The 62,066-nt window shown below is 32.6% G+C and overlaps 5 protein-coding genes across 7 annotated transcripts; 3 read left to right on the plus strand and 2 right to left on the minus strand.

Annotated features, from left to right (window-relative positions):
- The first annotated feature begins 17,281 nt into the window (after positions 1-17,281).
- LOC130827541 (alcohol-forming fatty acyl-CoA reductase-like) lies at positions 17,282-31,050 on the plus strand. Of its 2 annotated transcripts, none has more exons than XM_057693279.1 (10): positions 17,282-17,454; positions 17,950-18,053; positions 21,077-21,279; positions 22,309-22,409; positions 22,915-23,107; positions 28,010-28,171; positions 28,270-28,351; positions 29,240-29,509; positions 30,461-30,588; positions 30,716-31,050. In XM_057693279.1, exons 1-10 carry the CDS (start codon positions 17,382-17,384, stop codon positions 30,867-30,869), a joined length of 1,470 nt encoding a protein of 489 aa, XP_057549262.1. In that variant the 5' UTR covers positions 17,282-17,381; the 3' UTR covers positions 30,870-31,050. The 2 variants fall into 2 exon arrangements, with proteins under 2 accessions (XP_057549262.1, XP_057549263.1); XM_057693280.1 differs by having other exon boundaries at positions 17,297-17,454; positions 17,959-18,053.
- A 3,736-nt stretch (positions 31,051-34,786) lies between these two features.
- Positions 34,787-40,402, plus strand: LOC130827218 (uncharacterized). 2 transcript variants are annotated; one of them, XM_057692876.1, is made up of 7 exons: positions 34,787-34,977; positions 37,034-37,117; positions 37,882-38,031; positions 38,216-38,289; positions 38,573-38,691; positions 39,439-39,522; positions 39,967-40,402. In XM_057692876.1, the coding sequence occupies exons 2-7, from the start codon at positions 37,111-37,113 to the stop codon at positions 40,076-40,078; spliced, it is 546 nt and encodes a 181-aa protein (XP_057548859.1). In that variant the 5' UTR covers positions 34,787-34,977; positions 37,034-37,110; the 3' UTR covers positions 40,079-40,402. The 2 variants fall into 2 exon arrangements, with proteins under 2 accessions (XP_057548859.1, XP_057548858.1); XM_057692875.1 differs by having other exon boundaries at positions 34,788-34,977; positions 37,050-37,117.
- Positions 40,403-40,788: 386 nt separating this feature from the next.
- LOC130826637 (uncharacterized) lies at positions 40,789-41,520 on the minus strand. The gene has a single exon (XM_057692208.1). It carries the CDS (start codon positions 41,518-41,520, stop codon positions 40,789-40,791), a length of 732 nt encoding a protein of 243 aa, XP_057548191.1.
- Positions 41,521-47,247: 5,727 nt separating this feature from the next.
- Positions 47,248-50,471, plus strand: LOC130827173 (60S acidic ribosomal protein P2A-like). Its single transcript, XM_057692822.1, has 4 exons — positions 47,248-47,384; positions 47,470-47,558; positions 49,889-50,115; positions 50,207-50,471. The coding sequence occupies exons 2-4, from the start codon at positions 47,471-47,473 to the stop codon at positions 50,231-50,233; spliced, it is 342 nt and encodes a 113-aa protein (XP_057548805.1). The 5' UTR covers positions 47,248-47,384; position 47,470; the 3' UTR covers positions 50,234-50,471.
- A 956-nt stretch (positions 50,472-51,427) lies between these two features.
- On the minus strand, positions 51,428-55,455 carry LOC130827172 (SKP1-interacting partner 15-like). The gene is made up of 2 exons (XM_057692821.1): positions 54,206-55,455; positions 51,428-51,876 (listed from the first exon to the last, which is right to left on the minus strand). The coding sequence occupies exon 1, from the start codon at positions 55,355-55,357 to the stop codon at positions 54,215-54,217; it is 1,143 nt and encodes a 380-aa protein (XP_057548804.1). The 5' UTR covers positions 55,358-55,455; the 3' UTR covers positions 51,428-51,876; positions 54,206-54,214.
- Between the last annotated feature and the right edge of the window lie 6,611 nt (positions 55,456-62,066).

A 62,066-nucleotide genomic window follows, 5' to 3' on the forward strand; every position in this document is an offset into this window, starting at 1 on the left:
TTGATGACCGTTGAGAATTATGTATCCCAATAGGGGTCGTTGGTTCCTCTTCTTGTTCTTCTTCTTCATCAATTTGTATTTTTCTTTCCACTTCTTCTGCATAATTGTGTAATTCTTGGTCGTACCCTTCTGAATAATTTGGTTCATAATTATAATTACTAATCGAAGATGTTGTTGATAACGACGAAATTGAAGTGGCCTTTCTTTTGGAGTTAGAACCTCCCAATGATTTTGCCACTTTAGTAACTTTTTAGAGAGTTTTTTCAAAAAAGAAGACATGATAATATTGAAATAATAATAGAATTAAAAAATAAATAATTAATTAATTAATAGACTAATTATGTAATTAACTAAATTAAGAAATAATTAAAATACTAATTATGTAATTTAAGAGAATAATTGCGTAATTAAGTAATTAAGTAGAGAGCGTAAGTAGAGAGAGTAGGAGAAGAGATGAGTTGTGAATGAAAATGATTGAAAGTGATGGGTATTTATAGAAAAAATTGCAACGGTTAGAAACAGCTATATTTCCGGTTCCGGTTCCATGGAACCGCTGGGCCGGTTAACCCGGACCGGTTCCGGTTCCGGTTCCATGGAACCGTTGGACCGGTTCACCCGGACCGGTTCCGGTTCCATGGAACCGTTGGACCGGTTCCGGTTCCAACCCGCGGTTCTTATGTAACATCTCGGAATAACTCGGATCTTTTGAAAAGAGAAGACGACCTTTTTAAAGAAAGGTAAATGTAGTCCGAGTCAAACCAGGATGTTAGAAGGCAGTTATAAAAATGGATTTTTGAAAACAAGGAAAGGTTGCGGATCGAGTTCTATTAGTGTTATTATAAACTACTAGATAAAAGAAATTCTTAGCAGCGGATAAGAACGTAAAATTAAATCTACTTATTACAACTTGAGAACGAAATCGCCTCATAAAACCAAATATTCTTTAAAATTTATTAGAAGTTCTTATCAAGACTTCTGTATTCTAACGATTTATTTCTCCAAGGGACAATCCTCACTCCCCAGACCTGCAACTTAACTTACTGCTAGTCATTGCCCAGATAGGAAACAACATCATCGCAGGGTCGTTAAGACCAAAAGTACACGTCAGCAAAAACATCTCTTATAACATTAACATTATAGCATAAAGCACAATGGCAACTTACCATACGTCGGCTACAGTTCAATATTTACTTTTTAATAAATTTCAAATGATTCATTAGTCAGTCAGCCATACTGCTGTACTTTTCCTGGCCATACTGCCGGACCAAACCCCAAACTTCAAGAGTGAGACAATACATTAGGGAAAGCTAACCCCTAAGCAAGTCTCTACCATAGACACTCGCCTTACTTCGGTGCCTATGGTTAAGTATGCATACCCCCGCGGTGGCTCATAATGCCCCCATATACCGCGAGTAATTCATTTCCACCAATTGACGTCATACTACGTCCACTTTTAAGGTTAGTGAGGTCATACTACCTCTGCTTATCAAAACAATGTATCAAAATTATTTATTCGGAAAGATAACATTATTCGTACTATATATCCATACTTTACTTTTGTATACCATTATTATATGATACATCGAACTAAATGCGAACTTCGCTGCGTGTACATACCTTAAGCAAGATAACTAACTCTCAAGCGTCCTATTCAATTCCCGGTCACGAATCGACTTCCTACAAGGTTCAATCGTATTCGGGAAATAAGCACACATACACACTTTCCTCAAATCAACCATAACACACACATACAATTACACCCACACCTAGAATACCGCACACATCATGAACATCCATCACATACTATAACATGGTAAATGCACAAAACAGGACAGCATACATAATCTGTCCAGAAACGCAATTTAAAACTGTCAAACTGAAAATCCGACTTCACTGTTGCGTCCGGAAGGCGTCAAAACCCCCGGTTATCAATTTTCATAATTTATAACATAGTATAAGTATTTTTAACCTAATTTCAAAGCCAAAAATGTTCCAAAAACACCTTTTTTCACCATTTTTCAAACCTACGGGATTTTGTCATTTCATTTTTTTTTATCACAAAAATATAAATTTCAATGCTTTATTTCCTATTAAATCTAAACGACAATATTTACATAATTTTCATGATCATCTATGAAATTAATTTTTATTCCTCAAAAACAATTCTTTTTACACAATGTACACACACACACATCACATATATATTTATATATATGTCTCTAGCAACATTATAAATTCCTCCTATTAATCAATAAAATAAATTTCTAACACCACATACATTTTTCTATGAGCATCCATTTTTTTTATATATATACTTTACAATCATCCATCAAACAAATCCTTCACACACATATAAACATATCTAAAACCCTAAAAAGAAACATTCTTCATCAATTTAGATAGAAAAATACATCCCAAAATCATACATGAAATTTTAAATTCATAAATTAAACATGAATTATAAGATAAAACATATAATAATCATAGAATTTTAAATTAAAACTTAAGATTCAACATAGATTAAGAATTACACTTACAATTGTAAAGGAAAACACCAAATGATGAAGTGTGATGGAGTTAAGAATGTGAATTAGGAGGAATTTTGAAAGGATATCAATATGAAAATAATTTAGGAATTAAGAAGGGTTAATTATATGGGATTGATGCCTTGATCCTTCATTACCCTAAGGGAGTTACAAGCTCCACCAAGAGTCCCTCCTTTTTTTTATTTTTTTTAATTTTTGAAAATAAAAGATGGGTTAAGGAAAAGTTTGGGCCCAAATAATTCTAATTGCCAAAAAGGATTTCAAATCTCATGACCAAGCCCAATAATAAATAAAATATATATATAGAAATAATATTATTAGTGAATTATTAAATATATCGGGAAGAAAATATCGGGAAAATATCGGGGTGTTACATCTTAGGTCCGGTTCATGCAGTTTTTTTCCGGCGGTTTCACGGTTCCTCGGTTCGGAATCTATCGCGAATGATTCCGGTTCCGGATCCGGTTTCAAGCGGTTCGGGACCGGGTAACCCGCCCCGTGGCCATCCCTATGTGAGACTAGTGAAAACCCTGAAAAAAAATAACTATATATATTGACTATTAAGCGGGTCATTAACGGGTACCCGGATGAATTTGAAATCGTCCCATGACCCGACCCGGAGTTTTCAATTTTTTATTTTTTGACCCGCCATTTATGAAGTGGGTCGACGGGTCGAATCGGACGGGTCAGGTACTTTTGAACACCCCTAGAAACGGGTGGGTATTGGATGTGCGTGGCAGGTGGATATGTGTAACACCCCTGAATTTCTGACCCCTTAAAGAAACCAAAACCGTAAAGGACGAGAGGAAATTCGGGTGTTACATAAAAGAAAAGGAAAATAATTTGGATAAACGTTAAATATTAACTTTAAAAAGGTGAGTGGAAATTTTGGCAACATCTGCCTTAAAACTGTGCGCCTTTGTAGAAAACAAAAGTTATTTAGAAGCTAACAAAGTAAAGGCACCAACGGCCTAACAAAACTATGTCACAGCGGAATGATTCGTCGCCGGCTTCTCAAATCCACATGCCAAGCTTGGATCGTGGTTCCAGTGTCGACGTTTGCGTCTTAAAAAGATTTAACTTCTTAAAACCATACAGAGTTATAAACTACGCAGCGGAAATACAAATATACGAGGGAGGACACAAGGCCTCATAACAAATCATATACAACCAAAGTTTACAAAAGATAACAGAAGCTACAAAATCGAAAGTTAGCGGTATGACACAGGTTATGCTTCGCCCTCATCACTCTCCCCAAATGCAATGCAATGTAAAAGAAGCTTCAGTACCTGCTACGCCTGTCTACAATCCTCCTGCTGCTCGACATTAGACCAAAGACCAATGTGTCATAGCAGGACAATCATAGAAATTCATCAACAATCAAACATAAACACAAACACGTACACGTCAGTAATTAGCATCAAATCTAATAAGGCCAACTACTAGATAGCATTATAGCATAAACAACATAACATCAGTGGAAAAAAACGTATTTGCTGCATATTATTTACTGCGGTTATTGTATATACGCAGCAATAAATAGGAAAAAGAATAAGAAAAAAAAACCAAACAATTGCTGCGGTTTAAGGACCTAACCGCAGCAAATAAACAGTTGCAAGCTCAATTACTGCGGTTATGCTTGGGACCGCAGCAAATAACACACCCAATTGCTGCAGTTCATCCCATTGACCGCATCAAATAGTATATATTAAAATATAATGGCGCCCAGCTTTAACGTTTATATTTTCATAAAACCCTTATAAGCTTTTGTTTCATTACTACAAACAAACACACGCACGACGAACACAGCAGTTTATCTTCTCCATACTCAAACTTCAAACTTCTATGTACTGTTCTTGTTAGTTCATCATCAAACTTCATCATCTGCTCTTCATCAAACTTCATCATCTTCTCCATTGAAAAAACGCTTCACAAAACGAACATGCATCTGTTTTCCTTCGTTCTCCTTATAATTCATTCCATTCCATACTTCTTCAAACTTCTCTTGTTCATTATCAAACTTCAAACATCGAATTTTCATGAAGTAGGAAAAACAACAAGAAAAAAAAAACATTAATTGCTGCGGTTCTATGCCTTGACCGCAGCAAATACTCAGTTGAACTTAAAAATGCTGCGGTTTGTGTTGTGCCCGCAGCAAATAGGCCTTGAATTTTAATAAATGCTGCGGTTGTGGTCTTTAACCGGAGCAATTAAGTTTACTAAAATGGCGCCCTTTATATTTTAACGTTTATATTTTCATGAGAAATAATACCCCTTCGTTTTCCTTATACTGCACGCACTAAACGAATACGCATATTGTTTTCCTTCGTTCTCCTTATAATTCGTTCCATTCCAAACTTCTTCAAACTTCTCTTGTTCATTATCAAACTTCAAACATCGAATTTTCATAAACTTCGATACAGTACAGCGGTTTTTTTCTTCTACTGTTCTTGTTCATCATCATTCTTCAAAACCGTTCTTGTAGTTCATTATCATATTAAACTTCAAACTTAGAATTTTCATAAACTTTGAACACATATACAGTATATCGGTTTTCTTTTATTGTTCTTCAAGGTATTATTTTTTCAAGCTTAATTTAAGTTCTTCAACCTTCATTATGTTTTAGGGATTTAGTTTTTTTAAACTAATTTTTTTTCATTGTATAGGTTATACACAACCCACCAAAACCCACGAAATTCAAGGTAACTTTTTCATTTTGATTTTGTAAGTTAGGTTTAAATTTGTCATACTTTGATGTGTATGTTGTTGTTGTTTTTAAGTTTTAAATTTATCATATATATCATGTTTTGTTATATTTTTAAGTAATTTCTTCATTTTATTTATCAATGTGTGTGGTTTTTATGTTTTAAATTTATTATAATTTATTTCTAGTTTGTAAATTAGGTTTAATTAGGGTTGTTTATGGTTAAATGAATGAGTTGTTGATATGAATGTTAATTAGTTGTCCAAGTTTTTGATTTTATTTTTATTGTTTTTATATGAATATTCATTATGGTTACTATAATAAACATCATTTGGACAGTTTAAAAAACATTGTGTTATTATTTGGGTTAATTAGTGTTAAATTAATGATTATTACTTAATTTTGTGGTTATTTAGAGTTCGTTAAGTATATATGTTTAAAAGTTGTGTATTGATTTTGTTTTGAATCAATTAATCACACTAATTAGGATGACAAACGATCGTTCTTGAATGTATGGAAGCATTGAATCGTCGGAATTTATTGATGGCGTATTAGAATTTTGTAGTATTGCGGTTGAACATCAAGTTAGGCCTGGGGGAGTTGGTTTTTATTGCCCATGTGTCAGTTGTGGCAATGTATCAAAGGTAGATAGTGTTGATATCCTTAGGGAGCACATACTTCGACGTGGGTTTAGGCCTCAATATCATGTTTGGGTTTGGCATGGTGAGGAGAGAGTTTACAAAGAGAAAAGTGTTGTTGAGGACGTCAATAATGTGGCCGATGTCAATGAGGATGTAGTAGATCATGTTGATGGGTATGAGACAGATGAAGAGAATGTCGATGAGGATGTGGATCGTGTTGATGAGATGATGGAGGGAGTCGAGGATGAGTTAGGAAAACGTCCTCGTGTTTTTGACTTGTTGACAGAGGCTTCTCAAAAGCCTTTGTACCCTGGATGTACAAAGTTCACCAAACTAACAGCAGTGTTGACAATTTTCAACATTAAGTCAAAGTTCAATTGGAGTGACACTAGTTTCACAATGTTATTAGAAGCGTTAGGTGAGATGCTTCCTGAGGAAAATGAACTTCCAAAGTCGACATATTATGCCAAAAAGCTCATGTGTCCTTTCGGGTTAGAGTACCAGAAGAATCATGCGTGTCCGAATGATTGTGTGTTGTATTGGAATGAAAACGAGAACTTAGAAGAGTGTCCTAGGTGTGGGTTATCGCGCTACAAGCGTAAAGGGGCTCGGGATGCTAAAGGGCCCCCGGCTAAGGTATTGTGGTATCTTCCAATAATACCTAGATTCAAGCGCTTGTTTTCTATAAAGAAAGATGCGTTAAATTTGAGGTGGCATGCAGATAGGGTGAAGAAAGGTCACTTGCTCACACATCCATCTGATTCTCCGGAGTGGAAGAGTATTGATAGGTTGCATAAGACTTTTGGGATGAGGTTCATAATTTAAGGCTCGGACTGTGTACGGATGGAATGAACCCATTCGGCAATCTTAGTTCTCAACATAGTACTTGGCCGGTACTTTTAGTGATCTATAATTTGCCACCTTGGTTGTGTATGAAGCGTAAGTACATAATGCTTTTGCTTCTTATCTCGGGTCCTAAACAACCTGGCAATGACATAGATGTGTATCTTGCACCTCTCGTTGAGGATTTGAAAAAGATGTGGGATGAAGGCGTTTCAGTGTTTGATGCATATGCTAATGAGGAGTTCACCTTGCGTGCAATGCTTTTATGCACCGTTAATGATTTTCCGGCATATGGCAACTTATCGGGGTATAAGAACAAAGGGAAGAAAGCATGCCCGATATGTATCGATGACATGGAATCCACGTGGATTCCTAAGTGCAAACACGTATTCATGCACCATCAAAAGTTCCTCCCACGAGACCACCAATATCGTAAGAAGAAGTTGTTCAACGGGGAGGTTGAGGACCGTATAGCTCGTCGACTGTTGACCAGTTATGAGGTTTATGAACAGGTTAAGGAAGTTGAGACTGTATTTGGTAAAACGGGGCAAGTGCAAGGGGGTGAAGACCGATTATGGAAAAAAGAATCAATCTTTTGGAAGCTTCCATATTGGAGAGATCTACAGGTTAGGTATTGTCTTGACGTTATGCATATAGAGAAAAATGTATGCGATGCCATACTCGGGACTCTCATGAACATTCCGGGTAAGACAAAAGATGTTAGGGCCGTGTGAGATTGGTTTGAATGTAAGGGTCTTCGTCCGAAGTTGTGGGCACATGTTAAGGTGAGTAAGAAAAGAAATAGAGCTGATGAAGTTGGTGGTAGTAAGAAGAAGATGAGTAATGACAAAGTTTATTTGCCTCCAGCTTGCTACACATTGTCCAAAGCAGAGAAGCGGACATTTTGTGAGTGTTTGTATGGCAGTAAGGTTCCGTCTGGGTACTCATCCAACATGAAGAGATTTGTGAGCCTAAATGGTGAGCTGAAGTTGGGAAGCATGAAATCTCACGATTGCCATGTAATGATGCAAGTGTTCTTACCAATTGCAATTCGTGGAATACTGCCAAAACATGTGAGATATGCTATTACCGAGCTATGTTCGTTCTTCAACACAATTTGTAGTAAAGTTCTTGATCTCTTTAGACTTGATGCACTTCAACTCGACGTGATTGTAACTTTATGCAAGTTTGAGATGTATTTTCCAGTTTTTTTAAGGTGGTGTTATCCTTTTGAAAGACACATGGGTGTTTTACAAAACAAGGTGAGGAATCCAGCACAACCCGAGGGGAGTATGATTCAAGGCACTGTGAGCGATGAGATTAGTAACTTTATAGCCGAGTATTTGGCCATGGCAAAGCCTATTGGACTTCCCACCTCTCAACATGAAGGAAGGCTTGAGAGAAAAAGAACAATTGGCTCCAAATCGGTCACATCTACTCGAGACAGCCTTATACAAGCACACTTGTATGTGTTGCATCATATTACTGAAGTCCATGCTTTTTTGAGTGAGCATTTAGATATATTGCGCGCAAAACATCCTTCTAAAGGGGATATGCGCGTAAAGTACTCAAACTTGGTTTTGATGCGAAACCGGGGCTGATTAAGGCCTTGGTTATTCAAGGATTAATGTTGTGCGTAAGATTTGATTAATGACACAGTCAAAAACTACAAATGATCATGAAAAGAACACGAAACAACCACAAACACTTAAACAAAATTCTGATCTAGCAAACTGTCGAGCAGCCCTCCTTCAGCTCAGCTTCTAGGAGTCCACGGGGAATGTTAGAATGGTTTTAGGACCTTGATAGCTAGATCCAAGTACCAAGATTCCATTTCCACTTTAGCCTAGGTCCTGGATGCATAGGTTTGGTCTCCACGTGTCGTGCAAGGTGGTCTGGTCACTAGTTTCCTGCTGTGTCAATTTCGCGCGTAAAGTAGGTCAAACATGGTTTGTTATGCACGAAACTTGGCACACAACACTATTTGGCATATATTATCGTGTTGAAATGGTTAGAATTGATAATAATAGTCATATGCTAGAAATTAGAAGTTAAGTTGCGATTTTAAGGGTTTTTAAGCGTTTTTGTCAATTTCGCGCGTAAAGTAGGTCAAACATGGTTTGTTATGCACGAAACTTGGCACACAACACTATTTGGCATTTATAATTGTGTTGAAATGGTTAGAATTGAAAATAATAGTCATATGCTAGAAATTAGAAGTTAAGTTGCGATTTTAAGGGTTTTTAAGCTTTTGTGTCAATTTCGCGCGTAAAGTAGGTCAAACATGGTTTGTTATGCAGGAAACTTGGCACACAACACTATTTGGCATATATTATTGTGTTGAAATGGTTAGAATTGAAAATAATAGTCATATGCTAGAAATTAGGTGTTAAGTTGCGATTTTAAGGGTTTTTTAGCGTTTTTGTCAATTTCGCGCGTAAAGTAGCTCAAACTTTGTTTGTTTTGCACGAAACTTGGCACGCAACACTGTTTGGTATATATTATTGTGTAGAAGTTGTTAGAATTGAAAATCATTGTCATATTCTAGAATTTACGTGTTAAGTTGCGATTTTATGCGTTTTTAACCGTTTTTGACACTAACATCTATTTTCTCTTAGTGCTTTCAACAACCTTCTTCTTCCGTTGACTGCGGCTACTACGCGCTGAAGTATATGGACGATATTATAAATTCCGTGAAGGACTTTGGAGTCGAAAATATAGATGCCGTAAGTATTTGTTACGTTCTTAATTAAATATATTATTGTTAAAATCTAATATGTTTATTTCTATATTAATCTTTTATTTTAATATTATATATAGGTTTTAAACGACATTCCGAGGGAAACACGCCCTTTGAGAAGTGAAGAGATGCGCGAATTAAAAGACAAGATTGCCGCGTATCTTGCTAATATTTGTCCTTGATAAATTGTAATTAGTATAGATTATTTTTTATACTTTAATGTATATATTATATATATATATAGGTACGTACATAATATTATATTATATATACGAGCGAGAGTTTATTATTACAAAGAGATAATGTTGATTATCTGTGATTATCATTGGATTAATCACTGTTATTACATTGTATTATTATTGCATTATTATAAGAATAAAACGGAAAAAGAAAAAAAAAAAGAGAGCTATTTGCTGCGGTTTTTGCCCTTGACCGCAGCAAATAACCCTCATTATTTGCTGCGGTTTTTGCCCATGACCGCAGCATTTAAAGTAGGACATTTGCTGCTATCACTATTGCTGGGGGCCAAAACCGCAGCAAATAATGGCAAAAAAACCGCAGCTAGGGGTGTCAAACAGGTCGGGTTGGGTCGTTTTCAGGTTCGGGTCATATATAAATGGGTCAACAGATCCTTGACCTGAACCTGACCCATTTAATTAAATGGGTCAAAAATTGAAATCCCGACCTAATCTGTTGCAGGTCGGGTCAACCTGCTAATGACCCATTTAACCTGCTTTTTTTTTCAGGTCATTGAACCCATATAATTCAGGTCATTTGACCCAAAAATTACAATATTACAAAATTACAATATTACAAAATTACAACATAAAAACTAATATATGGCTAACACTGTAAAACATTACAAGCTTCATCCATTAATGGAACACAGTAAACATACTTTCATCCATTAATGGAGTTGAAAATCGAACACAGTACAAGCTTGAATTGAAGATCAAGAAGATTGAACTGAAAAATCAGAAAAATCAGAAAAATCGAACACAATCCAAATCAGAAAAAAATCGATCAAAAAAAAAATCAGAAAAATGGGAAACAAAAAAATAAATCAATAATTCTTACCTTGGTGCCGCCACAGAGAAGAGGAAGGAGAAGGCGCACTCCGAAGTCGCACAGAGAAGCAGCAAGCAGGAGACTGGAGAGTGGAGAGGATTTGAGGAAGGCGCCGCAGTTTTTAGGTTTTAGATTTTTAGGGTTTTTGATATACCAGTAAATTATACATCAAAATCAAAATTGGGTCAGAAAACCAAAAAATGGAGTAAATAAAGAAAAATGGAGTAAAATCAAAATCAAAACAGAAAATATTACCAGTTTAGTAAAACAAAATCAAAATCAACACAGTATTAACACAGATTACACAAAGATTACAGTAAAATAAAAATCGATGAAGCAACAAGCCCAGAAAATGAAACAAAAAATATGAATCTTGCAAAACATCAAGAAAAATGGAGTAAACATAACACAAACAGAAAAATCGAAAAAATCGAAAAAATCGATAAAAATGAAACAGAAAAATGAAATAAAAAACAAGATGCAAATTACCAATTTAGTAAAAATGAAACTCCAACAAATTCGAAAAAATCGAACCCTAAATAACACAAACACGAACCAAATTATTATGAAGAATGAAAAAAACGAACACAATCCAAATCAGAAAAAATCGATCAAAAAAAAATAGAAAGATGGGAAAACAAAGAAATAATTCTTACCTTGGTGCCGTCACAGAGAAGAGGGAAGGAATAAGGCGCACTCCGAAGTTGCACAGAGAAGCAGGAGACTGGATAGTGGAGAGGAATTGAGGAAGAAGGCGCCGCAGTTTTTAGGGTTTTTGATGTACCAGAGTCTAGACGGGTCATATGACTTTGACTTATATACCAGTAATACCACAATGGCACAATACATTACTGGTCCCAATTGCAATTATCTTTATTCTTTATTTCTTTATGACTTTTTAAAAAATTTTCAATGGATTAACAAATGGGTTAAATATGGGTCGACCTGACCTGATTGACCCATTTAATAAATGGGTTAAACAGGTTTTTTTCGGGTTTAATTATTCAACCTGAACCTAACCCATTTAATAAACATATCAGGTCGGGTTGACCCATTTAATTAATTGGGTCATAAATCTAAACCCAAACCCACTAATTTCGGGTCGGTTTCAGATCAGGTTAGCAGGTTGGGTCAGCTTTTGCCAGCCCTAACCACAGCAAAAGAGGTTTTTTCCACTAGTGTACCCCTCCTTATTTGCTGCGGTTTTGCCTCTGACCGCAGCAAATAATGCTCTTATTTGCTGCCGTTTTTAACCGCAGCATTTAAAGTAGGACATTTGCTGCTATCACTATGGCTGGGGGCCAAAACCGCAGCAAAAAATGGCCAAAAAACCGCAACAAACGAGGTTTTTTCCACTAGTGTTAGATGATTTTGTAAAACGCAAGCACAGATAGTAACCGTTTATCGGCCACTTATACTTCTTAATTTCATTACGTGTTTTCCAACCCGAACCATGTGTTCTTGGGTAGAATGCAGGTCTTCACGCTCCTTTTTTCAAACATAAACTCTTGCAAAACACGTATAGTATCAACTCGACCAAGGCATTAACAGAATACCTAACACATGACCTTATAGAGCTTGTCTATCTTAAGGTAAGTGTGATCATAGTTTGTAATACCTAGGGTTGGCAAAAGCTGACCCGACCTACTAACCTGATCTGAAACCGACCCGAAATTAGCGGGTTTGGGTTTAGATTTTTGACCCAATTAATTAAATGGGTCAACCCGACCTGATCTGTTTATTAAATGGGTTAGGTTCAGGTTGAATATTTAAACCCGAAAAAAACCTGTTTAACCCATTTATTAAATGGGTCAATCAGGTCAGGTCAACCCATATTATATGATATTAACCCATTATACTATATGAGACATTATTGGACCACTTGGGAGTTGGGCCTGCGAAATGGGGATGGAATGATGGAAATCATAAACCCAAACACGGTAACTCAATGAAAAATTGAAAATCATAAACCCTAAAATTATTTCCTCTTCCCAGTCATTCCTCTTTCACTCTTCAGTCTTCTCTGCGCGGCGCCTTCCTCATTCCTCTTCAGTCTTCTCTGTGCGCCTTCCTCATTCCTTTTCGGTGCGCCTTCCTCATTCCTTTTCTCTGTGCGCCTTCCACTTCGTCTTCGAGTGCTTCGAGTCTTTGACCTTCAGCCAAGGTAAGAATTTTTTTGTTGTCCGATTTTTCTGAAATTTTTTGTTCGATTTTTTCTGATTTTAATGTTCATTGCTGTTACTGCGTTTTTGTCATTGTTCTTAATGCTTGATTTTTTCGATTTTGTTTGTGTTCCATTCTTTGTGATTATCTGATTATCTGATAATTTGATTATGTATATTGATTTTAATTCTGTACCTATCTTCAAAGATGTTGTTAAATCAATTGATGATGATTCTGAAATTGGGTTAAGTGATGATCCCATGAAGGTATCATTGCACAATGACTCTGATTTGAGTAAAAATGATGTCGAAATCTGATAGTTTTAGGTAATGGATATTTTTCACAATGATTTTTCAAATGGGTCAAATAGGTCAAATGACCTGAAATATATGGTTCAATGACCTGAAAAAAAAAAGCAGGTTAAAATGGGTCATTAGCAGGTTGACCCGACCTGCTACAGATCAGGTCGGGGTTTCAATTTTTGACCCATTTAATTAAATGGGTCAGGTTCAGGTCAAGGGTCTAATGACCCATTTATATATGACCCGAACCTGAAAACGACCCAACCCGACCTGTTTGACACCCCTAGACTAATACCCTTGAGGTAACTTAACTTAGGCACACTTCTCACTAGCATACACTATTCTATAAATAAGTAGATGTTTTATCAATGAGTAAATATTCTATCAAAGAGTAAATGTTCTATCAATGTGTAAGCTTTCTATCAAAGAACGAACCTTCTTTCATTAAATAACTTTCGATCAATGAATAAACTTTCTATCACTGAATAAATTTCTATCAGTGGATCTTTTTCTACTTCCTGGCATAGTGACACGGCCAAGGGCGTTATCGGCCATCCGGCGCCTATGGCAAAGTACGAGCTCATGCCCCCTCCAGCTGACCCTCTCAGGTCCTACCTTTGGGAAAAACTAACACACTGGGGTTCTAAACCAGTGAAGAGGCCACCATATTGGGGTTTGCAAGGCCCGCATGGTAACACCTCGGTCAAGGGGCGGTATCGGCCATCCGGCGCCCAGTGACCCAAGCATGCTCATACCCCCCTTACGGTGGTCCCGTCGAACCTCAGCTAGGGGACTAATAAATCAACCGGACATAATCCAGTTGAGTCACGCCAGCTAATCATAATCTAATACTTTATCAGATGGGAATAACTTCCACTTTCGACTAATAATGAGCGCCCTAGGATAGCAGCATGCCAAAACCCACTGAGCCACTCATCAAAATATGAAATTCACCTATAAAGAAGTCATTCTAACTCCAACTAAGGCATAATCCAATTCTAAAATAAATAAGGGGGGTGGTCCCCGCCTCCTACTAACACTCACATTCTCTAAAACTATTCTAAGCGTAAGGATTTCATAGTCGATAGCTTTTCGTATAAAGTGTATTCACTAGTACCTCATAGTTTACAAGGCATATTATCACAATAAACAATAAACATTGATCTCTTGAAGGAAAATTGTATATAAGGGTTAATTACTGCGTGTACGTACTTGAAAGGATCACTGCACGACCAAATGTTACAAAATTCATCCAACTAAGATTCTATTTTCCTCTTATGAACTGAAAACCTATACAAGTTAGGAATAAAACTAATAAATTCCCTTAACTACTTGGTCATATCAACTAAATACCAAAGTAACCACTATCACCTATTCAACATGAGTTTTTCGATTACTCTAGCACGTATACAACTCATTCAGTACAAGTCAAAATCATTAACTCAACACAACATAAGTCTTTTCACCAAAGTAAAAGCATATGTGAATCGTTCCTTTTTATCAACAAATTTTGAGTATATCGATTCGCGTTAACCATAAATAACTAATCACGACTAAGCCTTATAATTTTAATATAACACTTATACAACAATAAGGCAAATTTTAGAGTTATCGAATCGCGATATCATTTGTCACATTCTCCAAAGCTAGAAAGAATTATAATCAAAACACGACAAGTAACTTTAGCAACCATCGACGATAAGTTGACATCATGCTCTTGGCTTACTAACATTATGTATTATGACTTCAATAACAACCTAATAAGAGTACTTGTAATTCACAACAATCAAGTCACAACAATTAGCAACTACTACTCCCAAAACAACCAAACCATTTCTATAGTCAACTATAATCAAAATCATTACTAACTAAATATATCATAATCATAACTAACATGACTAAGCCTTAAAACAAATTATGAAATTATCCAATCAATCATCGCACCACCAACATATAACATAAGAGTACACACCATTAAAATTTCATCCCTAAATTAAACCCTAATCAATTCATTGTTCAAAGATAACATCTTTAATATTACCCACAATAAGATTAAATAAAAATTGATATGCAATCAACACACATTTCATAATCTTGATAAATTTTAATTAAAAACAAGAAGATGTGAAGGGGCAAGTAGTTGGTATGGTGGTGAGTGTGTGTGATGGTGGAGGCTGCACAATTGGCCGTCACAGCCGTTGCTGGTGGTTGTTTAAGGTGCAGCTTAGTTGCTGTTAGTGGGGGGAGAACGCAGCCACTGCTGCTACTATGAGGAGGCGAATGCAGCCAGTTGGTGGCTGCTGGCTGCTGGTAGGGAGGCGCTACAGTGGCTGCTGCTGAACCGTAAAGGAGAGGGATATGAGAGAGAAGAGAAGAGAGGGAAGTGAGGCGTGTGAATTGAGTGAGCGAGGTAGTAATACCCACGTAAAACCCTAACTCATCCTATTTATTTTATTTATACACTTATTTATTTGTTTACCTAGGTTCATCTTCTTGTGAGGCCCAACCAAGAAACTCACGTTCGTGTGCTCACACATTTTAATAAAATAATTATTTTGATTTGAACCTCTTTATTTAGAAATCGTAATTTTATTTTTAATATATATATATGTTAATATTTAAATTCGTATGTGAAAGGAATTTATTAAAACTACTTGAAAATTAATTTAACATAATTATAAAATCCCCAAAAGTTATTAAAATATTAATTAATGACGTCAGAAAATCTCAGGGTGTTACAGGGAGATAGTGAATTAATCATTTCTGAAGGTGATGAGAACATTGACCCATTGGATTAAAAAGTAAGTTTTATTGAGTTGCAATAAGGCTTGCTTTGGTATATTCACAGAATGCTAGCTCGCTTAGAAGATTAAGCATAAAATTAAAGTAGTAGAGATACCCATGCTGAAGTGGTGGTGCGAACTCACAAAGATGGATGGAATATAAAACCATAAGTTGAACGAGATGCCAAGAGTGGCCTCATTAGCGGCAAAGATGTGCATAAACAGATTGAGATGATTTGGGAATGTGAAGAGAAACACTATCAATGCACCATGAGGACAATAGAAAGCCTTATAGTGGAAGTTAAGAAAATTGAGGCAGACCTAAGAAAATGTAGGAGAAAATCAAATTAGACTTGTAGGAGCTGCAGCTTTTAGAGAACCTGACTAGCGATTAAAGTATTGAGAGACAGTTTATGTGTCTTAGACTTCTAGCGTTTTTCCTTTAGTTTTTTGCTCACATCTTGTTATTTTGTTGATTTTATATGTGATTTCATTTATTTGTTTATTTATGTTTTTCTACGTTTATGTATTTATTTACTTTATAATACCTCCCATAGTATTTGTACCATTTTGATCTTGCATAAGTACAAAGGAAATGATTTTTCAATAGTAAAACACTTTTGTTATTGTCCTTAATAATAACAAAAGTATAAGACTTAATGAGGTATAGAGTATGAATAAAGTAGGGCCGAAGAAGAAATTTCCATAAGTAACTTGATGACGTTATAATTATATAACAAGTATTGTGAAACGGATGAAAAAATGCAACAACTATTATGGAACAGTTGACGTGTATATGTGTGTGTGATTGTGTTGGTTTCGGCACATAGTTTTTCTATTGTGTATTTGTTACCACTCACCGTTTTCTTTACAAGACTCTCTTTATTTTGTGCTTTATTTAACCATATCTCAATTGCCATCTCTTTGGAGGAGATATGAGCATGGTTTATATGTCACTCTAACCATTCGATTCCAATGAAATTTATTGGATATGAAGGTATTCTATGATATGATATGAAGATCACGACAATGAGTCCTCACTTATAGAGTTATGCAAAAAAGACCCAACGTTCGCACATTTATTCGACTTGAAAAATGTATTTATAATTATGTCCTAAAAAAACAAAATTTAATTTTAAACCGACCTGAAACAACTAAGTCGAAATTAATCCAATGACCCAAACGACGAAATGAGCATCTCTACTCTCTTATAGGAGAGAAAACGAAAACACAAACAAAATCAAAATTGTCATAAGACAAAAAGGTTGTTCTCACTTTATGCATGTAATGTCTACAAAATTAGCCCACCAAAATGTCAATATATCCCCTGCAAATAATCCACCAGTAATATTACTTGCGTATACTCTACCATACTTTTATTATTTTATTTATTATTAATTTAATTATTGCTTATGTATGCTTCAGTAGTAATGTCTGATCACCAATCAATCGTAGTATATATACATATACTCAACATATTTACGTATAACAATTTGTTCGTGTAGATCTCTTTCTCTCTTCATCACAATTCTCCTTCTCTCTATCACAAATTCTCTCTCTATTTAATTTTATTAATTTTGGTAAAACTGAAATGTCTAGTGTTTTAAATTTCTTGGAAAATAAATCCATTTTAATTACTGGTGGAGCTGGATTTTTAGCAAAAAGTAATATCATCTTAACATTAATATTTTCTTTTTAATTACTTAATTTCTCCTATTTTTATTTTTACCATGTTCACTCTTTTTAAATTTAATTGTCTCTTATTATTTACATTAGCACCTATTTAGTTGTTGTTATTAATAGTAGGAATTATAATGAAAAATAAGTTATTTTTTTTTTAGGAAATTAAGTCTCTAGTTAAGTTTAATTAATAAACATGCTGGTTTAACTTTACTATCATCTTATTTTGTTCATAGTACTCATTGTAATATATTACCATTTAGAGATCAGGTACATGATATTATGTCGTCATAAAAAATTGTGAAAATTATAATTTTTTAATGATTAAAATTTTATCGCAATTGATATTATATATTTTGTGAAAATTTAGAGTTTAAATTATTTCTATTATGTAACATTTAGTAGATTGTTATGGTATTACGATTTACGATATTTAGGAACTTTAATGGGTATATTTTTTATTTTTATTTTTTGTTTAGTATTTGCAGAGAAAGTGCTAAGGACTCAACCAAATGTTAAAAAGCTCTATCTTTTAATTAGGGCAGCAGATAATAAATCAGCTTTACTAAGATTGCAGAATGAGGTATATATGTTTTTCATCATTGCTTAATTGGTTTTTACCTATTCTAATAATTTTTACTGATTAAAATTAGTTTTTACCGATTGTAATTGATATTTACTGATTGATAATGATTTTTACTTATTGAAATTAATTTTTATTGATTGTAAGTCATTTTAGTTATTAATTATAACTGAGTTTTACAGATTTAAACTGATTATAGATTAATTTTACCGATTAAAATTAATTTTTACCAATTAAACCTAATTTTTACTAATTAGTTTTTTTTAAGGTAAATTTAACCTGACATTAGTTTCTCTATGGCAATTAAATTGTTAATTAGTCATAACAAAGATAGCTTTGGTTTCCAAATGTTAGTTACATTTTCCTTTTTGCATATTTTTTAAATATAATTCTAGAGAATAAAAAAATAATTATTAAAATTTCATACATGGAGATGAATCCAATAAAATTATATATGAATAAATATTATTTTCTTTATATGCATGAAAACTCATGTTTGAAATTTTCTCCATGTATGAAATATTTCAATTATAACTAACAATGTAAAACAAATAAACCAAAAGTAATTAATTATGTACGTCAAACTTTTTTAATTTTACTTAAATAAAAGTCATTTAATAATAGCATTGCATCAATCAATTTTACTTGGCATGTGTTTCTAACAATATGGCATATTGTTTTATTGTTATAGATAATTTATTCTTCTTTTCCAAATTAAAATCTATAATTACTCTATCAAATGACATAATCTCATCTATATATAATTATATATATACCCCTCTAAAACACACTTTATTCCTTTTTTAGTTTGTGAGTAAATCTCTTAGGTAGCAAATTTAGTAAGACCGAGCAATACAATGTTTATTGTTTTGTTCTAGTCTTTGTTTAAAGTTGATATATGGTTTCTTAGTACCAATAGGATTATATTATGGATCTAGAATAAATATTACTTCCTTTGTTTCATGCAAATGTCTTATTTATTTTTTACACGTTTGTTAATGCACAAATTAATAATTAATAGCGATAATGATGTATAATTAAAAATTATAAAAATTAGATATTAATAAACCCTATGTTGAGACGAATCAAACAAGATTTCATTTAACTATGTTTTAACGTACGAATTAAGAATAATATACAAATTAAGACTAATTGATAAATAGTAACAAATGAGACATATAAAAAGAAACGAAAAAAAATACATTGTTTAATTCAAGCAGTTCAAATTAGGTATTTGTTCACCATATGACACAATTACACAAAAAGTTCCAGTTAGGATCTTAGAGGGTAGTGAAAATTGTTTCTATTTTTGGTACATTTTCTAATAAGCAACGGAAAAAAAACAGAAATTAAACTTTCCTCTTATATTTTGCATGTTATATCTACTAACTTTTCATTTATAGCGTAGTAATTGCATAAATAGTTTTTTTCTTCAAAATAAGTTTAGTTTGTAGTTTGTCATAAATTGCATAGGTACATCTTTATATAGGAGTAACTTTTTGGTCAATAATTAAGTAGGGGGTTGTTGGCTTCAATAACTACCTACTCTAACATTCTACTTGGAGTATTATTTTCCAATGTACCTTCCATCTTTTAAATTTACTATTAAAAATGATATTTTTTCTATATTCTAGAAAGATAAAACTAAAGGATCCGCCTCGCTACTGAAAAAATAATATATTAGTGTAAATTCCAAATTTGTTTTTATGTTAAAGTAATACTTACTCCGTTCGTTCTCTAATATTCTTTCTATTTGGAATACTTACGAGAAATTTAATTAATGTTTTTGATACATATTTAGAAGATAAAATATATTCATGTGAGATCCTGTTAGATTCGTCATACTATGTACTTTTTTATTATGTATTTTTTATAATGTGTATTGAAATTTAAAATTTACATTGAAAACTGTGTAAAAGTAAATAAAAAGAAGAATAATAAGAAAAATTTAAGTTATTTCTAATTTACTTTTTAAAATTAATTTACATTCTCTTTACCGAATGCACAAATGACGTTTGTTAGCATTTTCCAAGTAATTATTAGACAACTTAAAGGTGTCATAATTGTCTGTCTTAATTGTTTATTTCTGTTTTTTTTTTTTTTTAGGGATAATTGTCTATTACTTAAACTTCAAAAATAATTTTTCATTGATTTTTTTCTCTTAATATTTAGAAAAAAAATGAATATCAAATTATAAATTTAGTTATTACAATACATCAAAAAAATGGCAAAAAAAATTAATTATGCAAATGAATAAGTATAATAGTATATTATTTGGTGCTATTAAGGCAAATTAAAGTACCAAGAGAAGGTGGTAAATATGATCCTTCTTATAGATGATTTATGTTTTTGTTATTGATGTTAAGGAATGTTTGAAAATATGTCATTTATTTTATCTTCTATTTGCATATACCTATCTACCTAATTCACAATCTAAACTAAGAATTTGTCTTTTCTAGCTTTGGGATGAATTCAAAAAATTTTCAAAACTAGATATATAATCATATGATCAACTTGAAATAAAGAACATGTATGTTCAAATATTCATGGGTTGCGGTTCATCTAATAGTTTTCTACTTAATTTCACACTTGTGATAAAAGTCCGATTCTGCATTAACATATATATATATATATATATATATATATAAGGCTGGCTAAATAGCAAGAGCTACATAAGCGAAGGTTCAGGACCCTATCTTTTTAGTGTCCAAATTTTTAATATATATACTTTATAATTATATGTTAAAACATACTATTTTTATTTGAAAGAACGATGCGTGTAAGTCATATTGTATGATATATGTCAATAATATTCATAGATAATAGTTATTTATTATCTTATAATTAAGTGTTTTTCGATTATTATTTTGGGTTTAATGGTTACTCGGTATTGTTTGGTATTTTTGTTTCAAAGAAAATCATTGAATTTAGGTATAAAAAATTGTTAATTTGTTGTTTTTAATTGGTTAATTTACATAATTTAATTATGACTTAAGTATTATTTATTGATTTGGTGTAATTAGGTAATTGGAAAAGCCTTGTTCAAGGTTCTAAAGCAAAAGATGGGTTCAAACTTTAATTCCTTCATATCAGAAAAGATTAGTGTGGTGGCAGGTGACATTACTTGTGAAGATTTAGGAATTAAAGAATGTAATATTAAGGAACAATTATGGAGGGAAATTGATGTTATTGTCAACTTAGCTGCAACTACCAACTTTGATGAGAGGTACCCTTTTTGTAATGTACTACTTGCATTTCTTCTATCATTATAATTATTATCATACTTTATAACATACAATATAATTTATTTTTCTTATTGACTTTAGTCTTTGATTTTCAAATAATTATCATTTTGTTGTTTTTAATTTGCCTCATTTCTTTTAGATTGTCCATTTATTTTATCTTATTTTCTTATATGGAATTCAGTTTGCCTCATATATATTTTAATATTAGGGAAATTTCACATAATAATCCTAAATTATCGGCTTTTTAACGTGGTAGACAAATAATTTGTTTTAATCTATGTGGTGATCTTAAGCTTTCAACTTTTCTATATTGTAGTCAAATGGAAAGTGTTTTTGCTAACTTTACGCTATTTTCCCCAACATACTGACTTTTTTTTTCAAAAAAATAGACGTCACGATCATCCTAATTTGTCACATATTTCATAATCAAGTTGAAATGAGTACTTAATTTAACCAATAATTCAATATTCTGTCTACCATATAGAAAAGTTGAATGTTTAAGGTCACTATGAGGATTTATTGTCTGCCACGTGGAAAAACCCAAAACTCGGGATTACCACGTGGAATTTTCTTTATTATTATTCAGACAATTCAATCACTTTTTTTTTATCTAATACCAAAAAGTTAGTTTTTTTCCTTATAAAGAAAGCTTTATATTATCCTAACTTAATTAATCTCTGTTTAGCTTTATATTTTTTTCAATCAAACCACATATTTCTATTAATATATTTTCTGTTAAAACAAACATCCATTAAAAAATCAGAGGATTACTAAACTTTTGATCACTCGTAGGATAGTTTGGGCACTATATCCTTCTTGAAAATCAAAGTTACTAATGCAATTTCATGCTAGCAATTACATATACTTCCATACGATTAGTAGATAATCAAAAATTAAACATCAAGCAAGCAAAATTTTAATTATTTCTTCCTTTCAAAAAAAAGTTTAATTATTTCTTCACAATAAAAAGTTCTAAAATTTGGTAGTGTTCATCAAAAAAATTATCACAGGTACGATTTATCATTGTATCTCAATACGTTTGGAGCTAAGCATGTCCTGGATTTTGCTAAGAAATGCACCAATTTTCAGGTTTTAGTACAAGTATCAACAGGTTAGTACAAAATTCTACTTTATGTTTCTGTTTTTCTAACCTATGCACTTGATTTATATATTTTGATTATAATATAGCATATAGCTAAATTTGTTAAAATCAAATTAATATATTTTTTAAAAATTTATTACACTTATCAATTTTAAAGAATATTACAAATTATACTTTAACGAGTTTACCTATTTTGTAAAATGTAAACTAAACACCTATGCACATAACTCATATGGGTAAATTTGTTGAAATCAGATTGATATAATTCTTACAAATTATATTCCAAAACATTTATCTATTTTATAAACTAAATCTATGCACCTAGTGCATAGATTAGAAAACGTTATTTTTTTACCATCTGTGATTATTTTTACTTGCAATATTTCGTATAAAAAGTTCCCGAAATTAAGAAAGAAACATACATTTTATTAAGTTATGTTGCTTAAGCAAGTAATTTTTGTTAGGGTCATGCTACTTAATTATCTAATTAGCGAGAATTTTAATTATTTAACAGCTTATGTATCGGGTGAAAGGGGAGGACTAATACAAGAGAGTCCCTACTACAAGGGTGATACCCTTAACGGGAGACCTGGTCTTGACTTTGAATTTGAGAAAAAGCTTATTAAAGAAAAATTACAAGACCTTGAAGCTGAGGGTGCTAATGAAGAAGCTATCAAATATGTTATGAGGGACATGGGACTTGAGAGGTATGCAAAACAAACTCTTATTTTCTACGTATTATAGTAATCCTATTTTCTCAGCTGGTGTAGAGGTTTTCAAAACAGATTTAATGATCTAAAATTTACATGATCTTGTAATTGAAATCGATTAGACCCCACTTTAAAAATGATTTATAATTATGTGAAAAACAATATGGACACAAAATTCGTTTTCAAACCGACCCGAAACACCTAACCCATAATCAACCCGATGACCCAGATAGGCATCTTAAATTAAAATGTGAGATTTTTCTTTTCTTTTTGGTTTAAAATGTAGTGCTCCTGTCGTCCCAACATTAAAGTTTTACTCGTGTTTTGTTACTTTCTAAGAATTATATTTTTCGTTTGTTTGTGATACTATAATAATTGGTTTAGATTAGGAGACTGAAAAGTAAAAGTTAAATGTGTGGTTGAAATTGAGTTTTAATTTTTCAATTTTGATTGTAAAATGTATTAATTTTGACCTTAAAGGTATCAATTTTAAAAATTGATATCTTTAAGGTCAAAACTAATAAATGTCCAGAAAATTGAAATGTTGTTATACGCGCGTGAAATGGGCCCGGCCCACACGTCGTCTTAACTTGCGACGATCTCGTCCAAGTTTTTGCGAATAGAAAATATAGCTAAAATTATGGGTTAGAGGGAGTATTATTAATATGATCGTAGAATGATTGCATATGACAATCAATCTATGACACTAATGACTAATGACTGAATCTAAACAGCTTAAGTATCCTATTTCTGACAAAGACTAAATGTTTTTTTTTTAAGTAATGATTTTAATCGATAAGTTTTTTTGAGTAAAATAGTGTTATTTCAGAGAAATAGAGAAAGTATTAAAATTTATAAGATTTTTCGAGTAAAAAGTCAAAATAATTAATAAATTAATTATGATCTTTAATAGCAAACTTCTTTTATCCAATTTGAACATGAAATTTTAAAGAAATACTTTTTTTTCTTTTATTTAACAAATTTCAATTAAATTGAATTAAATTTAAGCATTTGGTTAAATTAAATTTAAATTTTTGGTTAAATTAATTTATTTACATAAATAAGCTAATACCACCTAGTGGCCGTCCAATAAATGGATTCACATGGAGCTTGGCGAATCTAACTAAATAGTGATGGAGACTACCGGAGAGTGTCTACTACAAACAGCTGATTATGTCTGATTTAAGGATTCGAATCATTATAAACAATGACATCACTCCATCTCACTCAAACAAATACGACAAATTACAAGTGTAACATGACAATAGTGGGAATATTTTACAGATAAGTGAGAGAAATACATGAATAAAAAAAATAAGTCATTAATTTTTTTCAGAGATGTTTGAAAGATTATTTATAACTGAGTTGGCAAAAAAAAATATAGAGTAAGTTTCTAGGTAGATATTAAGAATATTGTAAGTAGACAATTAGAATATTATAAGTAGGGGTGAAAGTTTGATTTTTGGTTTGGATTCGATACAAATCTAAATCAAACCGAATAAAATTCGATTTTAATATTTTCATTCCAAAAGCAAAATATAATATTTATAATCCAAATTGAACCGAACCAAATTTTAAAATACCAATTCAAATTGAACTGAATAGAGCAAATTGCACCGATTTGTATATTTTGCACCGAAAATCAATTTTGCATGTATCATTTCAAACTTATTCTTTCTAAAGCTACTAAATAGATATTAGTAATTTTAGGGTTTTAAATTTGAACAAGTAAAAAACTTTTAACATAAATCTAAAAATAAGGGCAAAAATTCAAACAAATCAAATGGAAGATATAACATGCCTTTAACATTTCGATTTTTTCGGTTTTGTTGGACCCTAGACCGAGTCCAAAGTCCGAACCGAACATTATAATTAAAATTCAGTCAGAACCAAACCAAATTTAAAATATAGACAAACCAAATTACTTATTCGATTTGGTTTGGTTCGGTGTTCGATTTTTCACCAAATTATTTACACCCCTAATTGTAAGTACTTAAGTACTTATGCGGTGGGTATTAAGTATATTGTAAGTAGGTGTTAAAGATATTGTAAGTAGGCATTAAGAATATGATAAGTAGGCTGAGTTTCTCGATAGACATTAAGAATATTGTACGTAGGCATTTTAAGTACTTTTTTAGTGGGTATTAAGTATATTATAAGTAGGCATTAAGGATAATATAATAAGGCATTAAAGATACAGTAAGTGGACATTAAGGTTTAATGTGATGGCTTTTCTCTCAGGAGACCGACTGAAAGTAAGTTACATGTGGGTAAGATAAGAAAAACAAATTTTTAAATGAGATTGTCTCGGTCTCAATTTATGACGGGCCTTCATACATGGATGAGACTGACTTATACAGGTTTAATAATTCAATAAATACAAATTATTAATATAAGAGCTCCTTATTTTAAAATTATTTCATCGGTCTTTCACTAGAATGGCTCATTAGAAAAAGTATAAGTTATTACCAAAAATAAGAATGAGGTATCGACGAACACATAAAAAAATAGTTCTATTTTCTATTTAATATAAATAAATAAATTAAGTAACATTCGATTAGTTTACCATTAACGGTGATATTATATTATAAAAAGATAACATAAGTAAGAAAAGCCTTATAGAGATAGAAAAGGTAGCTACTAATCAAAGACTTGCTCTTTTGATTCCTTTGGTTTTGCAATAATTTGTTTGTTTTTTTTTAATTTTTTACTTTTTGATATAGAAGTGTAGATAAACAAAACAAACAAATAAATTGAAGAATATAAGTTAGTTGTAAAGCTAATAATTGATATAGTGGCGCACTTAATATTGGTACAAGGGGTTGCAATAATGCACCCCCAATCCAAAAAAATAAAATAAGAATAAAATAAAGAGTTTTCAATTAATATAGAATGAGTAGATAGAATAATAACAAATCAAATGAAAAATGTAGGTCAAGAACTAATATAGTAGAAACAACAATTGAATTTTTTATAATTCAATGGAAAAAAGAAAAGAAAATTTAAGTTTTTAATATGCGTTAAACTTTAAATACGGTGGAAATAAGCCCCTTATAATGAAGCGGGCAAGAAATAGGCTCTAATTAAATGAGCAATTAGTACCTTTTTGGATCAGAGTTGCAATTTCGTTTGTTGATGGTTAAGAATTCTCTACTGTCATCATCTGTTACAGTAGATCTTGTGAGAGACTGAGTTACCCTGAGACTACTCGTACAATAGTTGTCAAATCAATTCAATTTCAATTTTTACGACGATTATAATTGATTTCTTTAAGATTATAAAGAACTCGTTTAAAATTCTAACTTATAATTGATCATTGTACAAGTGTTGACTTATGATGTAGCACTATAAGCTTTAAATAGATCTCTTTGAGGTTTTCATCATTTTTAAACATGTTACTTATCAAGTTAAAATTGTCCGTTCTAATGTTACAATTGATCACTTTATATATAACTGATCAATTTAAGGTCTGAATTGCTCACTTTAGGGTAAAGAATTGATCACTTTTAAAAAGGTCATACTTGATCCATTTAAGATTATATACTTTATTTTGATATGATTACTATAATGTTAGAAGTAATCACTTTTACATCAAAATTGAAAATAGGTTCGCCCATATGTATTCGGTCTCACTACGAGACATTCTTTTCTAATAGATGTGATTTTTATAAAAGCTGACCAAGTTGGGCCAGATTGAATGAGCAGTGCCCGTATAAGCCCATTTTCAAATTGCAAAATCCAGCCCGGATTGTTTTCATTTGAGGACGGCCCCGACTCTTATTGAATTTTAGAAAAAGTTGAGCGAAAAAATAAAAAAAAATTAAGCAAATAAGCGAAATTCTAAACTTTTCCCAAAAGTAAGCGTCCAAACCCCAAAGTTGTGCTTTAGAGCTGTTCGCAGTTACTAACTACGAACAGCTATAAAAGACAAAAGAGCTGTTCGCAGTTAGTAACTGCGAACAGTTCAAAAAACACAAAATAGCTGTTCGCAGTTAGACTGCGAACAGCAAAAAGACAAAATAGCTGTTCGCAGTTACTAACTGCGAACAGAAAAAAATTTTTTTTTTTTTTTTTTCTGTTCGCAGTTAGTAACTGCGAACAGCTATTTTGTCTTTTTTTGACCTGTTCGCAGTTAGTAACTGCGAACAGCTCCAAAGCACAGCTTTGGGGTTTGGACACTTACTTTTGGGAAAAGTTTAGAATTTCGCTTATTTGCTTAATTTTTTTTATTTTTTCGCTCAACTTTTTCTAAAATTCACTCTTATTTACAATCCTGGTTATTTACAAAATCTTGGGTGAGAACCGAGATTTTATCCCATGTGACCAATTAGAAGTATATATTTTCTTTTTTATCAATTTTACGATATAATAGATCAATTCTAAAACTTAAGGCAAATTCCTGAACATAGAAGACCAATTTGAAGGATTTGGAACTCATGAAATTTGACATTTTCAAGATTTAAAAGACCAATTCGAGGATATAAAATTTAAGTCGTGGAATTGATTTTTTAGGTCTTGAAATTAGTATGTTAGAATTTTTTCAAAAAAATAACATTTTGTATCGGGTCTAGGCTAATTACAGCTTAGTCCGTCTCACAGGAGTTTCTGTTGACTTTACAATGATTTGATTTTGTAAAGTTTAAATTTTTTGATATAGAATTTTTGGAAAAAAAAAAGTCTATTTTGTATGAGACCGTCTTACGGTCAGACGACCTTGAAACATGAAACCCATAAGCTAAAAGTTTCTATTATTAGGCTATTTAGCCAAATATGAGGTACGTCTCACGGTGAGACCGTCTCATACAAGAATTTGTTGACCGTTTTATACAAAAATTTGTGAAAAAATAAAAAATAGAAGTAATAATTATGTTTATGTTTGTTTTAAAAATGATAAAACAGGGCAAAGCATTGGGGATGGCCAAATGTGTATGTATTTACAAAGGCATTAGGAGAGATGTTTCTAATGCATGAAAAAGGAGATATCCCTCTTGTCATACTTCGTCCTACAATTGTAACCAGCACTTTCAAAGAACCTTTCGCAGGTTGGGTTGAAGGTATTAGGTAATTCATTTCTACTGTGTCTTCATGCATATAAAAAAAAATATTTGATGTGGTAAGATACAATAATTAACGGCCCGTTTGGTTGTACGTATTTGTAGGACAATTGATAGTTTAGCTGTTGCATATGGCAAAGGGAGGTTGCCTTGCTTTGTTGGTGACCCTGATTCTGTTGTTGATGTGGTAAGTTACAATTATTAACGGCTTATTTGGTTGTTAATACTCAAAAAGAATAATGAGAATAATTTATGTAAATTTTCAAGAATTTCCATAATAAAGAATTTTTTTTTTTTAACAATTTCCATTAACACTTTATCAAGACTTGTACGAGAGCGTCTCATTATGAGACGAGCTCATATAATTAGCTAATTTTTTTAGTTGATCATTTTAAGATTGTAAGTGATCATTCTAAGATTATAAGTGATTATTTTAAGACTATTAAAATCATCACTTTAAAACTGTAAGTGATCATTTCAACGCTATAAGTGACCATTTTAAATAGTAAGTATACATTGGGTCAACCCAATAGAATTGATCTAACCATGAGACCGTCTTATTTGAGAATTTGTTTACCACTTAATACTACATTTTTAAATGGTAATGTGTTGAAATTTATTTAGTAAAGAAGATAAATTAATTGAAGGAGAACAAGCATAACAAATAAAATTGTCAAAAAATTTTCTATCACTGACTACCTAACAGGGCATATTTGAAACAATGGTGAAGTTAGAATTTTATAAACTAGGGGTTTAATAGTCGATGAACTAAGAAAACAATTTATACAATAGAAAAGTATATTAAATAAAAACAAGTTAAAATTTAAATGTTTTAAAATCAGAAAATTAATAATTAAATCAAAATTCTATAATCCATTTCTATAAAATATAAAAAATATTAAACTTATAATAAACATATACCAAGGATTAATTATTTGAAACAAAATTCTTTTTATTTGAAACACTTGGTCTTTTGTACTTTTTTAAAGTTTTACTGGACGTCATATATAAAGTGAATTGTGTTTAGCAAACGTAGTGTGTCTAAGAAAAACACGAAAATATAAAATAAGTGCAGATTCCAGGTGATATGGTATCGAATGCGATTCTAGTAGCAGCAATGATACATGCAAATGAAAAGGGAAATCCAAGGATATACCAAGTTGGATCATCTGTTAAAAACCCAACAACATTTTCAACGTTGCATGAAGTTGCATACCAGTATTTTCAACGCCATCCATGGATTAACAAGGAAGGAAAACCTATCCAAGTTGGTCATGTTAGGGTTCTTGGCTCTATGGATAGCTTCAAGAGATACCTTACTCTTCATTACCTCCTTCCCTTGAAGGTAACACATTTCACTCTTAAGACAACTGTTTGAGTATGTAACATATTCTGGGGCTTCAACCATCAGCTTAAACTTTTGGTTAAGTTGGTTGCTTGACGTGGTATCAAAAGCTAACGTGACGAGAGATTACGGGTTCGGATCTCATGAACCACCCCTCATTTAAAGTGGAATATTTAGCGCTAGGTATAAGGTTGGCATGTATTGCATCCACACTTTTAACCCTAATTAAGGGCTCTTGTGTGAGGGAGCGTGTTAGAGTATATAACATATTCTGGGGCCTCAACCATCAGTTTAAACTTTTGGTTTAGTTAGTTCCTTGTTGTGAACAGTCATTTAAGACTTGTGATTTTAGAGTTTTTAATATATCTACATGATATATTTTATATCGATAATAATTGAAAAATAAAAATAATATTATTAAAGTAAAAATGAATTTTTTTTTTCAATTAGTTTTTAAAATTTTAAACTACTAATAATTTAAAGTAAAGATGGAATTTGTTTTACATTTTTATAACATTCGTGTTTAAAAAGTGACGATATATAAAAATAATCTTGCATTCAAAATAAAATTTTGGTTCATGGGTACTTAATCAGAATGGGGTCGGATATTGTCTTAATCGGAATAAGTATCATTTTTTCTAGGTAAAAGGTTTGTGTTTGATTCTCTTCTATATCTTTCCTTCCCTTCCCTTCCCTCAACTTAACACGTAATAATCTTGGCCCATATATAAAATTAAATACATAAATTAAATATAAGTAAGAGATAAAATGAACACTAAATCATGTATTTTTATTGTGAGATAATTATAAACTTAGGAGTGTAATTTACTCAATTGTATGTTAATGACATGTTTTCATTATCCTAATTTCTTGTAACTTAAAAACTAATTACTTCTCTTCAAAAACAAGTTGTTAATTGCCCATTTTGGGTTTTTTTTAAACTCTTTATAGGCACTAGAATTAGCAAATATTGCATTTTGCCAATCTTTTAAAGGCACATTCATGGAACAAACAAGAAAAATCAACTTTGTGATGCGGTTGATAGACATTTACAGGCCATATTTATTCTTCAAGGGCATGTAAGTTATTATACTTAGATTAATTTTCATATTTTTTAATCCTATGCACATATATTAAATAAATCTGATAAAATTGAAACAATATAAATAACTATTATTTGTTTAATTATTGTATAAATTATTGTAGATACGATGACAGCAACACCGAGAAATTAAGAATTGCAGCAAGAAATAGAGGAGTAGAAACAGACATTTTCTACTTTGATCCAAAGGCTATTGATTGGGAAGATTACTTCATGAATATTCATCTTCCTGGTTTAGTCAAATATGTTTTCAAGTGACCATTAAAAAATAAATTTATTATTTATTAAAATGTTTAATTAAACAGAAATTTTTATTTATATTTGTTCAATACATGATTTGTAATATGTTATTTTGTAATGGTTTAGTCAAAAATGTTTAATATGTTATTTGTAATATGTTATTTTTATTTATATTTGTTCAATACATGGTTGTTATCAAGGTGTGATTGTTGAAGGAATTGTGCTCAAGATTTATTCTTTCCAATTGCTTTTCAAAAAAATTTAGACGAGACCATCACAAGTTAAGACGAATGTAGTCCGGCTCATTTTACGCGTATGTAATAACATTTTAATTTTCTGGGCATTTATCAATTTTGACCTTAAAGTTATCATTTTTTAAAATTGATACCTTTAAGGTCAAAATTGATACCTTTAAAAGATCAAAATTGAAAAATGTCAAGAAAATGAAAAAAATGCTCAAATTGTTACACGCGTGAATTGGACCGGCCCAAATTGACGGTCTCATTATGAGGTCGTCTCGTCAAAGACCAGCTATTTACTTTTTGCATAGTTTTCAAAATAATTTTCGAATTTTAATATCTCTAAATGTGCATCATAAAAAATTATAAAAAATATATAATAAGAAAAGTATACATTAAGATGAATGTAATAAGATCTCACATAAATATATTTTATTATAAATATATATGTCTCAAGATCTTAATTAAATTTATCTCTCCTTAAAGTGAAATATTTCAAATGAGAAGAACATTAAAGAAAAGAAATGAGTAATAATTAGGATTATAGGGGTATTAATTGTGGTATTTGGAGTAATTAATATTTACTTCCTCTAATTCTATTTAATGTTTTCACTTTTCATTTTAGGTAGTTTTATATAGGATAATGATATTTACGACCTTTAGAGTTGTACATAAAAATTAATAAATTCTTTTTATTATTAGAAATTTTAATTTTTTAAGAGAATCTAATCTATAAATTAAAAACCAATTAATGTTTTATTTTATTATTTTTACTTTCCAAGAAAGAATAATTGGTAAACTAATAGAGTATAATAAAATTTTTATGTTTTCAAAGCAAAAATAATATTAAATTACATAAATAAAATACAAGATTCTTTCTTATATATAGTACTTAGGACTAGGTTGTATATTCATTTTCTTTTTATATATTGTTCTTTATATCATATTTTTTTGATATACTTAGACTTAGTCACCCTAACTTTAATATTTTTAATAATGCTTATGGTCTTTACATAAACATTTTTATAATGTTTATGGTCTTACATGCTTCTTCTTATTAACTTTATTTTAAGAAAAAATTATTGAGAATAATCCTTATTTTTTACATTTTTCTGTGAATAACCCCTACTTTTGATTATTCATGAAAAATCCGAACTTTTCACCTTAGTTGCTCATAACACCCCCACCAAAATTGTGACCGGCTACAGTAGGTAGAAAAGTTGAGTTTAATGTCTTTACCAAAATAACCTTCTTCAACATTCAATTCCATGCTAATTTGAATTACATCCCAATTCATTTCACCCTCAAAACTAAGGTTCATCCTAAAACCCCCAATTTGCATCTTCCCAATTCACCCCCAAATTCAAAGAATGAAGGTTGAATCTGGTTGTTTTTGTTGTTGTTCTTCATAAAAATGGTAAGCTGTTATTCTCATGGAGGTTTCAATATTAGTATTTGCAAATTTCTGCTATTTTAAATGTGCGAAATTCTGTTTAATTTTCGAATGTAATCCCCAAATTTTTTGAATTTATGTTATTCTTCATCATAATTAGGAAATGGTGTTGTTCTGCCTTGTGTATGCTGCTATTCTTCATCATCATTTTCAAATTTGGGTTTATCATTTTTCGAATGAGAATTCATTTTTGCAAAAAAAAAGAGAAAAAAAACAAAGTAAAGGGATGAACTGAATTTTCTCTCTCCTAAATTTGGATTTAACAATGGAGAAATGGAGTAAGAAGGGGGAAGAAGATGGCAACAAAAAGAAGGAAGAGAACATGTTAGAAACGACTTTATCACCTGTTGTAGTCGGTCACATTTTCGAAGGGGTTGTTGTGAGCAAATAAGGTGAAAAGTTCGGATTATTCATGAATAATCAAAAGTATGGGTTATTCACATGAAAACGTAAAAAGTAGAGATTGTTCTCCACAATTTTTCCTTATTTTAACATTTTTTAAGCTTTTGGTTCCCATAATATTCATACTTTTAATGCTTATGATCTTTATTTTTTTTCTATTAACTTTATTGTTGAATAAAATAATATCTTCATTATTTAAAATATTCAACTTATTTTGATTCTCGTTAATATAAGTTATAAGAATATCATATATAGGTTATAAGAATATCATATGAGAATAGAGAGAGTAATATTTATTGTTAGAAAATAAAGTTTTATAATGGATAAGAGAGGAATAAAAACTCCAGCCCGATTAGAGGAATTATTCATATGTAGTATTCAATAAAGTAAGAGATTGAATTGTTTATCTCTTTTGTCGTAACATATTTTAGCAATTTAGCATACATAGACTGATTAGAGGAATTATGATTGAAGTTCCAATTGGTAATATGAGAAGAAATCGTCAAACCTGATAATACTTTAAAGTAGTATTTTCCTTCAGTTAAATTGTACATCGCTGATGGTATTTTATTTACTATTCATAAAAAAAAAGTTACATCTAACCACATTTATTTACCTATGTTTGATTAAATGTGAGCATAATATTTGATTTAGCCATGCTTACTAAAATGTGGGGAAATATCTTTACTTATAAGCGTGGAAAAAAGCAAGCTGTAGACAAAAAAGTGCTTAAAATTACACACGCCAATAAACGTGGGTATAAGTTTTATTAACCGCACTTATAAGCGTGGATAGTTGCTCAACTAAATATAATTATTCAAAAGGAAAAATTACCCTGAATAATACGACCTTTCACTGATTTCCCAACAATAATACGAACTTTCAATTAACCACGAATAATACGAAGTTTAACATGTTTTTTCCGCTGGTATAACTTTTTACCTGTAACCGGCTAAATTTGGATAAAATTAAAGAAGACAAATTGAAGAACACTTGCTGCTGGTATACACACTCCTTACTGCTTCTCTCTCATTCACGCTTCCAATTTGAAGAAGACTGTTGCTGCCTACTGGTTTACTCAAATTGAAGAAGATTATTCTTCTCATTCATGCTGCTGGCAATAGTCGGGCTACAAAAACACATATTATGGTTAGTTTATTCTTCTCAATTGCATTATTTATTCCTAAATTTTATTTTAATCCCAAAAATGGAGGATTGTAAAAACGTCTGTGTACTCGAAATAGTCTACATTTTTCTCCCACTTAAAAAATTTACAATCTTGTGCCTACATTTCAAATCAAATCATGAAACCCTATTTGATAAAAAAATTAAAAATTACCATAAAACAAAATAAAGCTATTCAAAAATATATACTTACCGGCTAAAATGCACATCCGTAAAACCTCTCACCAACCCTTGTTCCTTTTTTGACTAGTTGTAATTTAGCATGAACACCATGTTTACATAAAGGAAATCCTTTTGCAATTGATGTTCTAGTTTGAGATGACGAAGGAGAATACATGTTCAAGATCAAATTAGTTTACCTTTAAAAATGAAAATGAAAAAAAGAATGAGAAGAAGTTGGAAGAAGTAATTAAAATGGAAGAATAAAGTGAGAAAATGAGGTAAAACATTTGCAAAATAGAATGAAATAGAGGAAGGAGATGAAGTCTAATGTGCAACGGTCATAAATGACGTTTTCTACCGATTATAAACCAGTCAGATATACCAGCGGAAAAAACATGTTAAACTTCGTATTATTCGTGGTTAATTGAAAATTCATATTATTGTTGAAAAATTATTAAAAAGTCGTATTATTAGGGTAATTTTTCCTTATGCGAATCATTAGTTCTAACCGGTGCCCCTCAAAATTCCTCTCCATTCACGCATATAGCATTGAGCAAGCAAAGCAACTTCGTCTTCAGTACTTCACCTTCAAAAATCCTCTAGGGGTTTTCCTGCTTCAGCCACCGGCAATCACTGCAGGCTTCAGCCACCGACCCACCGGCCACCGGCAATCTGCCGCCTTCATGTATGTATTTTTTTTCTTTCCATAAAAGTTCTAAATTTGTGCAATTGCAATAGATTTGTTTGAATGTTAATTGTTAAACATTGTTTGTTGATTCATGATTGATGATTACACTACCCCAAACCATATTTGTTAATCAATTTAGGGTTTTTTGCTTAATTGGTGGTAAATTTATAAATTAAGGTTTTCATATTTAATTCTACAATTGATTTTGGTAATTTGTTTGAATTTTTTTGAAATAAGTGTTTAGATAATTGATTTAGAGTTTTTGTCAAGAATTTATTTTGCTGATTTAAGTAATTATTTTACGTTTGTAGCAAATTTTCTTTTCTACCTTTGAAAGCTTAACAGTGTAATTACGTTTGTTAGTCAAGTTGCACTACTCTATGCTATATTTTGAAGTATTGCCCATTTTGTGATTCATGATCGCTAGCAAGCAAGGAATTGGTTTAAACTTTTGTAAGCTTTTGTATAGTTTAAATTTTTGGTTCTACCACTGTACTTTATCATTTCTCAGACATATACACTGGTTTTTAGATAAGTACTCATAATTTTGGGGTTATTACTGATAAAATAATTCATAAAATTGCTGCAATTCTAGGAACATCTGTTGCAAATCAAGAAAAGAAGTAAACATATTTGCTGACAGTAGAACAGCCTATAGTTGGTGTTTCCATTAACTAAAGATCACACTGACATTACAATAAGGAATTACAAATCTTTTTTTTTTGGTTTCATATCACCTTGCTATATAGAAAGCAAGAATATTTTTGGGGTTTTACATTATGAAAATGTTACTTTGTAATTAATATTCATGAGGTAATGCTCAAATTTTAGATAGATAATCCTAGAGTGTTATTCAAATATTGGTGGTGTTGTTCATTGCTTTGGTTGATTTGTTTCATATACATAGCTTTTTTTTTTCTCAAGACCGGAGTTGATTGATAATCCTAGAGTGTTAATCAAAAATGGAAAAGTCGAACGCAAAATCCGAACAATTAATAATGTCGTACATACTCTTCTTACTCATGCTTCTCTTCCCCCTTCGTTTTGGCATCATGCTTTGCAAATGACCACATACCTTCTAAATATTCTTCCAAGTAATTTATTGAGTAAAAACTCTCCTCTTGAGGTTCTTTATAAAAAATATTCTTACAGGTTTTCGAGTGTTTATGTTATTCATTTATTCCATCTACGCCAATCAATAAGTTGCAACCACGGTCCACTCCTTGTGTTTTTTTTGGGTTTCCTACCAATCATCGTGGCTATAAATGTTATGATTTATCATCACATAAAATTATCAACCCGTCTTGTATGAGACCGTGTCACGGTGAACGACCTCAAAACAAGAAGTTCATAAGCTAAAAGTTTCTAATATTGGGTTATTTAACCCAAGTATGAGGCATGTTTCACTGTGAGACTGTCTCATACAAGAATTTGTGTAAATTATTGTTTGTTGTCATGTCATGTTTGATGAAACAGGGTTTCCATTTTCTATGTTACATCACACACAGTCTATGCAATCTCCACGATTGGCTTCCCATCATACTTGTACTTCACAAACACTACAACCCATACATGATCCCCCAAATGTGCTCCCATACATGTCCTCTTCTAATTTGGACTCGCACCATGACGTGTGACATCCAACTTCAACAACCTGGACCATCTCTTTTTCTAGGCCCACATCTTATCCGTCCTTCTCCATTATCTACTCCTCTTCTAGAACCCAAAATTGTGATCCGAAGTCAAAATGGAATTTTTAAACCCAATAAAAAATTTTCTGCTCATTCTGCAATGGCCATGGATGACAAATATCATGTTCTTATTAAAATAAGATGTGGGAGTTGGTAACCCGTCCTTGGGTTCGGTTACAGGTTCGATAGAACACCTCTATCAAACCATAGTGAATATTATGGGGTTATTGAGCAGTAATAAATTCCTCGGTTTGTTGGTGTTTTTCAGTTGCCCTTCATTTTGCTACTTTTATCACTAGAATTGCATCGCATATTTATATAATTTTGTATCGCTGATAAATGGTTTTCTGTCTTTTACTGAGTTGCGGTGCATTTCAGTTTCTGGTGGCCTCTCAAAAAACATTGTCTTAACCTCGGTTGACAGGAGCAGAAACAAAACATGGATGGTACGTAGAATTCAACTACCTTCTATTGAACGATTAATTTTCTTTCTTGACATGCCATAGGCATCGAGGAAACGTTTTTATGATTGGCTTTGCTCTACTATAATGAGAGGCCATTTGTTTTGTTTTATATTTTTAACATACCGAAGGTTAGCAGGTGAGAATTTAGACAGTTTCCTATCTTGGGTGTTAAAAAAATAGTTTGGTAAGCATTTTTTATATTATTAGCATTTGAAGGACTTGCATTCCCGCTGGTGATCAACCTAAATGTACCAGGGAAAGAACTACAGTACCTGGTAGGACTTCAAATGAACTTTGACTTTCGGAATTCCTATTGTGTTATTGCTACATTTTGCCTCTCTATGGGTGGAACTTGATTATGAATATGTAGATGGTATATAAGAGATGTGATTCTTCTGCCTTTGTTTAATAAATATAAAATTTTAAGAGTAGTGCAATCCTAAAGAAAGGCTAGGGTGAGCATAAATTAAAAATCACCACATTTCCAAAGGCTGAGAACATACCCTGATCGCTATTTTTTTCAATTTAGATGTTTGTCCCAGTTTGTAGATTTAGTGTTATTTTACGTTAAGATCAAAGATGGATGCAACTAACATACCACATTCTAATGATAATGAGTTGTGGAGAAACGCACTTAAACACATTTATCGCGAGCATGTAAAGAATATATTCTTTTCATTATCATTTTTTTGACGGGATTTCCAAAAAGGCTGTTGACTTCGGGGTATATTTTTTTGTCTATCTAGTCGATTCGCAGGAAGGTATGGAGGAAACTATTTTGGTTGGTGATGATTTAATGACGGGGCCTCCCTCACCTATCATCCCCCCAGAAATTGCTGCTCATGTGCTTGAAGGCGTCAACATGTGTGATGGTTTGCTGAGGAACCTATTTTTATGTAAGATTTCTTAATTCTTCCTGTTTGTGATTTCTAAGCCCTTCTATTGCCAACAAGCAATTTTGATATACTTGGACAACATAAAGATACATAGCTTTTTTTCCTGGATGATGAATGATGAATCTGTCCATCTTTTTATTGAGATGGGCATGTGTTTATGCTGTGGTTTGTTTTTGTGTTTTAGGTTTACAAATCAATGATATTGAGCCTTTCTGTCAAGATGAAATTGCTTTGTATCGACAGTGTGCAGAAAGAAGAGTAAGATTATTGGGATATTTATAAATAATCCCTTTTCCTTACTTTATCTTAAATAAATTTCTTGTTTGGTCTTTTGTAGTCAAAGATCAAAATATTATACTAGTAGATATTGTTAAAAGTAGTTCAATAAAAGTATCATGTTTCAAATTTGACTTTTATCGAATATCTTCAAATGGTAACTTAATATTTGGAAGGGACAATAATTTTCATGTAGGAGTGAGTTTCCGTGAACGTGTCTATTCTGGTACTCAATTCATTATTCACCCCATTTGCAAGTTTGTAGGATAAGGAAATCAGACAAAGGCTTCAAGATAGTGAACATAAATTAGGCTTATCGATGCCTATTGATCAAGCTAAGGAAAGAGCTGCTGAACTGGAATCAGAAGTCACAAAACTAGAAAGGTAATGAATACACAATTGTTTGGCCTCGTGGATTTTCTCTTGTTCTTCGCCGTCTTTATGTGTGTCTTTTGGCGTTTTTGCAGTAGTTTTCGAAGTTTTCTCTATAAAAAATGTTACGAATATGAGAAAAATTCTTGTACTAAAGTAATCCACTTTAGCTGCCCGTTAATATGAAACACCATTAAGGGCTCTAGAAGAAGTTTGGGTTTTGTTATATTTTACCTGTTCCTGATTATGGAGTATAAAGATAGTGCGAGGTGAACACATGGCCTTTATTCTTTTTCCTTATATAGCTTTTTCAACCAGAGACATCTTTGATTCTTGTATACCAATGCATCTGTCATTTAACATCATTGTGATTACTATTAGATAAAGTCCTAAGAATAGTTTTTCTTCATCATCCCCAATTCTTCATATGGATATACTTATCACTAATGCATCTTTTTTTAGTGTGTGCTGACTGACAAAGGTGTTTAAATAGCGTAGAAATCATGATGCTTTTGCGTCTAAAAGTAATTTACTTCCAATTGTGATTTCGAGGGAAATAAAGCAAGGAGTAATTCTGCACTTTACTTCTAGAAGCAATTTCTGTTACTAAGTGAAATTTCATAATTTGATGCTTCATTTTATGCTCCCAGTTCCATGAAGAGTTGAATCAGAAGAGACACTACCTAATGTACAATGTGATTGTGAGTTTAAGACATTGCTTTGTGTTCTTGTCTTACCTGATTATCGCTAAAAATTCAGGCGTTTGATTCTTGCTAGTGGAATGGAAGGCATTGAAGGATTTCGCCAAAGATGGAGTTTACATGGGCGTCTCTCAGACACAAGGTAAACTTAAGTCATGTTTCATCTAGAATGAGTAAGGGTGTATTCCCCCACGCCACGGGAAAATTGTTTAGTCCATATACAAGTGATGCAATAAATAGTGAGCGACACCTGTTTTGCGTAAAAGTAGTTTCAGTTTCGATTTACAGTGAAAGGGAAAATATTTTAATTATGAGGTATATTTATCAGAATCTATGATAATTGCACTTGGTTTTTTGTTTAAATGTCCCAAGTCCCCAACATATGAATATTTTTCCAATTGTCAAAATAAGTTATTTTGTGAAAAAAGCTTTATATTTTAGTGTTAAGATGAATCTTGAAACTTGGAGTGTCCCAACCATGTTCGAGTGTTGAGAATTTGACACTGATGCTTAACGTATAATGAAGAGTTTGAGCTCACAAATTTGAATACCGTGCTTATATTGTTAACTTTCGAATGATATACAGGAACAGATTGGAGTCTCTAAAGCAGGGAATGGAAAAAAGAAAGCCAGATGAGCCAACTCAGACTCCATCAACTAGACGATGGTTTTCCTGGACAAAGCAGACTGAAGAATAGAACTAGATGAGGCGCTCACTTCTGATGCATTGTTGAGAAGTTCTCGAATTGTTTCAAAATTATCACGAAAATCTATTTAAGTAACTTAATTCGTGAAGTTTGTTTTCAATTTCTTTTAGGTTAGTTTTGGTGTTCAAAGATCGGTGCATCTTGTATCTAAGGTTGCAAAGTCATTCTAGTTAGAGGGAATTCGACTGAGGCACTTCTTTGGTAGTCTTAGATTTTTGAATTTCTTGTAGCAGTTTTGTTATAGATAAGTCATTTAATAACTTCAAATGACCATAAATTTGATCACGAAGTTCACTAATTTCTACAGTTCAAAAATCTAAAAAGCGTCTTTGAAATAATCTTCAGTGAACTTGACGACTGCAAGGAGTTGACGGCTGGCATGGGCGCTAGAACAAACACCTCTCAATGGATGAACTCAACATGTTGTCAACTTATTACACAACGAGCGAAGGAATATAAAAGGTATTTATATCTTTATCTTTTTGATCTACAATATATTTGGAGCTGCATTTTAGATGCATTAGAGCCATCTTGATATGTTCATTATTTGACCTACAAAAGCAGGAAAAATAAGAGAATTATCTACGTAAAGCCATTTTTATCATTGATATGTTCATTGGTATTATCTATTTTTAGACTAACGCAGTACTGCACTGTCGTGACAAAAGTCTTACAGTTGCTGGTGATTTCGAGTTATTAGCTTAAAATTCAGGCTCGTCTGAGTCGGCCTCCTCAACATTTGTTTCCAAATATGTTGTGATATCATCTCTATCTATTTCTAGTTGATGAGTGTCTTCTTCAGCCTCATCATCTTCATATTCTTGTTCCTTATCATTCTCGTACCTCACTTCCATGTTATGTTCTGCATTCACTTTTCGGTCTTGTAATTGTTTGCTGTTTTCATCAGAAATCTGTTTCCTTTCCTTTGCACCTTCAGACTGCATTTGATTTTTAACATGCTCATAACTTCCTTCCTTTGTGCTTGTTAAACTTCCTTGTTGCTCGTTCTTTGTTTCTTCCTCCCTGGAATGGCCAACTTCGACAGTCTGATTAAGATTTCTAGGGTGATCTTCGAGGTTGAACTCTTTTCGGGTTTCAGAATCATTTGACCATTCAACTGACTGATTCTCGCCACTTTTCTGTTGTTCCTCGTTGAGCCTGATTCCGCTCGTCTTTGCTGAATCTAACGTTCCTTTGCCAGAAGAATTACTGCTACCTTGTAATCCTTTAGCATTTTCTGTGTGCTTTTTCTTTAGAGCTCGAATTTCTTCATCTTTCATCTTTATTATGTTCTTCAAAGCCGTAATCTGAAACATATCTACACCCTCCGGATTCTCCCTAGTTGCAAGCATTTTAAACTCGTTCTTTTTCTTCTTGAGCGCCAATCGAATTACCTTTCTTTCATCCATTAGAGATGAAATCGTTGATTCCATTTGCGTTACCTTTTTATCCAGCTCCTGCTTCTGCGTTTTTAGCGAGTACACTTTGGTTTTCATCTCCTCAATTTTCTTACGAGCTTCTTGATTCAACTCTTTTTCTCTCTGCAACTCCGCAAGAGGAAAGGTAATTAGCGTATAGTAAGTAATGTTATAGGAATAATCCAAAGATTTGACATAATGGGATGAGACTACATAAACCAAAACCGATCAAAATGAAAAACATCTCTAACAAAGAGAAACGTATTAATAAACTTCACCTGAAAAAGAAGATTGAGGGTAACAAGTTGTTGGTGTTTATCCTTGACGAGGAGAGTAAAGATGCGTTTTTCTCGCACCTTGTGGACTACCATGACACCGAGAATTGTTGCGACAAACGCTAGCACCACCACCAATGCATATGACGACTTGTTCCCTCTTTGGCCATTGTTACTCTTGATAGAACAACTTCCCATCATTTCTTTTTGATTGTTCTCTCACTCTTTGTGAAACAAGCTTATTATGTCATCATTCCTTTTCATTCAAAAAAGCACATCAAACTACTCATTCCCTTCTCCCTCTCTCATTTATATGTGGTGTTTGGACATTGGCATGCATAAAAAGGTAACGAGGATATCATGGCTCAAGGATTTGGTTTTAAGAAATACACTCAACATGGGATTTCAGCCTATAATTATACAGCTACTCTTGTGAGAGACTATTTCATAGAGAGACAACCTCAAAATATAAAGCTCATATTTTTATTTCGTCTTTAAGTTTTATAATTGAGTTATTTAGTCTATATATGTAATGCATCTTTTGGAGAGATCGTCTCTCTCAACAATTTGTGATAATCATATTTCTCATACATGAAGTTAAGGTCGTTTCTGACATTAGGCAAGATGGCAATTTTCCTAGGGTTTATAGCTAAAATGGGCCCAACTGCCCAATTCTTCTACTCAGTAATGTTGTCCAGTAGAACGTAAAAAATATTTGTAAAATTTTTTTATTTTAGTTAAATACCTCAACTCATTCCGCATATTTTGGTAAGTTTTATTATCAATTAAAAAGTATACACGTCTACATATGTAATGATAATTATAATATAGAGTCTGTCTTTTTTATTTTGTCAATTACTTATTAAAAATCAAAATTAACCTCTTATGAAGAAGACTTTTTTCTTTCATTTTGCTTTAAGGATTTTTATTAGAAACTGACACTTTACCGAGGTTGCCTTGAAAGTGGTTAAGTCAATCTAATTATGTATTTAAAAATACCTAATACGAACAAATGACATCATGAACCACAACTCAATATACCTATTCAAGAGGTTATAACAGATTAGAGTGCTTTAAAACCAAATAGGTAAAAGATGAAATTTTCAGAAAATAAGTCGAAATAGATTTTTAAAAGGGATTAAATGAGATTTAATCTTAAAATCTTGTTTGAGAAACATAATAGTTACTACAATTAAGACAACCTGATTCTTCAAAAGTGAATTTTTAATTTCAAATTTTTTTAAAGATAGTGGTGTTCCAAATTAAATACCAGATCGATTTGAATCTAAATATTCGATTTCAAAAAGTTGAAATTGTTATCCAATTTCTCTGATTGGATACTGAATACACGATTTTTTATTTTTACTTTTTATTTTTTTCCTTTTTTTAATAAAAATTTATACTTTTGTACACAGTTCCACTTATCTTTCTTTCTTTAATCAAAATATTTAAAGTTTAATAAAATCATTTTGAGAATATAGTTTAAAAATTCTAAATTAATTAATATTTTTTCCGTTTTGAAGTACTCGCTAATTACAATTGTTAGCATTATTTATCGTTCAAGCTTATTTTATGCAGGAAACATTATCTTAAATAATAATCCAACCTATTGCTCATTACCTGTGAATAGTCTCACGTTTTGAAAATTTTAAATAATCCAAGCTTTGCCATCATTTTGTTGCAAATGGAGCCTCGAAAAAACAAATAGGCTATTTCAGGTTACTACAAGCTATTACATTTAACAGGTCATCTTCCTTCTTCTTTATAAGCTTGCTTCCATGGAGAGAGAAAAAAAAAAACTTTACATCTTTAATTTAGTGTAAATCTTAATAGTTTTAAAAGATTCTCGAAGTGTTGGTTTAATATTTAGAAATTATGTGATATGTGAGCATTGTTTCAAAGCAAAGTTGCAAATAACGAAGAAAGGTTCAACAGTTGGTGAGAATTTTTATTCGTATCTAAAATGAAAAGGAAGAGGTAGATGGGGACTTTAATAAAGGTAAAAGAGATTTTTTAATTAGAAAAATGAAATGTGTTTGAATATAAGTTAAAAGGAAAAGGGATTTACCGGTTGTAACTGGTTCGTTACAACAAAGGTCCATTTGCAACAAAATTATGCTAAGCTCGGATTATTTAAAAATTTTAAAAAGTGAGATTATTAAAAAATAAATGGACAAGATTGGATTGATTAGGACAATTTTTATATCTTATTTGATTCGTTTAAACGGATACTTTTATAATATTAAATTTTTCTAATTTTAGATTTGCGTGTTCAATATATAAAAGATCAATATGACACATTGGATTGCGTAAAAAGCCAAATGTATTAAGTATAATGGAAATAGATAGTAATTAATAAGTTATACAATCCCTTTTTAGATTAAATAATTTTTATTGATTAAAAATGAATTTTATTAATTAAAACTTCTTTTTACTACTTGTTTTTAATTTAACTGATGGATGTTGATTTTTACTAATTATGATTGAGATGTAGTTATAAACTGTAACCAATTTTTCAGATTAAAACTCATTTTTAATTATTGCAAGTGATTTTTACTAATTAAAGATAATATTTACTAATTAAATTTTCAAATAAATTTTAAAATTTATTTTTTTTGATTATTTAATGTAACCTAAATAAGACATTGGTTGTAATTGAAAATTATAAATATTTATGTTAAACAACCTAAGTAGAGTTTTTTACATCTAAAAAATATAACATTAAAAAATTAAAAATTGAAAAATCAAATATCTGATGATTTGGTTTTGCAAATTACAAACTATCCAGTTTTCAATAAACAAATAATTAAACAATCCGATTTTCGAAATCGAATATCAAATTGAATATTTTTGAAAACTAGAATTCAAATTAGATATCTAAAAACGAGATGCAGATCAAAGAATTTGTAAAACCAAATCAAAATATAATATTTTTCTGACCCCTAAAGAAAATCGAATCAAGGAATTTGTCTTATCCTAAATAGTTGATCTCGTGAAAGACCTTCTCTTTAGGAGATGTCACTCAGAAAACCCAGCCCATTAAAGCTTAATTAAAAAAAGATAATAACTAATTTGTGTAACTGCACACTTACTCAGTAGGATTTTACGATACCACACGTAGGCATTTAGTATAAGTTAAATAGAGGTTCACAGTATGTCAAGTAGGCATTTAGTATACTTCAAGTAGGCATTTACGATACCTCAAGTAGGGGTTTAACATACTTTAAGTAGACATTTAGTATACTTCAAGTAGACATTTAGAAATCTCAAGCAGAGTTTTAGAATATCTCAAGTAGGGTTTTAGGATACCTAGCTCAAGTACCTCAAGTACAAGAGAGATAATCATGTCACTAAAACTGTAATTAATTTAAACTTGTGAACAATAATAGTTTATGTAGGAGTCGAATCTACATCTTCTACGCAATTACATAATGCTTTACCTCTTGAGTTGATTAAACTTAGGATGCAAAAAACCTAAATTCTATATAAAAAAACATGATTAAAAATTTGTAAATACAGTAGTTAGGGATGGTCATGGGGCAGGTCTATAGCAGGTCCAACCATAACCGGAACCATACCCTAAGGGTCTAAAATTTTCAAAACCATATACCCAGACCCATCATATCTAATGGGTCTAGGGTACTTAAGGAGTCTAAAAAAGATCTCTTGAATCGTGAAATTTGAGACTTTTATAAGTCCCTTTTTATCATATTCTTATAAGGGATTTAATACTATATTTTACAAATATTTAATATTTGTTAAGTGTTTGGGAATGGATTATAAAAATAGCTATCATCTGGATTCTATGGTCTTCTCAAGTTTTGTTGAATGATTTGCTGGTGCATTTAGCTAATGGTTACATTCCGACGGTCCCATTTATCCCTAAGGTGGTGTTTGACACGAGGGAATGAAATTTGTGAGATTTTAATATGAGACTTTTAAAATTAGACTTTTAAGATTAAAAAAGTGTTATTCCTTATTTGTTATGTTAGGGACTTAAATAAAAGTGATAAAAATCAAAATCTCAACTCAAATTCCCGGAAGACATTTTTCGTGGGAACATAAACATTCTTAATTTTTAGTTTCATTCCTTATTCTCATTCCCTTTAATAAATAAGTAAAAAATTTAAACTTTTTTTACCCAAAATCTCATTCCCTCCTTAAAATCCCATGTGTCAAATATCCCTAAATGATACAAGATTTGAGACTATATTCACTTGTAGTAAATTAGTTACTAGTCTGCGTGTTTCAATAACTATGTAGTCTATGCCCTTATATTTCATACAGGATATGATTTATCTCAAATGTCAATCGTAAAAACTTTTTAAATATTTTTTAGGGTTTGTATTCAGATCTAGGTCTGAAGATCTGGACCCGAACCCAGATTTGTTATTTATTTTTGAAATTCAAACTCGATCCGAATTCGATGGAAAAATAAGACCCTGTTACTTAAAAAAAGGTGGATTCGGGGCCAGTCCAATAAGGTCCTAAAGTTATGACTATCCCTAGCAATAGTAAATTATATTTTGGGACCTTGATCCGTATTTAAGGTATATTAAACCCTTACTTGATGTTCTATAAACAACAACTTGGTATAATCTAAACCCCAACTTATTGTAATGTAAAACTCTACTGAACATGTTAACATATTCTTAATCTGTAGTTTATATACACTTAATCACTACTTGAGGTATCACAAACCCCTATTTGAGGTACTCTAAACCTTAATTGACACTTCTTTAACCCTATTTTTTTTTGACAAAACTCTACTAAACACGTTAACATATTCTTAATCTCTAGTTACTGAACACATTAACATATTCTTAATCTCTAGCTACTAGGTGGACTAACATGTTGCCCTTTCTTTTGACAAAACTACAACCAAAACCCAACAAACACGTGCTCAAATCAAAAATACAATCATAGATGAGATGAATAGGGTGAGGCCCTCAACTTTGTTCTCAATTGCCGACACTATAATCATGGAGTCTCCTTCAAGATGGACATGGCTATACCCAAACCTCACCGCCAGCTCAATGCCGTATAGAGTAGCAGCAGCCTCACACACGTCCACAGCCCAATTGGAATGCACCCTTCGAACACCAACTTGTTATACTCAAAAGCCCAACTTAGATAAGCTGAACAATCCTTCTTGATGCGTTGTAAAACCTCAACTTGAGGTATTGTAAATACCTATTTGATGTATTTTAAATACCTACTTGAGACATACTAGCTGACTACTAAATATGCTGTGAACCCTTACTTTACTATTTTAAATCCTTACTAATGGTATTTTAAAACCTTATCAAGTAAGCATGTAGTTACACATTAGTTATTAATTTGTATTTTTTAGTTTTATTTCTCTATTAGAATCGGTCTCACACAACAATTTGTGAATACCAAACTAAGGATGCAAACGTCAAAGAATTCAACGGACAAGATCTGATCTCAAAAACCTTGCAACATCAAAACCCTAGAGATGAACTATAAATCCTCCTCTCGTCTTAAAACCCCTTTTCCTCTTCGGAAACCCTAAATTAGCCGAACTCCTGCTAAAACTGTCTTAGCCAATTCCTACTGTATCGAACCCTAAATCAAATCGAGGTATCTTTCTCCTTTAATCCCTTCACCAATTTCAACTTGTTTTCTTGGTTTTATTGACATTATATCACTGTAATTTGTGTCGCAGAATGAAGATTGTTTGCGCCTACTTATTGGCTGCTTTAGGAGGAAAATCCAGCCCAACCGTTGAAGATGTAAAGGATATCCTTTCATCAGGTATTCTTTCTATCTTAATCATACTTGACGCATCTATCGATTTATTTTGAGTTTTTTTTTTTAAATTTTTTTTTAATTTCTTTTTTAGTTTTGTTGCAAATTTAGATTGAATTTGTGTGGAAATTGTTGTGTAGATGCAGTAAGTTTACTAATTACTAATTGATGAGTTCATCGGAAGTATGAATCATGTTTTCACAACCTAGTCATCGTTCATTCGATAATTTTAGTGAATAAGATGTATCCTAGTCAATTAAGTTTGTATGATCATGTATTTTATCAGTAAAAAAGAAATTTAAAAGGTATTTTTTACTATTATGGTGTTTACTTGCGTTTAATCTATGCGAATTGCGCTTATAAATTTGGTATGGGAACAATGATTAAAAACACTGTAAACAAGAACACATTAACTATATTATACGATTAAGCTACCTGTATGATGTCCTATTGGGTATAGCCATATAGGTATTAAGTGAATTACACGTGCTGTGTGAGTTTTAGGTAGTAGCTTTTCATTCTGAATCCCAAAATTAAGGTCCTTTGCTCTCTATAGTTCATCGAGAATGCTAACGTGTGTTGGTTTGCTTCTTGGTTTTCCAATTGGTTATTTAGGAATCAGGATTATGCATTGTTGGATTTGCTGCATTGTTGTAAAAATGAGTCTGCTTGAATGTTATTGAATTATTCTGCTGGAAAACTTGACTATCAAAATGTTTTTAGTGGACACATTTAAGAACTCGAGCCAAGTACATGATTTATTTTTCAGTGTGGTTGTGCACACTTTTGTGAACTATAATATGCTCTTTGTGCATCATTTCACATTATTAGCAAACTACTCCTCTGTCCAGAATTGTTTTTAAGAAAAAGATAGATATTTTTTAATAAATGAAAGGAGAGATGAAATTGTGTGGATGAATTAAAAGAGAGTCTAATTGTATTGATGAGATTAGAAGTGGTGTGTCATTTTCCAATAATAGAAATGATGCAAAATGAGAATGACAATTTAAAATGAAAAATGATGCTAAATGAGAGGGACAAAGTGAGTATGCTCTATTTTTGATTTTTTTTTTTTTTTGCATCTGAGCACTGTATTTCCCCTCAATGAGATTCAAATATTTTATTTTGCCTAAGTCCCTTATGCACAATGCATGCATTCTCTGAGATGTGTGGCATAGTTTTAAAATGCGTGTCTCCTATGTAGTCTTTAGATACATTGCTTTTAGTTTTGAGATATGAAAGGACGATGGTTTTATGCGCTAGTTTTGCTTTTTTGCACCTTCCATTTGCTCCCTCTAAATTAACGTTTGTGAAACTACATTCTCCGAATAATTTTTTTCAAGCCTAAATCTATATATTATAACAAAAAAAACTTCTTTCCATTGTTCTTATCTTATCGTTTTAGTCATTTTCTTATCTCACATTCTTTTACTCTTCTATTTTTTTGTTGTAAAGTTATATGTACCTAAGTTTTTTGCATTTTCAAAACTTTAAAATTAACGGTTTTCTTTTCTGTGTACGTTTCTTGTATCGGATTGAATTTCTTTTAAGGTAGCATTGGCATTTCCTCTCGGCACTAGGACCGTTTTCCGCTGTATCTCACTGCTATCAAATTCAAAACTAAGGCGTGTGTTATGGAAGTGCACATTGCACTTTTTTTAACATCATCAAATAGTATTTGTTTCTAGAAAGTATTATTTTCTTTGATGATTGATCTTGCTTTTAGGCAAGCACAACTAAAGAACTCATTGACTTTAGATGGCAAAGGAGTTACTCTTCCTATCATTATGTGGTTGCTACACTGGTTTGGATTTCAGTAGTGTCTAATTTATGATTCTTATTAAGAGCTGGTAGCATGGACTGAACTGATTATGTTTTCACTAACAAAAGCTCTGGGTTAGACTAGTTGCACATTACATTTTAGAAGGTTTTAGCGTTAGATATTTAGTGCTTGAGAAAAGAAACTTTTGAACGACTTATGTCCCAACCCTAATTCTAGGGGTACCTGTTGAATCCGAGTCTGGACAAGGGTTAGCTATTTTGTGCTTGAGAAAATAAATTTTTGAATGACTTATGACCTGATCCTAGTTCTCTGGGTACCCGTATAATTCGAGTCTTTTGTGTGTTGTAGAATAGTTATATGAAATGTTTAGTGGATCCACGGCAGTGGCTATTGTCTATTGTGTTTTATTTGAATGTTCTTTGATTTCAAATTGATGATCCTGGGTTTTAAATCCTCGTTTATCATATGTTGCCCTCTGGAATTACTTTTTGATTACTTTATTCGCCAACTTATCCTCACAGTGGTGACTAACGTCTTTATATTCTATTTGCAGTTGGTATTGAACCTGATGAAGATAGACTTCAGTTATTCTTTGACCAGGTATCTGGCAAAGATCTTGAAGAATTAATTGCTTCCGGAAGAGAAAAACTCGCCTCAGTTCCTGCTGGAGGTGGTGGAGTTGCAGTAGCAGCCGCTCCTGCTGGTGGTGCAGGCGGTGCTGCAGCTGCTGAGCCTGCAAAGGAGGAGAAGAAGGTCGAAGAGAAAGAAGAATCCGATGATGTAAGAAATAATTAAAATTTTATTTTAATCATGTTTAATATTTTACTTGTCTACATATTCACCTTGTACATTTTTCTTTTGAAAATTGCAGGATATGGGTTTCAGTCTTTTCGATTAAGTGGGAGGATTCAATATTTTGCAGATTATTGTTCTTGTCTTCTAAATGTAGTTCAAGTTTTGTATTCCATTCGGATTTTTCCTAGATTTTATTTGAAGTAATTAACCATTTCTTTTAGATAATACTCTATTTTTGAATGGAAGTTGACGGACAATAAGTTATGTTGGGATTATGTGTTTAAGTGTAGTCACAAGTCATCCAGTATGAAGTACAATATTTTTTTCTCGGTTAGAGCATATACTGTCTTTGTCTTCTCACACATGGTTCTTCGGCCTACTCTATAATCTAAAAAAAGCAATTTGAATTTTTACTTTTTCTTAAAATGCACGTTTACGAAAATTGTCTCAAATAGACTAGTGAGATTTTAGTAATTTTTAGTGCATACGAAATCTGTCTCCCACCTTTTTAAATAGGGTTTTATTAGTTAAATATTTTACAACTATTTTAGTTTGTTTTGTTGAAGAAAATAGACCCTGAAACCTACTACGATTTATTTTAAATTTTTTAATAGAAGTATTAATTTTGTTGGGGCTTATTATTTGGGAGGGTAGTCTTCAGTAACATAGTTTGATTATAATTCATTGGGATGCGTATTTTGAGAAGAGGGAGAAAATTTGGGTTATAAACTTATAATTGAGATAAGAAATAGAAGGGAGAGAGATTGTGGATTCGGGTATGGTTGTAAAAACTAATAGAAAAGATGAAAAAGCAATTTTTTAAATAAATTGACTATTAGAGTCTGACATTTTTATTGTCAATTTTGAGATATTTTTTAATCGTTAAATTAGTTTTATAGTTATATCACGAGGAATTGATTGTTGTTTGTTTAGCACTAATTAAAATTGTACTTTTCATAAAATTTACAATATTATTAAGAATAATTTGCATACTTTATTATTAAAGTTTGCGAATTATAGCCATTTTTTTTTTCGAATTACAACTTTGCAAATTCAAGCTAATTAAAGATTGACTTGATAGGTAGGCTTTGACTGAACCTAATTAATTTTGACTTTCACTTAATATTCATTAATTTAAGTTGATCACTCACAAGTCCTACTTAATCATCCCTTTTCCTATCTCCACCACCCTCCACCCCAACACCTCCACCATTATCCTTCCTCCACCCAAATTTGCGATTTATTTTCTCTCACCACCCTAACACCTCCACCACCATCCTACCTCCACCCTAAACTTACAATTTATTTTGATTTCCACCCAAGAGCATTGCTCCAACACCTCCACCACCATCTTAGAAACAAAAAAATAAAACCCTAAAATTATAATTTCAATGATTGAACTCTAAAAACAAACATTGTAATTACATCTTTATAATAGATATACAAAGCTCAAAAAAAAAGCAATTTTCACCAGCATAAATTTGAACTCTCAAAAAAAACAATGGGTATATTTCAGTTCAGTAAATCGTTGAAGTGTCGTATATGTTGTTTCATGCATCTTAGATAACACAGCTTAGTGTTACAAAGTGCAAAAATAAAAAAAAATAAAAAAAAAACTTATATATAACTAATAAATATATGTAAGAATGAAGTTGGAACTTATTTCAATCCGCAATTTTACCAGTAAATCTCCACATTTAGTTTGAAGTTTGAAGTCTCTAATTCAACCCAGCTTGTCCAATTGTCCTGCATAATAAAGAACACTAAAGTTAAGCAGCAGCATTGTAATCAAGTCTCTAATTTGAGCAATCCCACATCTTCTGGTGATTATTGATTGCTAGACGAATTATTATTATTATTTTTTTATTGAAAAGAAAAGCTAAAACTAAGAATGAATCAAATCAAAGTACGATAAAAAAAACATCCTCAAGCCAGTTCGGGGCATGATCAACCCAAACCTAAAGCTAGGCGGAAGTTTTAATAGCAAAGAGCTTCATGAAACTCCGGTATCCAAGGTGTTTCGAGAAAGTTCAAAGTTGATGGGGTGCAATACAAAGATCGTAAATTGTAAGGATGCAATACAAAGTCGACCCAAACATCGTCAATTTATAATAACTAAAAATCTAAAATCTAAATAGGTAATATCTATAAAACGAACTTGATAAAGATTCGACATCAACATCAAAGTTGATGGGGTGCAATACAAAGAGAAACAAGTCTTTCAGCATATGGGAAGGATGTAAATTGTAAGCAATCGTAGCAGGACAAGAATTATAACGTCATGGGAATTGGCAAGTACAAATACTATGTCAATATTAGAGGTGTTCAACGGAGCAGGTCAACTCAACGGGTCAAGGATTGGGTCATATTTTAATGGGTGATTAGAGGATCGAGTCAATTAGGGTGGGTCATTAAATCAATTGCAAAAAAAATTACCACTTTTTTTATATTTTTAAATGATATTATTATATACATAAGTGGGTCGATCAAACGGGCCATAAAGTATAATAAAAAACTATTTTATGAACTTTTAAAAATCGGGTCAAAGTGGGTCGGATTTAAACGGGCTTTAAAATGCCCCGCCCTGCCCCGTTTAACTTTTGACCTGACCTGACCTGTTGAACACCTCTAGTCAATATCCTCACTCTAAGAGTTTGGATAATAAGATAGGGAGGAAGGGAAGAGAACGCGGAGAAGATTAACATGTTTTCCTTCTAAATATGGGTAAATTGTCTAAAAGTACCTAGAAAATTTGATTTTTTGTCAAAAACTACCTTGAACATTTATTTTTTGTCAAAAAACTACTTAAACATGGGGTTTTTTTTTTCAAAGAGAACCTATTAACTTTTACTGTTAATTTATTCTATCCCTTTGTCAATCAACCTTCTTTTCATCAATCCATTTGAATCTATTGCAACCCCTCCACTTACTATATGCGTCATAATATTTACAAGTCATGAATCTTCTTCCTGAATTTTCCCTTATCCATAAATCTTCTTTGCACATAGAACACCATAAAGACAAAATAAGGTAAGTAGATGAACAACGTTACAGCATAATGAAGAAAGAGTGATTTTCAAAGCTTGAACACAAAGGAGTTTGATGGAGAAGAACTTAGATGAAGAAGGACCATGATTTTTGAATAATGAACCTTCTTCAATCACAAATTAGGGTTCATCACAAATAGTCGGTAAATGAACCTACAGTGAGATTTAAAGGGGAATATCACGTGATATTCACGTGAAAGTAGCAACAGAATATTGAATCAAAATCGTTAAAAGGTATCTTTTACAAATAAAATAATTTTTTAGGAACTTTTTAACCAAAAAAATATATTCTAAATAATTTTTGACAACAATTAGATTTTTCTAAGTTCTTTCTAATAATTTTCTCTCCAAATATTTATGTGTGAAGATTTGATTTATACACATTTATTACATGGGTTCTCTTCTCCAATTCCCTATTTATCCATATCCACCTCCTAATCACTACCAAAATTATCCACCTACTCACTGCCAAATCGGTAGTCCCTCACAAATTGTAGTATTCCTAAAAAGTTGGGAACAAACTCCCCAATGTCCATTTCAATCCTAAAAACAATCATGAACTCTGTTATTGCTAATAGTACTATATACAATACCACTAAGAGCTAAACAACTCCAACAATGTAAGGCACCAGGTCTTAGCTAGAACAAGTTGATAATACCTACTTACCTAAGAGATTCAAACATGTTGATAATTCCCTATAGATAACTCATAGTTATTTTGAAAAGTGGTAAATAACTACTATGTGGCTTAATTTTATAGGGGAAATTTTGATGTTTTGTTTATTTTATTTTTTATTATTATATCTTTTGTTTTTTTTGCGTGATTCGTCACGGTTATTGATTAGGATTTTCTTCTTGCCTAGACTGAGAATTATGAAAAAAATCACATGTAAATGATGTAAACAATTGCAAATTTAAGCAATATATACTACAAATCAGCAAAACTATTAATCAAATTCACAGTGAAAATTTCACAATCCAAACAAAAACCATCATATTCTTCAACAAAATAAGAGATTCAAACATACCCCAATGAACTATAATGAAGCCATGGCACCAAGGCAAGCATCAAAGGCAAAGCCACGCAATAGCCCATCTCCAAAACCAGTCCCCCCTTCAACCCACCGCCATTGACAACCACCACAGCTTCCATCCCCTTTAACATTCTCATCCCACAATGCCAACTTCCCAACCCTCTTACCACTAAAACAAACCTTATCACCACCTCCAAATACCTTAAACTTTGAAGAATCTTGAAAACATTTATACATTTCTAATGGCATTCTCCCTGCTTCATCCCATTCCAAACTCTCCAAATCTAACCTCAATATCAATATAGTCGAACACGAAGCATTCAATGAAAACGAGGATTTTAGCCCTCCTACCATCAATATCTTATTCCCAATTCCTTTTACTAGTCTGGGTTTTTTCAATAAATCAAAAACATCCCCCCATTCATTCTTTTCTACTCTACTCCACCCCAATGATTTTGTTTTAGAATCCGGCAATTTACACGCAAATAACTTCCATAAAGTCCTCCATGGTGATTCTACATCACATAAAGCATACAATGACGTCCCAATTAGAATCGGACTCCGTGGTTTCGACGGTAGATTGGAAGAAAATTTTAGCCAATTATTGTTTTCATTATGCGATTCGGACCAATACAGGGTAGCAAGTTCGGTAAGGACAAGAACACGACCACCCGACCCGGATAAAACAGACCCATGTTTAGACCAAGCGGACCCAAGCTTGGGAAGAACTCGGAAGGTTCGAGTTAACGGGTTACATTCAATGAGTGAGCGAGTTGTGAGTTCAGGTGAGTTACCCCAGAGGTAGATCTTACCGAATGAGGAAGTAACAGGAGAAAGAGAAGTGAAAGGGAGGAAAGTGAGGTCGAATTTGAGCCATCGATTGGAAAAAGGATCAAAGGCGTGGAGAAGAGATAAAGGGAGAGTAGGGACGTGACGGTGGCGCGTGCGGTGGTGAGGTGGGCGAAGAGCAATGAGAGAGAGAGTAGGATGGTGGGAATTGAAGAGTTGGAGGAAAGAAGAGGAAGTAAGAAGGTTCTGGAAGGTTTTAGAGATTGATCTGCAAAGAATGATTTGACGAAGTGGGAGTTTGATGAAAATCATGTGGAGGGTATCTTGTGGGAGGAGGTAGATTGGTGGAGAATCCATTGTTGAAGAGGAGAGAGAAAGCTTGTGGAGGAGAGAGAATGGAAGGGTAAGATTCCGATGAAGATGAGAGTGTGAGTGTACTTTACGTAGGTAGTTAGAAACGGTGATTTGTAAATAGTTAAAATCATCGTTACTAAAATAATTTGATTGGATAAGCATTTAGAAATTTTTTTTTTAAATTTATTGGTATTTATTTTGTCTTTTTTTATGGTGGATTTACAACCTACGGTTATTGATTAGAAATTCTGATTTTCGAATTGGATATCATTGTTTTCTTTATAAAATTAGTAACTTTAGTTGGTTTTTTAGTAGAATAATTAAGTAGAATTTTACCTTAAAATACAGCAAATCATCATCACAAAAATTCTTGTGTGAGACAGTTTCACCGTGAGATGTTTTTCATACATATAGAGTGAATAGCTCAACTAGGGTCTAGGGATGACAACGAATCAGATCAACTTATTATCACATGTTTGATTGAATTTTGATTCGTATTAAGATTGTGATGAAGCTATATATATTGATTAATGATATATATATATATATATATATATATATATATATATATATATATATATATATATATATATATATATATATATATATATATATATATATATATATATATATATATATATATATATATATATAATATAACATCCAAAATAACATTAGAAATTAAAATTAAAGTCATTTCTCACGTGACATAACCTAAACAACCTTTAATTAATAACATAGAAATTAATAAAACAACAATAATACCTCATTGAAACTTTTTGTTCAACTAACAATTTCTTTGTTCTAAAATACTTGCAACATTAGAAAAAATGACGCTATATAATATCACTCTTAATTTATAATTAGTTTTTAGTCTAAAAGTTGAAACATAATCAAGTGAGATCTTGTTTGATTCGTCTCATTGCAAAAATTATCAATATCAAATTTTTATAATTTTATATTATACATATTTAGAAATATTAAGGATTGAATTAGTGTATTGAACTGCATATAAAAACAAACGTTGCAAGTAAATTAAAATGGAGAAAGTAGTATATATATATATATATATATATATATATATATATATATATATATATATATATATATATATATATATATATATATATAAATGGCACAGTTAGTCCACTTTTTACTATATTTACTAATTAAAGAGCTCTCATAATCTGAAACTCTCGGTGGTCGATCACATGACTTCTCCATCTCCTTCTCCTCCTCTATTCTTAGTTTTCTACCATCTCAACTTACCATTCTTGGGTTCATCTTCGATCTTTCCCTCCCTTGCTCTAAATTTCAAGAATTCCACTTTTTCTATCATACATTACGGATTCGCCAACAGGTAAGACAACTGATTTTTGGTTTAAATGATTTCTGGTTTAACACCAAGTTTGGGGTTTATTTTTTTTGTGTTGTATTCATTCATCTGTAATGTTGATAATATATACAGGAATTCTAAAATAATTGTTCCTAAACTGTTCCTAAATAACTGCCATATTGCCACACCAACTGTTATACTAAATAACCACTATACGTATACATATAACCGCAATACACAATCTAACACTCCCCCTCAAGTTGGGTCGTAGGGTCACCAACACCCAACTTGCATAAAACTTCTTCAAAGAACAGAGTTCCAACCGCTTTAGTAAGGATGTCTGCTAGCTGATCTTTAGACTTTACATGTGGAAGCTTGATTACTTGGGCTTCTAATTTCTCCTTTATGAAATGTCTGTCGACTTCTACATGTTTTGTGCGATCATGTTGAACTGGATTTTCTGAAATGTTGATAGCCGCTTGATTATCACAGTATAACTCACAACTCCTCACAGGGTTGAACCCCAGTTCAGTTAGTAACTTTCTCAGCCATAGAACTTCTGTGATTCCCTTTGCTACACCTCTGAATTCAGCTTCTGCACTAGACATAGCAACCACCTTTTGTTTCTTGCTCCTCCACGTAACTAGATTTCCTCCTAATAGCGTAAAGTAGCCTGACGTTGACTTCCTATCATCTCTGTCTCCTGCCCAGTCTGCGTCTGTATATGCCACAAGATCAAGGTGACCTTTCTTCTGATATAAGATTCCCTTTCCAGGGCATCCTTTGAGGTACTTGAGAATCCTATAAACTGCGTCCATGTGCTGAACCTGTGGTCTGTGCATGAATCGGCTGACTACTCCTACTGCATATGCAATATCAGGCCTTGTGTGAGCTAAGTAGATTAATTTCCCTACCATGTGCTGATACTGCATTCGATAAGCTAGTTTCCCTCCTTCAATCATCTGTAGTCCATGGTTCATCATCATTGGTGTCTCAACGGGCTTACAGTCCAACATCCCTGTTTCAGTTAACAGGTCTAAAGCACACTTCCTCTGGGATATGAAAATTCCTTTGTTTGATCTGAAAACTTCAATCCCTAGAAAGTATTTCAGTCTAGCAAGGTCTTTCATCTCAAATTCTTGGAATAGTTTTTCCTTTAGATTGACTATTTCCTCTTTGTCATCCCCGGTAATGATCATTTCATCAACATATATTATCAGACATGTTATTCTCCTTCCTCTTCATCTGAGAAACAAGGTGTGATCCGAGTTACTTTTGCGGTAACCAAATCTCTTCATCGCAGAGGTGAATCTTCCGAATCATGCTCTAGGAGACTGTTTCAGCCCATACAAAGCTTTCCTTAATCTGCACCCCTCATTTTCTGAGAACCCTGATTTAAATCCTGGTGGAACTTCCATGTAGACTTCCTCCTGTAATTCTCCATAAAGAAAGGCGTTTTTAACGTCAAATTGGTGAAGAGGCCAATCTAAGTTTGCTGCAATGCTGAACAGTACTCGAGTTGTGTCAAGTTTAGCAACTGGGAAGAAGGTTTCTGAGTAGTCAACTCCATACGTCTGAGTGTACCCTTTCGCCACCAGTCGAGCTTTGTACCTTTCAATCGTGCCATCTGACTTGTACTTGATCATGAACACCCATCTGCATCCGACGACTTTCTTTCCATTCGGTAAGACGCATTTTTCCTATGTGCCACTCTTGTTAAGAGCGTTAATCTCTTCCTCCATAGCCTTTCTCCAATGTGCAGACATTAGGGCTTCTTCGACTGTAGTTGGGCTCTTGGTTGTATCTAAAGTTACCTTAAATGCTAAGGCACTCTATGAAAAATTTCCTGATCCGAACGACTTCTCAATGGGATATCTCGAACGTTGTGCTTCATACTTAGGATCATATCTTCTTGGAGGAATCCCTCGATTGGAGCGAGGAGGTAACATATATGATGTATCATAACCCCTTGTTTCAACTGTGTCCCTTGTTTCAACTGTATCTGTGGCAATTTCCTCAGTCAAAGTATCACTGTTAGTGTTGCCTGTGGCAATTTCTTCTGTCAAAGTATCAACTATCACATTATCACTGTTAGTGCTTGCTGAAACAATGTTATCAAGAGCCGTATGACTTACCTGATGGTCAGAAAGGATTGGTAGTGGTAGAGGAGTGGATAGAATATCTTGGTGAGGTGCTTTGTAGCATTGTCAACTTAATCTTTTGGGTCAAGGTTGGGCAACCACGGACTAACTAGCCAACTGAGATCGTCGTCGTCATGATACTTCTCCCCCAAACGGCGAAGATGGTGATAGTAGTACTCATGCTCGATGAACTCGCAATCCATGGTGGTATAGACTTTTCTAGTCGAGGGATCATAGCACCGATAACCCTTTTGGTTGCGACCATATCCAATAAGAACACATTTCACTGCTCTCGGTTCAAATTTGTTTCGTGCCCTTGCTGGACAATGAACGAATACTGTGTACCCAAATATATGAGGAGGTAGATATGCGTAGAGGGTATAGGGAAATGGGTTTGGAGGGTGGCTAGGGGTGTGTGGTATTGGAGACTCTTAGTGGGAAGTCTATTGGTAAGGTAATTGGCAGTAACGATGGCTTCCGACCAAAGATGAGTGGGAACACGAGAGTCAAGCATAATAGCACGGGTCATCTCAAGAAGTGTACGATTTTTCCGTTCCGCCACTCTGTTTTGTTGGGGTGTGTTAGGACAAGATGTTTGATATATGAGGCCTTTTTGTTTAAAAAATAGGTCCATGTTAGAATTGATATATTCTCTACCATTATCAGTTCGGAGCATGCGGGGTTGGGTTTGAAATTGGGTACAAATCATATTATAGAACTCAACAAATACATGAAAGACTTCAGATTTCTGTCTAAGGAAATAAATCCAACTCATGCGGGTATAATCACCAATAAATGTAACAAAGTACGAAAAACCATGTAGTCCTACGACTGGAGCAGGGCCCCACACATCAGAATGAACAAGCATAAAGGGCACATCAACTTTATTCAAGCTATTAGAATACGAATGTTTATGAATCTTTGCAAGAATACATGTTTCACACTTAAACTCAGGTTTTAACCCTACAAAATTAGGAAAAAGTTTTTCTAGATACCCTACAGAAGGATGTCCCAGACGTCGATGCCATAGTTGCCTTTCCTCTGGCCCGCGAACAAGTGCCGCTTTGCCTTTTGAAGTCTCCTCTTCCAAGTAATACAGTCAATCGCTCTCAATACCACGCCCAATTATTTTTCCTGTCTGAGCATCCTGCACAATACAACAACCGGATTTCATGAGAACCGTACAATCAAGATCTCTCGTAAGTTGACTTACTGATAATAATTTATGTGATAGGTCAGGTACAAATAAAAATTTTTTTAAAGTGAGGTTTTTTGTGAAAGAAATAGTTCCGGCTCCGCTCACTTTAATCCCTTCCCCATTCGCGGTTTTAATGATGTCTTTCCTAGGTTGGTCATGAGTCAAAAAATCATTAGGGTCAAATGACATTGTATCGGTAGCACCGCAGTTAAAGATCCAACCCTCTTTAAAATAAGATGAAGTATTGGAATAGGACGAAATGTTTAAGGGTGGGAGCAAGGAATCAGAGGCACGTGACCCCCTTCCCCTATTTAAAGGCTCTTTGAGCCTTTCTTCCTCACCCCCCCCCCCCCTTTTTAACCCTACTGCGCCGTTTGAACTTCCTTCTTTCTTGCTTCTGGTACCTTCCTCTGCTGGTACGTTCATGGCTTCTCTGGTTTCGCCTTGTTTCTCCCCTTCATCTTCATCCATGGATGCATGTCTCTCTGTACTCCATCCCATTGCTACCTTTCCGGTCCGGTGCTGATCGAAAAAACGTGCCGGTTTCTTTTCCCCCTTTTTCTTGGTGTCTGGCCACCACTCCGGGTACCCTACGAGTTTAAAATACTCATTTTTGTATACCTTGTACCTCCATAGTGGGTACATTTGAGGTGAGTTTTGTCGTCCTCTCGCCGGTAAGTCCTTCCCTTGGCCGTAAAAACTCCACCGGAGCCCGATGATTCTAGATTTGATGAGGGCTCCGTTTTCATGATTCCACGCCTCAATACCTCTCTCCTTATACTTGCATATGCTTCCTCCACTATTCGGAGTGGATCTAACAGTTACAGGTCTCACCTATCTTTGTCAAATGTTTGATGAATCCCTGCTAAAAACTGGTACAATCGATTTTTTTGAATTAGTTGATTATAAACAATGATATCGTCTGGATCTTTCATTGGATTTGGTTGCCTCTTGTCGATTTCTTTCCATATCATGAGTAACTTGCTGTAATATGTCTCAATTGATTCTGTTCCTTGCTGGCTTTGACTGTTAAATCGAATATTTGCAGGTCGTCTCTCCCACTACTATAAAGTGTCTCAATCCGTTGCCACAATGCTTTAGCTGTTGGGAAATCAAGATACTGGTTCATTAGATCAGAATCTATATTCTCCAAAATCCATGAGATAACAATCGAATCACGTCTGGTCCATTGGTTGTACGCTGGGTCATTTGTGGATGGTGGGTCGTCGATGATGTGACCGAGACGATCTCGTCCACTAATGGCTAAGTGCATCAGCTTGGACCATTTTGTGTAGTTTTGGTTTGTTAATTTCTCTGATATTGTGAGAGTGTGGGTGCTAGTCGTGTTTTCTGTAGGCAGTGTGTTGGTGTTTAACTGTTTGAACAGTTGCAACAACTGCCCCATTGTGACTGGTTGATCTGGTGCAACGGCAGTCCTCGATTCACCTGCCAATTTTGGGTTATTTTTGTGTTAAAAGTAGGTTAATCGGTATGTGATGAGGCTGCAAAAACGACTTAGAATCGTTGCTGCTTTGATACCATGATTTTTGGTTTAAATGATTTTTGGTTTAACACCAAGTTTGGGGTTTATTGTTTCTGTGTTGTATTCATTCATCTGTAATGTTGATAATATATATAGGAATTCTAAAATAACTGTTCCTAAACTGCTCCTAAATAACTGCCATATTGCCACACCAACTGTTATACTAAATAACCGCTATACGTATACATATAACCGCAATACACAATCTAACAACAACCAAAGTTACAAATGATTAAGGCTTAAACTATGGAATATCTTAGGAGATCATCGCACCCAATACAAGATATTGATTCGTCACAGACTCATTGCAAACTACTTTGTATACGTGTATGGACGAGTAAACTAGTTCCTTCAAATAAATTGAGCCTCCACACAAGATAGAACTCTCAGCAACATCCAAGTTAATTATCCAACTTACGAGCACTTGCTACGAAAGCTCAGATATTCAAGGGAAATGTGGCGAATGCGAGAATGGTTTCAAAAACAGGCAAAAA

This window comes from Amaranthus tricolor, chromosome 11 (assembly GCF_026212465.1).
Source record: "Amaranthus tricolor cultivar Red isolate AtriRed21 chromosome 11, ASM2621246v1, whole genome shotgun sequence".
In the NCBI taxonomy this organism is placed as follows: Eukaryota; Viridiplantae; Streptophyta; class Magnoliopsida; order Caryophyllales; family Amaranthaceae; genus Amaranthus; species Amaranthus tricolor.

Coding starts and splice junctions, on each gene's coding strand:
- LOC130827541 (XM_057693279.1), top strand. CDS start 17,382: ATGTCTAGTGTTTTAAATTTCTTGGAAAATAAATCCATTTTAATTACT. Junction 22,410..22,914: donor TTTAGTACAAGTATCAACAG/GTTAGTACAAAA, acceptor ATTATTTAACAG/CTTATGTATCGGGTGAAAGG. Junction 28,352..29,239: donor CTGATTCTGTTGTTGATGTG/GTAAGTTACAAT, acceptor AAATAAGTGCAG/ATTCCAGGTGATATGGTATC.
- LOC130827218 (XM_057692876.1), top strand. Junction 38,290..38,572: donor GACAGTGTGCAGAAAGAAGA/GTAAGATTATTG, acceptor GCAAGTTTGTAG/GATAAGGAAATCAGACAAAG. Junction 38,692..39,438: donor GAAGTCACAAAACTAGAAAG/GTAATGAATACA, acceptor CTAAAAATTCAG/GCGTTTGATTCTTGCTAGTG.
- LOC130826637 (XM_057692208.1), bottom strand. CDS start 41,520: ATGGAATCAACGATTTCATCTCTAATGGATGAAAGAAAGGTAATTCGA.
- LOC130827173 (XM_057692822.1), top strand. CDS start 47,471: ATGAAGATTGTTTGCGCCTACTTATTGGCTGCTTTAGGAGGAAAATCC. Junction 47,559..49,888: donor AAAGGATATCCTTTCATCAG/GTATTCTTTCTA, acceptor TTCTATTTGCAG/TTGGTATTGAACCTGATGAA. Junction 50,116..50,206: donor AGAAAGAAGAATCCGATGAT/GTAAGAAATAAT, acceptor TGAAAATTGCAG/GATATGGGTTTCAGTCTTTT.
- LOC130827172 (XM_057692821.1), bottom strand. CDS start 55,357: ATGGATTCTCCACCAATCTACCTCCTCCCACAAGATACCCTCCACATG.